Genomic DNA, 64,535 nt, shown 5'->3' with positions numbered 1-64,535 from the left:
TCCTTTGGAAAGGCTTGTAAGTTTCCTAAGATCATTCAACAAATAGTATGTGAAAGGATAAATAAAACATTCAACAAATAGTATGTGAAAGGATAAATAAAACAGATGACACCTTTTTTTTTTTTTTTTTTTTTACTAGGAATTCCATAGGGGAGAGAAAATAGAAGGGGAGGAAATCTTTGAAAAAAATTAGAATTCTCCAAAAGTATAGAAAGATTAAAATTTTAATACAATGGCATATAGACCTTCAAACAGGATGAGGAGGAAAAACTCAGACACACTTATAGCAAAATGTAGGGTCAAAAAGAGAAACCACCTTTAAAGTTTCCAGAAAAAAAAGATGGGCTGTAAAGGAGTATCAGGTTGACATCAGACATCTCAATAAGAATCCTAGATACAAAAAAATAGTGGCTTAATGTTTGATATTGTTGAAAGAAAAGGACACTAAACCTATATATTCAACTATCATTTGAATGAGTATAAACACTATTTTGAAGTATGTGTGTGTGCTGAGTCGCTCAGCCATGTCCAGCTCTTTGCGACTCCCTGGACTGTAGCTCACCAGGCTCCTCTCTCCATGGAAATTTTCCAGGCAAGAAAACTGGAGTGGGTTTCCACTTCCTACTCCAAGGGATCTTCTCAACCCATTTGCAGGTGGATTTTTTACTGCTGGGTCACACGGGAAGCCCATTATGAAGCATGTAAGACTGCAAAGGCTTACTTCTCAAAGACCATCTTTGAAAATATTCTTGGAGGAAATATTCCAGTAAGAAAAGAAGTGAACTCAGAAGAGTTCCATGTGTTTGTAAATACATAGGAAGTAAGGATGAATAATTGATTAGGCTATGGGTTTTCCAGTGGTCATGTATAGATGTGAGAGTTGGACTGTGAAGAAAGCTGAGTGCCGAAGAATTGATGCTTTTGATCTGTGGTGTTGGAGAAGACTCTTGAGAGTCCCTTGGACTGTAAGGAGATCCAACCAGTCCATTCTAAAGGAGATCAGCCCTGGGATTTCTTTGGAAGGAATGATGCTAAAGCTGAAACTCCAGTACTTTGGCCACCTCATGCGAAGAGTTGACTCACTGGAAAAGACTCTGATGCTGGGAGGGATTGGGGGCAGGAGGAGAAGGGGACGACAGAGGATGAGATGGCTGGATGGCATCACTGACTCGATGGATGTGAGTCTGAGTGAACTCCGGGAGTTGGTGATGGACAGGGAGGCCTGGCGTGCTGCGATTCATGGGGTCACAAAGAGTCGGACACGACTGAGCGACTGAACTGAACTGAACTGAATCTTACTATTACATAGATGGTAAAGGACTCAAAAGGAGTAGATAATAATAATTCAGATTTTAGATCAGAAAATGAGATGGGATTAACAATGGTGACAAAATTATAGAGAAAAGCAAAAATGCTCATTTTCAATAGGCTGTGGATAACTATCACCAAAAAAAATTTTAATAGAGCTTTCCAATAAGCAGGGTTAAAGGAGGAAAAAAAGAAAACAAAATATATAGAAAATGGAAAGAACGGAGTAAGATTTTTCTCTTAGCTCAGGCTTCTGTAACAAAATATTCAATACATTCAATACCATAGGTTGGGTGGGTTAAAGAATGCACATTTTACTAGACTTTCTTGTGGGGTGGGAAATCTGAGGTCAAGGTGCCAGCAGACTCTGGAGAGGACGGCTTCCGGAGGGGCCTCCAGCTGCCTTCCTGCCGTGTCCTCACAGGGCCCTTCCTCGGGGCTTGCAGGCAGAGAGCGAGCTCTGGGGTCTGGTCTTCCTCCTCTTACAAGGGCCCTGAACCTCTTTTAAGGCCACCACCTTACCTAAACCCAGTTACTCCAAATACCATCAGACTGTGGGTCAGAGCTTCAACATTTGCCTTTGGGAGGCCAAAAACATCCAGCCCATGACAGTGGCAGAAATAAATTCAAATAGGACAATTTCTAATAAATATAAGGGTATCAAACTTACCAAACAAAAGGAGAAAAACTTAAATTGGAAAAAAATTAAATCCAATAACATTTGTCTATAGAAGACAGGGTTAACACAAAAGATATGAAAAAACTTAAAAGCAAAGAGATAGAAAATTATATATTAAAAAGTATGGATGAAGAGAAAGTCAAGATAGCAATTTAAGTATGATAAAAAATAGAATTAAAAGCAAAAATTATGAGAAAAAGAGAAACTTCAAAAAAATTAAGATAAAATAGTTATTAAAAATATATACATCTAAAAATATAACCTCAAAATAGCAGAACTATGAAGACATACATATGTCAATATAATATATGTCAATTATTATAATTAGAAAACTAAACTGTTATCGGAGAAGGCAATGGCACCCCACTCCAGTACTCTTGCCTGGAAAATTCCATGGATGGAGGAGCCTGGTGGGCTGCAGTCCATGGGGTCACGAAGAGTTGGACACGACTGAACGACTTCACTTTGACTTTTCACTTTCATGCATTGGAGAAGGAAATGGCAACCCACTCCAGTGTTCTTGCCTGGAGAATCCCAGGGATGGGGGAGCCTGGTGAGCTGCCGTCTGTGGGGTCGCACAGAGTCGGACACGAATGAAGTAACTTAGCAGCAAACTATTATATATTGGGTTAAAATGAGAGACTTTTCTCTCTGATAGATCAAATAGAAGAAAAATAAGAACATCTATGAAAAATAAAAATATTTGTCTTATATGGTCTACAATCTTGAATACATTGGTGGCATTGGTGAAGATAGTGTTAAAATGGATAGAAAAAACAACTCTTTCCTAATGAAATGTTCACAGGATGTTCACATATACCAGGTAATCATCAAAGCCTCAGAAATCAAGTCAAATTATGTTAAATTTAATACAGTATAGTTTGCAATCTATACTTAAGTGAAAACTAAAGTACATGTTTGAAAAAATTACAAACTACTATTCTCTTTGATTAAAAATACCTTGACCTGAACAGCAATAAAAACCATGTTAAAATTTGTGGGGTACAGGTCAAGTAGTACTATGAGATAAATTCATAGCTTTTAAATGTATTTATTACAAAACAATAAGTATTGAAGACAAGCCAGATAAGCTGAAAAATGATGATAAAAGTCAGTGAAATAGAGAATACCAATCTAAAAAACAGTAACAAATTAAAACTAAAAGCTGACTTTAAAAGGACAATTGCTGTGGTACATATACACAATGGAGTATTACTCAGCCATTAAAAAGAATTCATTTGAATCAGTTCTAATGAGGTGGATGAAACTGGAGCCTATTATACAGAGTGAAGTAAGCCAGAAGGAAAAACACCAATACAGTATACTAACGCATATATATGGAATTTAGAAAGATGATAACAATAACCCTGTGTTCGAGACAGCAAAAGAGACACTGATGTATGGAACAGTCTTATGGACTCTGTGGGAGAGGGAGAGGGTGGGAAGATTTGGGAGAATGGCATTGAAACATGTAAAATATCATGTATGAAATGAGATGCCAGTCCGGGTTCGATGCACGATACTGGATGCTTGGGGCTGGTGCACTGGGACGACCCAGAGGGATGCTATGGGGAGGGAGGAGGGAGGAGGGTTCAGGATGGGGAGCACATGTATACCTGTGATGGATTCATTTTGATGTTTGGCAAAACTAATACAATTATGTAAAGTTTAAAAATAAAGTAAAATTTAAAAAAAAAAGGACAATTAAGACGCATAAAATTGATTAGTAAAAAGAGATGCAAATAAAATACAGAGTGAAGAAGAAGATACAATGACGGTCACAATATGTTTTTAAGAATAATAATAGTATTAACTATATGCCAATAATTTAGAAAACTTAGACAAAATTTATAAAATTCCTGGAAAAACAAAGAGCGCCGAATTTGGCAAGATAATTGAATAAACCATTGAGCATTAAAGATACTGTTTTGACCAAAGTGTTTGTTCGGGTGTTTTCATAAAAACCTCAATGAACTTTTCGCTAACCCTATATTTATAGAATAATAAGAGATGCCCTATCCTTCTTTACCAGAACTTCAAACTCAGTTTTATAAGAGTATTAATGAGTTTTCAAACAACACATAGACTTTTCCTTACAAAGCTGTTGTGAAAAAATAGAAAAAATATAAAGACCGCTTCATCCACTCTTCATGGTTAGGATAACCATGATTCAACAAATTATAGTTCTGTTTGGTTTATGAGTTTTAATGCAAAAATCTTAAATGAAATAACTTACTGAATCCAACAGTTTATTAAAAATAATGTAAAATGATCAAGTTAAGCATACAAGCATGGTATAAGTTAAGAATTTAATGTAATTTACCTCTATAATGGAATGAGGATTAAAGGAATGTGGCTATCTCTGTAGATACAGAAGCAAATCACTTAATACATTTCAAAACATTTCTGATAAAACTAAAATAGCCTTCTTAAAGGCTACAACAAACACTGTGCGTAAGTGGAGAAAATGACTAAGCATTTCACACAATATGGGAACAACGCAAGAACGCTCACATTCTGATTCGTATTTAATGTATAGTGGAGGTCCTAGCCAATCGAGTAAACATAGAAAATAAATAAAATACATAAGGGTTGAAAGGAAGGAGAACAAAATGCTATCATTTGTAGCTGACAAAATTATTTACATAGAATTTACAGTTTAATTTACAGTAGAATCAACAGATAAACCAGGACATCTAACAAGAGCATAAGCAGTTTGCTACTGTCGTAGTCTATCAGAAACGTAACAAAATATATGACTTAAAGTTATAACAACTAAAAATAGGAATTACCCTAACAGAATATACAGGACTTCCACAGTGAAAATGTATGATTTCATTAAAGACCAAAAAAGCTGGCATAAATAACTAGAGTAGCATGTTTACACATGGGAAAACATCACCAGAATTTCAGTCTCCCCCAAGTGCAAGTTTACTCAAAATTCCAGCAAGATGTTTCAAGAAACTTATTTATTCTAAAATGTTTGTGGAGGAATCAAGGTCCACAAATAGCTAAAATGATTTTTAAAAATGAGTGCTTATCCTAAGAGACAATTACAAAGTCAGAGTATTAGAATAGTTGTGACATAAAGAAGAAACCATAAACCAGAGGAGGGACAATGGATTATTAAGCAGGTATAAATCTGAAAACCACTTCAATAGAGATGGAAAAATACAAAGCTGGATTCTTACCTCTCACCATGGACAAAGGTTAACCCCAGACTCATCCTTTATTCAACAAACACTTATTGAGCATCTGCTAGGAGCGAAGGACTTTTCTAACACTGGATATATGCCATTGAAAAAGGCAAAAGTCCCTGCCATCGTTAAAACCTTTAGTGTAGAAGGTAAAAGTATAATGTAGAAGGTAAAATTATATAATAAAAAGTATATATATATAGACGCTTGGAGTGGGGAAGGGCTTGTAAAACAGGGATCAAAAAGCACAAAGCATAAGGCAAAAAAGCACTTCATGGGCTTGATTGTATCATAATTAAATCTGAGTACACTTTATGACCCACCCTCATAGTCCAGAGGAAGCCTCTTACATGTGCATAAAGAGAGGCTGTTCATTACAGTGATGTTCCTAGGAGCAGGGAGTTGGAACCAACTTAGATGTGTGTCTCTAGAGAGATGAGAAAACAAAATGTGATGGGTGCATGCTGTGGAATACCATGCATGAGTTAGAGGCACTGGGTTAGATGTACACTCAAGAGTAAGGAATAGAACTAATCATAATATTGAGGGGAAAAAAGTAATAACAGAATTGGAGCAATAGCACTATATCATGTGTGTAAATATAAAAGATATATAGTCTCAACCAAATTTGTATATTCTACAAGAGTGCATACATGTAAGTAAAGGGAAAAAAAGTGTTAGTTGCTTAGTCGTGTCTGACTCTCTGTGACCCTGTGGACTGTAGCCCACCAGGCTCCTCCATCCATGGAATTTTCCAGGCAAGAGTACTGGAGTGGGGTGCCATTGCCTCCTCCAGGGGATCTTCCTGATCCAGGGATTGAACCTGGGTCTCCTGAACGTTGCAGGCTGATTCTTTACCATCTGAGCCACCAGGGAAGCCCATCCACACAAGGGCATGTATCAAATAGTGTGGAGCTGGTTCCGTTGGAATGGGAATGAGGGATGAAGGGAAGAAAAATGAATGTGTCTTTTATGGGTGGATAGTGATAATGAGTTAAGAATTAAATAATGTGATTAACTCAACTCTCCGTACCTAAGTCATTTGGACCCCAGAAGACGGAGGACTGTTTGAATGTAGGATAGCTCCAGCAGGCTCCGATTCTTCCTACGTTGAGTTCTTCCTACATGTGGCTAGACTGCCCTCCTGTAAACACGCAGCCGCTGCTCTGAGTTCTTCTGTCTGGCTTCACACCCAATGAGTCTTCTGCTCCCCCTTTCACAGGACGGCACTGCCAACACTGAAACGGCTGCTGTAGTTTATTGTCTTCCCTCTTCCAGTCCCACATACTCAGATCTTCCAGCTGTTCTTCGTATGACCTGTTCACGGCCTTCTAAATTTCAGGGAACTATGCAACGACATCCACATTGACTATGAAATGTGGCTTGCTTGTTTGAGAAATATGGCTGAAATCCCACCAGGGATCAAGCTCCTTGTAAGGTGCTATGCATAGGTGCTCAGGAAAAAAGGAAATCACTTCTATGAGAGTAATAATGGAAAGGTCTTGAATTAACAATCATATTCTACTTGATTTTGAGATGTATATATAGAGTTCAAACAAATCTTTGCTATCCAGAATGAGTGACCACATTTCATATATATTGATTTATTCAGGAAATTTCCACTGACCATGTTTTCTGTGCCAAGGATTGCTGCAGTCCCAGATAACTGGAACATGTTCTTTGTACCATGCAGAATGAATCAAAGACCCGGAGCCGAACCCTGGGGAGCAGGTTTGCTTCTGGTGTCCTTTACTGAACCATCCATAAGTATGCTTATGTGGCTCCTGCAGTTCCCTTCTTCTCTACTATGGTTTGCTGTGACCTAAGAAGTCAGAATGGCTCGTGCTTTTGGGATTCCAACCACAATGTCTGTTCTTGTTTCCCAGAAATCCAAGCACCTCTCTTTAATAAGGCCAGGGGGGTGAAATGAATCCCTAAGGTTTGAAGATAGATCAGAGAATGGGCATAGCATGTGGTACATTCCACACTAAGCAGGTCTTAATTTAAAATGTGAACTAGGAGAAAAATACAAAGGGCCTTAGAACCAAGCGACAAATCCCTCGGGAATGGGCTCCTAGTCAGTAATGTCTCTAAATGGGGCACGGTTTTGAGCTGCAGGCATTTCTGTGTGCCGTGGAGGATTCACGGGGAGACTCAACCGCACTTTAAAGCCTAGTCAGAAACAGCACCAACCACTTTCACAGCAGCGACGTGGTTCTGCATTGTGACACACCTTCAAAATCCCCACACGTGTCGCAAAGCAGAAGCACGTCGCTGCTGTTAAAGTGGTTAGTGCATAAATGAAACTAGGCAGAATCAAAGAGGAAGTGTCTCCAGGGCAATGTTTAGCAGGGATGGAGATTAGAAAGAAGGTGGGTCGCCCAGGCTGGAGGGAGAGGGTGCATGAGTGGGTCTGGGCTCCCACCATCACCAAGACCAGCACGGGCAGGGGCAGAGAATGTGTTGGCTGTTTTGGGAGTGTGAGATCCAGTACCCATGTCCGTTACTCAGGGGCTCCCCAACGCCACCTGACTCAACCAGCCTCAGCAGAGAGGCCGGGCGTTGGCTGTCCTCTGCCCAGCCACGAAGGAACAGAGGCCTAGAAAGAGGAAGCGGTTTGTCTGCAGTCACATCGTCATGACTGGAACTCAGCCTCCGAAGGAGACAGCAGCACTCTCTTCTCTCCTCTCTGGTCGCCTGGTTGAAAGACGACCAGACGTCAACGGTGTTGTTGTGGTAGCACCTTTAACAAGTCAAGAATAGGTTCAGGCGGTCCTATTCCAAGAAAGAACAGTGGGAGGGAGAATGGGGTTTTGAAGCTCCTCGTTTTGTATGCATGGGAGGCAGGGACTGATTTCTCTGAGGCTGGTGAACAAAACATCTTCAGTCACTCAGACCAGGAGAGTCTAAGTTGTCCCCTAGAGTTTGGTCTTCCAGACCCACACACCTGCAGGAGAAGCAGGACCGCTTCTATAAGTGCTTCATCCAGTCTCCATCCCTTCAAGGCAGGACATCTACATAGTCACTGCCACTGTTCTCTGGGGAGAAAAGGAGACCAGCCGTGAGGCTTCACACCCAGGAGTCACCCTGACCAACACCTCTCGCGGGAAAGAAGCCCTCTGCCCAGGCACAGGGTGGTCTTGATGCCACAACAGAGTGACATCTTCACGGGCTGGGGTACCACAGGGAGCTCTCCTGGCAAAATAGGGGGCCTGTTTATAAGTCAAGTACCAGAGTTTCCAGCACCAGATGCCTCCACTCAACAGCAGAGAACCTATGCCTCCCTGAGGGTGAGAACACCTGAGGCTTGTTCTGAGGTGGCCAAGGGAACGGGGGCGGGGGAGAAGATGAGCAGCTCAGAGGAAGTTCCTTCCGCCTTAATGGCTGAGGATTTAGGAGCTCGTTCTGCCAAGGCTGCCTGAGCTTGGACAACTGGTGTGGTGAGATTCCTGCTCAGCTCTTGGAACGAACTCCAAAGGGTTCTCCTCTTGGGATTTGTGGTTATTTTATTTATCCCTGAGACAAATACTACCGCCACCCTCACCCTGAGCAGCTCATCAGGGTTTGCCTAAGGACTACAGCATGGGTCCATCCCTAGGTTGCTCCTCTGCCCCTCTTTTATTCTTTGTATTTTTATTCCTTTCTGTAAGTTATGGTAGAAAATGGCCATGGGACCACATCTGCAGCTGCAGCTATAGCAAGCAACTCTGTGACGGGCTACACACTCCTCTGCCTGGGGGAGGGAGACAGAAACAATGGGAGAGGAGGGCTGTTTTCTCGTAATTAAAAAACTGTGTTTAGTCCTGGGGAGGTGAGAAGCTTTCTCCGGCAGTCTAAAGGGCAGCTTGGCTGTAGACAGAGTATAATGGGTGTGTGGTGACCGCAGACTTCCTGGAACCCTCTGTCTGTTCCCCTCCTTGCTCCCTGGCTAGCCCTCTGCTCCCATTACATCACCTGCCCACTGAGGACAGAAATCCCTTTAATGGGGCTCTAACCATACATCCCACCTTGAGAAAACAGGGTTAAACTGTAAATGTCTCAGGAAGTCTGAGCTAAATTCGAACTATGTTGTGACTGATGGATACTAGATTCTTTTCTGCGAACAGATTTCAAGGGGTGTACACAAGAGTAGCTGCTTGGGATATGACCTGGATCCTGTGCACTCAGATTTACTGATTCTCTGCACTCTCATTTCCCACCATGGCTTGATAACTCTTAGGATGTATCTGAAATAATTAGTCCCCTGCTCCCTGCTAAGGCACTCCAGTCGTGTCTGACTCCGTGCGACCCTATGGGCTGTAGCCTGCCAGGCTCCTCTGTCCATGGGATTCTCCAGGTAAGAATACTGGAGTGGGTTGTTATGCCCTCCTCCAGGGGATCTTACAGACCTAGGGATCAAACCCACATCTCTTACGTCTCCTGCAACGGCAGGCGGGTTCTTTACCACTAGCACCTGGGGGAAGCCCAGTTTGTCCACTAACACTACATAAATGAATGCTTAGCAAATATTGAGCAAAATGTAACAGGATGCGGCTTGGAGAAAGAAGTTGAAGCATTTTTCTCATTTGAAAATTCTGCTTTTTGGCCATCTATTCCCAAATATGTGATTGGCACAAGGTCACAGGGTGAGTTTGAAGTTGGCTCACGGAATGCCCAGGGACGACTCTTCTCCCTGGGCTGCCCGAGCACAGAGAGCTCTGTGCATTTGCCACCACCAGGAGCATGAAGGCGCTGCTTCCCAACAAGATAGAAAAATGCTGTTCGCAGGATGAGGCTTTTTTAGAGCTAACACCATAGAAAGGAGCGGTTATCTGTATGGATTCTACCCAGTAGGGCAGTAGTAGAAGTGGGACTAAGGCTCTTGTCTGGCCCCCCTATGAAAGTTTTTACCATAAATACCATCCAACTCTATCTTCGATCTTCTCCATCTCAGGCAGGATCCGGTTCTCTTTATTGGCTTTACAAGGTGAAACATCAGTCCTTGATGTGGCTCTTCAAACTTGGAGATCAGTTCCTTCAGGTTTGGAAAGATCTGTCGTCTAACGCCTTCCGCTGTCTGCAAAAGTGCAGGAAGGAGAGCACTCATCACCACGCAACTATGTGAACGCTGACACCTCTCACAACAGTGGTTTCAGGGCTGCCTCTGAGCAGCGAACTGAAAACAGGTGGCTGGCATTTCATGTGTGGGAGCTCACACCACACACAAAACACAGAAACCTTCCCTCTAAAAGCAGAGCTCTGGCTTGAGCTGCTGTGAGTAAAGAGGATTAACAATCAAGGGTCCCCACCTCAGTCTGCAGTGTTGAGTGAGTTCCCATCTATGGCAATCTGGGGGCAGCTCTTGTAGGTACCCTGTAGAGGGTAACCCCTCTAAGAGCTTATGTGAGAGTGTAAGCGACTGATGCAGGAGGACTTCAATGGGAAATGCAATCTCTGTACTTGATGGTGGTCCAGTGGTTAGGAATCGGTGCTGTCACTGCATGGTCCTGGGTTCAATCCCTGATCAAGGAATTAAGATCTTGCGAGCCACATAGCAAAAAAAAAAAAATATATATATATATATGTATACACAAAAGCCTACATACTTGAATTCAGAATCTCCGTGAGAGGAAAATAAGACCAAAATGTCTGGATTTAAATTGAAAATGGAAATGTCAGCATGATTCAGGTAAAATTATGAACAGTTGTTTTCTGTTTACCAGCTATAAGCAAAGCACAAATTTCTAGTCATTTAAAAAAAAATAATAATGCTTTCACTTTTTTTTGATGTGGGCCATTTTTAAAGTTTTTATTGGATTTGTTACAATATTGCTCTGTTTTATGTTTTGGTTTTTTGGCCATGAAGCATATGGGATTTTAGTTCCTCAACCAGGGGTCACAGCTGCACCGCTTGAGTTGGAAGGCAATGTCTTAACCACTAGACCTCCTGGGAAGTCCCTCTACTACAATCTTATAGAAATAATTTAAAAACACAAAAATTTCCTCAGCTCTTGTGTAGTTGTGTTTCTTGATGATCACTGTGGTTCCCAGAGGGCCAAGGTGTTGGTCTGCAGAGAGGGGTGGTGATGAGAAAGCTCTGGGACCTGCAGTGTGTTAACCTCTGTGACAGAGACTCGGGCTGAGCTGGAAGTCGGCTCCATGAAAGGCTGTCGCGTCAGCCCAGGGCAGCTTCTAGCCCCGGCCCTGATGTAGAGCTGCTTCCCATGAAATGCCCCTGCGTCTGTTAAAAGAGATGTGGATGCTTCTCTGTTTTGTCCAGACAAGAGACAAAATGGGGCATTAAGGAATTATCCAGAATTTCCCAGAATATGCACAATAAAGAAATAAATGTTTTAAAATGAGTTGCTTTAAAAGATTCAAAAATGTTTTTTAAATTTCCATGTATATCCTTCACCCGCACCCCAAAGGTTAACATTTTATTGTATTTGCCTTTCATCCTCTCTTTCTAAATATACAAATGTACATATATTTATCCTTTTTAAAAAAATACATGAAAGTTACTGACATGATATCCCTTTAACCTAAATACTTCCTATTTCCTAAAAAACAAGAATATTACATACCCAGGCTAAAATAAGGAAGTTGATGTGATACTGTTTACTGATCTACAGATCTTATTCAAAAATTTGTCAATTGCCTCAACAATGTCTTTTGTTTCAAAGAAAAAATTATATGTGTGTGTGTGTGTGTGTATCTGGGGATCTCAGGTAGTCACAGTGCATATTAGCATATCAAAGGTTCTGAGAATTCTTGAAGTAAAAGATCTGCTTAACCTTTTTGCAAGTATTCAGAAAGATTATTTCAGGATCCTTATAGTAGTAATTAAAGATTCAATGACATTCATTATACTCTACTTGCTGCCAGAGAAGTAACTTCAAAAGAAAAAAGGTTTTTTTCTGCTTAACGCTCAGTAAACCAGACACATTAATAAAATCCCCAAATTGCCAGTTGACTGATGCTTCCTTTTGTATTTTCATCCAGGTATGGCGCACCCCCCGACCCCCTAAACATTCGGACCTCTGCCAGCCTTCCCTTTCCACCCACTCTGTCATTTAGTCTTCTAATTTGACAGTAGTCTTACATAGAGTTCAGGTTGGTATATTTGACCCCTGGAGGAACTCTGTGCCTCTACACTTCTGAAAACAGCCTTGTTTTTTTTGTTTTTGTTTTTTTTTTTTATAAAAAAAATTGAACCCAACTCTAGTGTGTCTCTATTCTCTTAAAGGAAGACAAGGTTAATTACTGATCTGACTCTAACTCACAGTGCTTCCATAGAATGCCTCCACATGGCAGAGATGCTTTTAGGTTCTTCTCCCCAGTTTTTGTTGTTTTTGTTCTAGGAGTTCTTATATGTCCTTACCTGTATGTGGAAATACCCATGTTTCTCTTTGAAGATTCGGTATGTGTAGACAAAATTTTTAAACCTGTGGAAAGATGACTCTGTGAATCACAATGTTCTTATATGCAAATCCAGGTAACATCTATCATTGTATGTTATATGCAAAGCCTTTGTCAATCTTGAATCCCAAAAAGAAACTGATCATTTCAAGCCTTCTTATCTGTGGGACTTTGAAAGAGAGTTTTTTTTTAATGGGAATCTTTATTCTGATGGAAGTCTGGGCTGTAGTAAAGCGAATAAGAGAAAATTTACAGTTTTCATTGTCTTGGTATTTCTCTCCAATTTTTTCACTTAGTACTTACTTGATACACTATGCAAAATACCATTGAGCCATTCCTGTGTTGTTTATTAATTGAAATGTCATTGATCTCATTATAGATAGTTAATGTAACTAAAACAGAGAATTAGGGATTATGTGCAAGGAAGTGGTGTATTCTGCTCTTATTCTTCATTAGAACATGAGCCACTAGCTTAGTAATCTATCTAGAATTTAGATAACAGACCCAACTGAGCAATTTCCAGAGCAAAAGATAGCATACACTACCATATTTCTTCGATTCCCAGATGTCATCAATTGTAGAATACTGTATCAATTTAATAAAGGCGTTTGAGGAGAAAAAAAATGCATCCCTTAAATGCCTCTATCAGTTGTTACCTATGTTCTGATTCCCAAGAAATATTAAAATGTAAAAAATGAGGATCAAAAACATTAACGTGAGGTTCAAATGATCTGATTCATCGCTCCTCACCCCTTCACTTGCACCCACGCCAAGGAATCGGATGACTCATCTTACAACTGAATTGGAAAGGCAGATAGCTATTTACAGCTCATTGCCAATTGTCTGGAGGCTTTAACTGACTTCAAATCCCAGTCCTTTTGTGGTATTTCCTGAGGCCAGAATAAGCTAATGGGTATCTCTGAATCACACAAGCAACAAAACCTTTTACATGAATCCTTGTCTATATGTGACAAATTAAAGTATTCCACTGTTTGGGAAGAGGTCCCACGAATATCTTTTCACAGACATATTATTCAAATCAGGATCCAAACAAGGTTCATACACCGCTTTTGGTTGATCACATGATTTCTTGAAACTCATTTATTAAATGGCCTAAGTTAAATTCTTAAATAAATGACTTTATTTTTAACTAATTGTTGTATTATCCACCTAAGAAAATATTTACTAGAGGAGTTTGAAAGAATAAAACAAAAGGAGGGTCTGTGTTAATTAGTCCAAAAGCCATATACTATTAGGTTAGAAAGACAGACCTTGCTCAGATATAGTCTTACTCATTGCAAAGCACTTTTAATGAAATAACAAACCAAATTGCAGCAAAACTTTAGAAGAAATTGCTTTATTGAACTTGTAATACTAATATGCATTTATTTTGAAATGTTTATCCAAAAAAAGCACTGTAAGAGATTACAGAGCAATGAGGTTAGTATCTACTTCATATGGCCGCAATATTATTAGTGTTAGTGTTAGTTGCTCGGTCATGTCCAACTCTTTGCAACCCCATGGACTGTAGCCCACCAGGCTCCTCTGTCCATGGAATTCTCCAGGAAAGAATACTGGATGTTGCCATTCCTTTATCCAGGGGTTCTTCCTGATCCAGGGATCAAACCCAGGTCTCCTGCACATTGCAGGCAGATTCTTTACCACCTGAGCCATCAAGGAAGCCCACAATATTATTGGGTCAACATAAAAACTTATTTTAATGCCTATTCTAATTATTACTTTATAGATGTCATTTATAAAACTTTAAAAAGATACATGATTTTTCAGCATGCATCTACACTTAAGACAGGTAAAAAGATCCTGCTTCCCTGGGGCCGTCTGCCCCCGTCACCATGGTGACAAGGGAGTCGTCTTAATCCTCCAACACTCACAGTCTTCCCTCCACCCTCACCTGGAGTCCATTCAGCTAATCTCATCATGTCCTTTATCCCTGTTCCTAAGTCATTGCAAGAACCCCAGTCTCGCATGTTGTCTGTCCCCCTTTTCTAATCCTACAGGGCTTTGTGCAACCTTATTGTACCCCCTTCTTCCCAGCCAGGAAATCCTGCCTTGTGTTCTCTAGTGCTCAAGGTCTGCTGTCATCAAATTCTTCTCTATCTTCAACCTCTTCTCTAATCATCCCTGTCACCCTCTTGCTCCAAGGGACACCTGGACGCACTATCTTTGTCCCAGTCAGTTCAGCTCAGTCACTCAGTCATGTCCGACTCTTTGCGACCCCATGGACCGCAGCATGCCAGGCCTCCCTGTCCATCACCAACTCCCAGAGTTTACCCAAACTCATGTCCATTGAGTCGGTGATGCCATCCAACCATCTTATCCTCTGTTGTCCTCTTCTCCTCCTGCCCTCAATCTTTCCCAGCATCAGGGTCTTTTCCAATGACTCAGATCTTCGCATGAGGTGGCCAAAGTATTGGAGTTTCAGCTTCAACATCAGTCCTTCCAATGAATATTCAGGACTGATTTCCTTTAGGATGGACTGGTTGGATCTCCTTGCAGTCCAAGGGACTCTCAAGAGTCTTCTCCAACACCACAGTTCAAAAGCATCAATTTTTCTGTGCTCAGCTTTCTTTATAGTCCAACTTTCACATCCATATGTGACTACTGGAAAAACCATAGCCTTGACTAGATGGACCTTTGTTGGCCAAGTCTCTGTCCCAAGGACCCTGCTTCTCTGGGACTCCACTAAAAGGAGTCCTGCATAACCTGCAGAACCATAAAGGAGTACCTGCATGACCTCCCCTTGCAGGCCTGGATGAGAGGCCAGCGTTCTTGCTTCTGCAGCATCTCAGTGTCATTTCCTGTCTCCAAACTCTAGCTTTGAGTTTTGTGTAGATTATGTCACCTACTGCCCAATCAAGATGTGTCTATTGATGACAGCTCCTAACTCCGGTTATTGTCTTTCATTTCTCTAGGTTCTAGCTCCTTGTTCACTGTCACTGCCTTCAGTACTATGCCTATCTAAATTGTTGGCAATTTCAATTCGCAAGTTGATTATTCTTTAACACTCCAATTTCTCCATTCCTTGAGCCCACCTCCTCCAACAATCTTGTCTTCCCCTACATTGCCCACTCATTCCCATGTTCATCACCAGGATTGGCTACGTAATTTGTGGGGCCCAGAGAAAAATGAAAATTTAAGGTCCCTGTTTAAAAGTTATTCAGAATTTGGGGGTGGTAACAGCAGTACAGGTACTTGGATGGTAACCAAGTACAGGGCTCTCTGAGTCGGGCCCTGTGTGGCTGCATAAGATTGCCTGCCATAAAGCCAGCCTCACTTGTAATTTTTACCATATAATTGCCAATAATGGGAACCTTCTCATAATGTGAATTTCATGCATCCCACTCACTTCGTCCTAAACATCTTCTCCTTTCTCTAGTATACGGACCCCGACATTCCCTTGACCCCACAGATCTTCCAGCCCATCAGTCCTATCACTTTTCAGGGTTTTTGCTCACTTGTCTTCACTCCCTTCTTTATACAGATTAGACTGCTTGCCCACCATTATAATCACTCTTTTCAACTCCTTTACCATCTTTCACTTTATTTCCTTAATTAGCAAACCCAGAATCCTGATTGAGCCCAACTCACTACAGCTGTATGTGGCTGTAGCCATGTTCACTATTCTCACTTAAATCAATGATCACAAATCTCAAGTGGACTCTTAATTCCTCCAGGTAGTCATTTATTTTCCTATTCCCCTCAAACAGAGATTCTATACCATTTGCTTTCTTCTTAAACCTTCAACATCTCACTCGTAACTGATGACTTCACTGAGAAAATTAAAGCATCAGGAGAGAATTTCCAAATTCCCATCACCACACATAACAGTGTCTGCAGGCATAGACTCTGCCTTTATTACCATGGATGAACTTTGCATGCTGATCTGCAAAGCTAATCCTTCCTATTTCCACTGGTTGTCATCCACTTTCATCTATTCAAGGACACAGCTCTAGCAATTTCCCCCCCCCCCTCTCTGATTCATTATTATTCTTTGCATAACAGTCAGGGTAGTCCTTTTGAAAAATATGAGTCAGATCATGTCATTCCTCTGCATAAAAATATGGTCTAGTCAATTTTGAAAAAGAAAGATAAAACTGGTGTGGTGTATGTGTGTGTGTGTGATGGGATGTTTCTGTCTTAAGTCTTTTTAAAAAGCTATAATTAAGACAATGAGGAACTAGCTCTGTAGTGGAAGAAACATTAATGGAATAAAATAGCCCAGAAACAGATGCATAAATATGTAAAAACTTGATATATGACTGAGCTGGCATAACTAATCAGTGAGGAGGAGAGGGACTGTTTGTTAAATGGTAATGGTAATGTTTTCATGTGGGAGCAAATAAAATTGGATTCTTGCTTCACATTCTAATTGAAGACCCAATTGTAAAGAAACAAAGCACTAAACTTAGGAGAAATAAAAGTGACCAACTTAATGACCTTGAGTTAAGGAAGGCGTTCTTAAATCATGAAAAGTGCCAGTCAGAAGATAAAATTAATAGAACTCACTACATTAAAATTGGAGAAGGCAATGGCACCCCACTCCAGTACTCTTGCCTGGAAAATCCCATGAATGGGGGAGCCTGGTAGGCTTCAGTCCATGGGGTCGAGAAGAGTCAGACACGACTGAGCGATTTCACTTTCACTTTCCACTTTCATGCATTGGAGAAGGAAATGGCAACCCACTCCAGTGTTCTTGCCTGGAGAATCCCAGGGATGGCGGAGCCTGGTGGGCTGCAGTCTATGGGGTTGCACAGAGTCGGACATGACTGAGGCGACTTAGCAGCAGCATATTAAAATTAAAACTTCTATTTATCAAAATATACTATAAATATAGTATCTACTTTTGCGATTAAGTCCACAATTTGGGAGAAGATAATGGCAACCCTAATGTAAAATGAGAACATTAATGTACAATAAGAAAATGATAAGTACAATGACCAATAAACAAATGAAAAGTTGCTTCACTAATAATTAGGGAAATAGAAATGAAGCCACATTAGATTGGAGAAGGAAATGGCAACCCACTCCAGTGTTCTTGCCTGGAGGATCCCAGGGATGGGGGATCCTGGTGGGCTGCCGTCTATGGGGTCTCACAGAGTCGGACACGACTGAAGTGCCTTAGCAGCAGCAGCAGCAGCAGCCACATTAGATATCATTTCATACCAAATTGGCAAAGATGTAAGAGTTACTAATTCAAAGTATTGGCTGTGATATACAGCTTTACAAGTTTTATATACTACTAATGAACTGACTGAATGGGAGTGTATTTAGATACCAAAGCCTTAGAGAACAATTTGGCAAAATTTAGTACAGTTGAAATGTGTAGAGTCCATGAGCCCAAATGTCTACTCGTTCACATTGGGACTGTTGAAATTGACAATGCCAACATTTTATTACTTATTATAAAGCAAAGATCAGTGAAACTATGTATTTGTTAAGTTTAAATATACTTTAAAAGTCATAAGTATATTATAAAGTACAAATAAAAGTATAAATTAGTGAAAATGTATATTTTCTAATATAAACTATTATCAGATTAAATTAATCAAAATACAGTAATAAAAATAACACTCCATAAAACTTTTAAATTATAATTAATAATACAAATTTAAAATAAAAATAGGTTTTTAGTGCAATTTTGAGATTAAATGGAGAAAATGGAGGGATGAAGGGAGGAAGAAAGAGGAATGTAGAAAGAAGGGATATCAGTGGTGTCATCCTTGAATTCTGAGGGGTTTTGGTGTAAGTTTTTCCATCTGTCAGAACTCTGTTTACATTAGTTGAGGTATGCTAAAGATGTAAGAATAGGCTAAGTAAATCTTTTCTTATGATTTGTTCATTTTCAAACAAACATCTCTTGTTCTGCAACTTGGAAAAAATCTTTTATGAACATTTGACTCTTTGTAGTAGTTAATATCTCTTTGCTGAAACCAAGCTACAGAGTTTGTTATTTAAGCCTTTAGTAATCTCAGCTGTTCACTTTCTAGATTCCAGAAAATTGCCACTGCTCTGAAACAGCCTTTGTCCAAACACAAAGCAAAACAAAGAGATAAAAAGGTCCCACCACTAAATATATATTATTTTTGCCAGCAAGCTCACCCCTTTAATCCCTTTTGAAGTCCACTATTTTGTGGTAAAGGCTATGTTTTAATTCTCCAGTAATTTTCTTTTAAGGAGGTTTTACTTTTTTCAATATTTAGGAAAAAGATTTTTCAAAAAACAGATGTAAAGTGAATGCAATCTTAACATATGTATCCCCCTGTGCCTTTAAGAGGATAGGGTGAAATATCATCAGGAAAATGCAAAGTAAAACGACAAAAAGGTAAAGCACACACCTAGAAAGGCCCCAAAGCAAAACATTGACGCCACGAACTGCTGTCAAGGATGTAGGGCAACGGCAACTCTCTTTCATTGCTGGTGCAAATGCAAATGGTCCTGCCACTTTGGAAGACAGTTTGATGGTCCTTACAAAACTAAACATACTACTACCATACAATTTATCAATCGTGCTCCTTGGTATTTACTGAAAGGAGTTGAAAACTTATGTCCATACAAAAAAAGCTTCATACAGATGTTTATAGTATTTTATCCATAATTGCCAACATTTAGAAGTAACCAAAATGTCTTTCAGTAGGTGAACGGATAAATAAACTCTAGTACAGCCAGACGATGAAATCTTTTTCAGTGCTAAAAAGAAATGAGTTATCAAACCATGAAAAACACACGGAGAAACTTTAAATTCATATTACTAAGTGAAATAAGCCAATATGAAAAAGCTACATACTATACGATTCCAGCTATATGACATCATAGGAAAGGCAGAACTGTGCAGATGACACCATCCTTAGGGCAGAAAATGAAGAAGAACTATAGGGCCTCTTGATGAAAGTGAAAGAGGAGAGTGAAAAAGTTGGCTTAAAACTCAACATTCAGAAAACTAAGATCATGGCATCTGGTCCCATCACTTCATGGCAAATAGATGGGGAAACAGTGAAAACAGTGACAGACTTTATTTTGGGGTCTCCAAAATCACTGCAGATGGTGACTGCAGCCATGAAATTAAAAGATGCTTACTCCTTGGAAGGAAAGTTATGACCTACCTAGACAGCATATTAAAAAGCAGAAACATTACTTTGCCAACAAAGGTCCATCTAATCAAGGCTGTGGTTTTTCCCGTGGTCATGTATGGATGTGAGAGTTGGACTATAAAGAAAGCTGAGCACCGAAGAATTGATGCTTTTGAACTGTGGTGTTGGAGAAGACTCTTGAGAGTCCCTTGGACTACAAGGAGATCCAACCAGTCCATCCTAAAGGACATCAGTCCTGAATATTCATTGGAAGGACTGATGTTGAAGCTGAAACTCCAATACTTTGGCCACCTGATGAAAAGAACTGACTCATTGGAAAAGCCCCTGATGCTGGGAAAGATTGAAGGTGGGAGGAGAAGAGGATTACAGAGAATGAGATGGTTGGATGGCATCACTGACTCAATGGACATGAGTTTGAGTAAACTCCGGGAGTTGGTGATGGACAGGGAGGCCTGGCGTGCTGCAGTCCATGGAGTCGCAAAGAGTCAGACATGACTGAGCGACTGAACTGAACTGAACTGAGCTGATGGAGACAGTAAAAAGATCAGTGGTTGCCAGGGGTGAGAAGTGAGGAGGGATGAATAAAGGATTTTTAGGGTAGCAAAAGTACTTCACATGATGTTATCATTATATGTTTGTATAGATCATACAGTGTCAACAGTGAGCCCTAATGTAAACTGTGGACTCTGGTGATCATCATGTATCAGTATAGTTTCCTCGATTATCACAAATATACCACTCTGGTGAGGGACGTTGATAATGAGGGCACAGTGCATTTTTGGAAGGGCAGGGAATATATGAGAACTCTGTATCTTCCCCTCAAATTTTCTGTGAACCTAAACTGCTCTGAATAAAAATGAAAAAAAAAAAAAGAGGGGGAAAGGGTGACTTCAGGCTGATTGTCTTGGGGAGAGAAGAGGAGCAATGGGTAGATGGGTTTACTTGGTGTGTGATAATCAATATCACAATATTGTCACATTTACGTACCACTATAACCAGCCACATGACACCTCTGCCATCCAGGCACTGTTCAAAGACCTGGCAGAGCAAGGCAGCGAGCTGACTCAGGCCACCTAGTGCTTCGGGTCAGGCATGCTGGTGTGGGGCACTTCATCAGTAGGAAAGAAGGGGAACTTTTGAAAATATACATTTATCACACTGAATTTTAATTATCCGTTTCCTCATCTGTAATTTAGGGCTTCCCTGGTGGCTGTGGTAAAGAATTCACCTGCAATGCAGGTCTGAATCCTTGGTCAGGAAGATCCCCTAGAGAAAGAAATGGCAACCCACCCCAGTATTCTTGCTGGGGAATCCCATGGACAGAGGAGCCAGGCAGGGTATACAGTCCATGGGATTGCAGAGAGTCAGAAATGACTTAGTGTCTCAACAACAACATCTGTAGCTCACACGCAGATCAGAATAGTGTCTGCTTTGTTCACTCTAGCACATTACCTGTCCCATAGTATATTCTCGCTATTTGTTGGGTTGCATTGAATTATCTTAGTAAGAAATGTGCCAAACATATGTGAAAAATCTAACCAACAAAATACTTCACAGAACAAAAGGAGGTGGAATGTTTTGGAACTTAAAGACTATTGTAAAAATATAAACACTTACCAAATTATATTTTAATCTGTAGTCCTAACTTCAACCTGCCCCTGATCTCCAGACTCATTTTTCCAACTATTTAACATATTCTCTTGGATGTCTGTTAGGCATTTCAAACTTAATATGTCCAGTACCAGTATATATACGTGTGTGCTGGATATTTTCCGTATCTCCAGTTCCTTTTTCTAATTTTACCCACTCTACTCTGTGCTCTGACTTCTATGGGCTCCTTTGCTCTCAGACTTCTGATTGGTTCAATCAGTGGGAGACATGTATACAAAGAGTACATGTGGAAATAGATAAAAGGATGTGAAACCAAAAAGGATAAAATAGAACATTTGTTGGCTGAATTCATCAGTAAAGGCACACTCAGCCAGGATTTGAAGTTAGTATATTAGCTCATGTACCTGGGGGTGTCATAAACATTTTGCTAGACTAGTAAATTAAAGCATGGAGTTAATAATGGCTCACATTCCATAGAGATTCAAATGCTAAAATTTCCTTGGCATTCTACAGAGAAAGGAATCTAAAAACTCAGGAAGATGAGAATGTTATAAGTGTATTTATGCAAGCTGTTTAGTTATTTCTCTCCCCCCTTTACGTGACTTAGTGCTGTGCTTACTCATTGTCATGTCTGAATCTGCCACCCCATGGACTGGAGCCCGCCAGGCTCCTCTGTCCTTGGGCAAGAATACTGGAGTGGGTTGCCGTGCCCTCCTCCAGGGGATCTTCCCAACCCAGGTCTCCCACATTGCAGGCTGATTCTCTATGGTCTGAGTCACCAGGGAAGCCCCTTAGGTGATTTAATGATGCCCTAAAAAATAATTGCAAGGAGAGTACCAGCATCTTTGAAAAACTCTGGCTCTGTGCTGTAAGCTAGAATTGACATTGAGAAATTCTACAATGGAACTGGGTTCCCTGATTTTAGTGGAAATAACGGGATGTGCTTAGGTATTGGCATTCAGTGAGAGACAAAGATAGCCAGTTATCATAAACCACAGGGATGTAACAGTATAAGAAACAGCTTACTGTACATCTGTGGTGATGTTTAATTGATTCACTGGATTGCAAAGCAGAGAATGATGATGGACAGTCAAAAGTTCTGTTGGGTATAAAGTAAACAGAGAACTTCTAGATCTGGTGGAAGAACCCTGACTTGGGTCACAGAAAAGGGATTCTTGGGTGTCTTATTCAACTTATAGATTTAATCCAGTTCACAGTCTCAGATCCCTTTCATTGAAAGGAATGTTGGGCTTCTGGGTTCTTTTAAGGAAGGAATGTGACAACACTTCAAGCCTTTCCCAGAAAAACCTACAGGGGGACTGTATACTGGAAAAAGGAAAAGTGCTCATGTTTCTGAGGGTTATTTGATAGTGGCTCTGGATTGATACTAACACTCAGAGACGCAAATGTTCCAGAGACCCTGATTCAGGAATTCAGAATTAGAACTCCTGAGGTCAGGTGATATAAGAAATTTTGACCTGAGTCTATTTCGAGTGGGCTCAGTGGGACCATGGGACCATCCTATGGTTATTTCTCCAGTTCCAGAAATGTACTTAAATACTTCATTGTTGTTCGGTAACTAGGTTATGTCTGACTCTTTGCAACCCCATGGACTGCAGCACGACAGACTTCTCTTCCTTCACTATCTCCTGGAGTTTGCTCAGACTCATGTCCATTGAGCCTGTGAAGTCATCCAACCATCTTGAGGTGTTTATGGTGGCTCAGACAGTAATGAATTTGTCTGCAATACAGGAGAACTGGGTTTGAGCCCTGGGTCAGGAAGATCCTGGAGAAGGGAATGACAACCCACTCCAGTATTTTTGCCTGGAGAATCCCATGGATCGAGAAGCCTGACGGGCCACATACAATGGAGTCCCCAAAAGTTGGACATGACTGAGTGACTAACACTTACACACTTGGAAACTGGCACAATCTTACTGGTTCTTTGAATCATAGAATGAGTACTATTGTAGTGGGAAGGACCAAACCTGAGCTCCTATAACTGGTTTCACTTTCCAAGAGAGTAAACTGAAGCAATTCACATCCCTAGAAGAAATTTCTATTCTAAGAGCACCATCAAATCATGAAATGTATGCTGTGTTGATTCCTACCACATTCTCATTAGCTCACCCATTTGGCCAGTGCAATCACTAGATATATCTTGGAGAATGACTATGAATTATTACAACATTAATCCAAGGTTATTGTATTTTCAACTGCTGTTCTAGATGTGCACATTTTTGGGGATAAAATAATCACAAATCTGGCACCTAGGTCTATGAAAAGATTTGCTGTAGGTCAAGCAAAAGCAAGCCATCTATCTGAAATTCCTAGCAAAGTACTCAGAACCAATTTGCCTTCATTTGAGAAGAATAGCAGTACACAGTCATGGTCTTCCCACAAAGATTTATCGATTCTTCTTCTGGCGTAATATAACCCAGAGGACATTGATTATCTTAATGTCCTTAAAAAATGATGCTGGTTCATTTCTGAATTTGTTCCTATTGATTAACATTTCTCCTTCCCTTTAATAGGAATATTTAGATAACATTCTGACATTTTACCTTATTTGGTGATGGTTACTTTTGTATTCTTATAAATATTATTGAACACATTTCTAAGGGTGCAAGGAAGCTACTTGGAAAGAGTTAAATATTTTTGAGTCTTACTTAAAATCTTTTTTTGGTGGGACAAGAGAAGTCTTGAGTAAAGGGAAGTTATTGTTTAGATTGGATAAAAAAGCAAAACTTGAGTTTATGTTTCCTATAAGACACCTGATATAAAAATAAAGACAGAAAATTGTGATTCCACTGTCCACTGGGGAACAGCAAACTTGTTGAAATTCTCAGAATAAAGTCTAATAATTAACTGAAAAAAATAAAGACACAATTAGGTTAAAAGTTAATTGATGGGGAAAATATATCCTATTAACACTAATAAAAGTAAAGCTAGCAATATCAGCTAAAGTAGACTTCAGAGCAGGGACTCTAACCAGGAATAAATAAGGGGATTTTCAAAGAGATAAAGGTGTCAATTAATCAAGAGGATAGAACAACCCTAAATGTTTATGCACGTAAGTATTTTTTACAAAATGCATAAAGGATAGATGTTTTTCCAAAGAAGATATACAAATACAAGAGATATATGAAAAGGTGCTCAACCTGATGATTACTAATCATCAGGGAAATTGAAATCAAAATCACAGTGAGGTATTACCTCATACCAGTTAAAATTATTGTTGTGTAGTTGCTAAGTTGTATCTGACTCTTTTGTGACTCCATGGACTGCAGTCCACCATGCTCCTCTGTCCCTGGGATTTCCCAGGCAAGAATACTGGAATGAGTTGTCATTTCCTTCTCCAGGGGATCTTTCCAACCCAAGGATCAACCCGCATCTCCTGCATTGGCAGGCAAGGGCTTTAGCACTGAGCCATTAGGGAAGCCCATCTGTTGGAACAGCTATCATCAAAGAGACAAGAGATAACAAGTGTAGGTAAATGTATGGAGAGAAGGGAACCCTTGTGCACTCTTGGTGGGAATGCAAATTGATACAGCCACTACAAAAAATAGTATAGAGGTTCCTCAAAAAAGTAAAAATAGAACTACCATGTTATTCATTAATCCCACTTCTGAGTATATGGCCAAAGGGAATGAAAACAAGATATCTAAGAAATATCCGTACTCCCTTATTCATTGCAGAATTATTCACAGTAGCTAAGATAAAGAAACCCTACATGTCCATCAGCTGATGAATGGATAAAGAAGATGTGGTATGTATAAACAGTAGAATATTATTCAATCATGTTAAACAGAGGTAAATGCTGTCAGAGATAAATGGTATCACTTATACATGGAATCTTGAAAAAAAAAAAAAAAACCTGTTGATTAAGAGACAAGGAACAAAAATTCACACTACCATCTAAGTTGATGCACAAAAAACAGCCCTACTAGGAATAGAAGGGCTAAAAACATAGTTAACGGGAAAAGACTTAATACTTTTCTACAAGGTCAGAAAATGATGAGGATTTTTGCACTCATCACTTCCACATTGTTCTAAAACTCTTAGGTAGTGCAATAAGGCAAGAAAAAAAAAATGGAACAGAAACACTGAAATGGGAGAAGTACAGTTCTCTTAATTGTAGATGGCATATAGAAAATCATACAGAAATTCTACCCAAAAAGCCACTAGAGCAATAAGTGAATTTAGCAAGGTTGCAGGATACAAGTTCAATACATAAAAATTAATTGTGTATCCACTCAATTGCATTGAATAAGTGGAAAGTGAAATTAAAATAATTTAAAAATTTAAATCGTTAAAACCTGTTATCATTTAAAATAACATCAAGCATATGAAATTTTAGGGATAAATTTGACCAAAGATGTACAAGATCTGTTACAAAACATTTTTGAGAGAAACTGTAAAAGTTTCTTTTACAACTTTTACAAGAAACTGTAGAACTTCTTTCATATAAATGAAAGAGGTTAAACTATATTCATGGATCAGAAGAATTAGTATTATCATGTTGGTTCTCCCCAGATTGACCTATAGTTTTATGCAATCTCAGTCTATCTTCAGTCTTGGTGTCTGTGCGTGTGTGTCTTAGTTGAAAAGCTGAATCTGAAATATGTATGGAAATACAAAGGATCTAAGATAGCCAAAATAACCTTGAAAAGTTGAGTGATTTACACCATCTTATTTCAAGACTTATTATAAAATGATGGTAATCAACATAATATAGAATTTGCATAAAGAAAAAAAAATCAAGGCTAAGAGCTCAGAAATAGAGCCAGACTTACATAGTTGATAGTTTTTGTTTTACAAAGGCACCAAAGCAATTTATTGGGAGAAAGAATAATCTGTTCAACAATTGAGCTGGAACAAATAGGTGGCCATATTTAATAAAACACCAACCCCAACCTTACCCAAATGCAAAAATTAAATCAGGATGGGCTACATTAATTGTGAAAGTTAAAACTATCCAACTCTAGAAGAAAACACAGAAGAGAACCTTTGTGAATTACATTGGACAAGGGTTTATTATATATTGACATATTACTGAAATCACAATCCATCAAAGAAAAAAGATAAATTTGACTTCATTAAAATCAAGAACTTCTGTTCTTTGAAATATACTTTAAGAGGATGGTAAAACAACTTACAAGTCAATAAAGAATGTTTTAAGACTTGACTTCTGGCTTTCTCACTGCCCTTGGTTGGAGTGTGCATCCATGCAAACTCTGATTGCACTAATTTGTCAATGTGTATAAAAATGTTAAAATGTTTAGGGTATTATCCTGAGGAGAGAGTTGGGCAAACTCTCAAAGATATAAGCACAAAAATATTAGTTGTATCAAATTACACTGGGTCCATTGGCCCAAACTGGAAATAACCTAAATGTATGAAAATGTTAGTTGCTCAGTCATGTCTGATTCTTTGCTACCCCATGGACTGTAGCCCACCAGGCTCCTCTGTCCATGGAATTCTCCAGGCAAGAATACTGGAGTGGGTTGCCATTCCCTTCTCCAGGGGATCTTCCTGACCCAGGGATTGAACATGGGTCTCCCTCATTGCAGGCAGATTCTTTACTGTCTGAGACATCAGGGAAGCCTAAATGAATACTTAGGTATAAATTATGACATATGCAATCAATAAATAGTAAGTAATCATAAAATTATGATGTATATTTGCTTTCTTTGATGTGGAAATGTACCTGTTATACATTGAAAAAGAAGTTGTACCTATGACTGATTCATGTTGATGTATGGCAGAAATTAACACAATATTGTAAAGCAATTATCCTTCAAGTTTTTACTTTAAAAGTCACAAATCATCATATATATGAGTAATTTATGTACATACATAATATTCACTTATACATGCATATGAACAGAGAACAGTCTGGAGAGATGTGTGCTGAAATATCAAGAAAGGTGATTTCTGAGTGGTGAGACTGAGATAATTTCTGCTCTCTTTTTTATACCTTTCTCAACATTTGATTTTTCTAAAACAAATAAGCTTGATTTTTTTCTTACTTTCTGAACTCAAGTCTTTCCAAAGATCTCAGAATATGAGAGCTGGAAATGACTCTTAGGATCTCTGTCACTCACTGTTTCTGTTGTTGCTGTAAGTCATGATTTAAGTACTTCTTACTTGCAACCTTCCTATAACTACAAAAAGTGCCCCCTTTCTCTTCACACCAGCAGCTGAATCCTTTATATCTCCAAATATCTATTCCATTTTGACTCTGCTGACTATAAAGCTAGACCCAGTTCCAACTTCTAACAGTCAAGTCACCTACACAGTGTTTTGCACGTTGGTGTTTTCTGCACAGTGTATCAGGCTGTGAGATCAGGTTATATTTCCTGTCCATGCTTACCACAGAGCATTCTGGTCGGTGATAATGTGCTGCTAGACCAACTTTCCTCTGTGACTTCCTTCCTTTATTTCTAATCTTCTCTCTAATAACCTCATTTGTATCTGTGAAAGCATGGAAGTTGGTATCCTGCTATTCTAGCACAGCAAAGAAGAAAGGGTAGTTCTCTAAGAAGCAAAATGCAAGATTCCCCATATCAGGATCTACTGCCAAGCCCAATGCTTGGAAGGCCCCTGCTTGGGCACTTTAAAGAGTTCCGAAAGGATCACCTTGAGCATTAGAACTAGGGACATTGGTAAGAAAGGCAGGATAACAATATATTAACAGTCTGATCTTGGACCTCTTAGTTAATAAGAAGCTCCATTCCATTTCCCACAAAATAGGGATAGATCACCTACCAAGGATGGCTTTCCAAAGCATAAATAATTGATGTAACATGCTTAGCACAATTTTTGGCTCATGGAAAGCACCTTCATAGTGGCTTTTGTTGCGCTGATGTAGAAAAACAGGCTAACACTGGTGGTGTAGATAATTTTGACTTTGCTCACACAGGGTGTACACTGGAATATGAATTGCTTTGTGACCTTCTCAGAGGAATCTTTCCTGAACCCAACCTAAGGTAGACTCCGCCCTTGCTGCAACGTGCCTCTGATTTGTTTTCACTTTATTGGCTCCTCTCACTGGAATGTCATTTCAATGAGGGCAGGACTAGTGTCTGTACTATTTATCACTATTTTACCAATGCATAGGACCATACCTAGAACATAGTGGGCACTCAGTGTGTGCTGTTGAATGAATGAGTGACGGTTTTAATCACCCTCCAAGTCCTATCTTCCATGTAGGCTCTTGACTCCTTGATGAGTGAACCATTCCTTTCTCTCAGTTCCTATCATGCCCTAACGTAAGTCATCAGTTGTCATACACCTCACAGGGTCCATTTGCTTCTCTATTTTTCCCTGTAGGCTCTGAGGTGTATTGAAGGCATTAACTGAGTATCTACTATACTGCTTGACATAAAAGTGCAACTTTAGTCGCTCAGTCATGTCCGACGCTTTGCAACCTCATGTAGCCTACCAGGCTCCTCTGTCCATGGGATTTTCCAGGCAAGAGTACTGGAGTGGGTTGCCATTTTCTTCTCCAGAGGATGTTCCTGACCCAGGGATTGAACCCAGGTCTCCCATACTGTAGGCAGATGCTTTACCGTCTGAGCCACCAGGGAAGTCCTTGACATGGGAGACTTTAAAAAATTGTTGAACAATTACAATTGAATGGTCTATACTGATGTGATAAAATTTCATAAGAACTATGAAAGGGGCCAAAAGGTTTTGAGAGGGCTATTTGATCTGAGCCTTAAGGCTGAGGGTGCCTGAAATTTTGTTTGCCTTTGAGTGACATGGGCAGGGAAGAGGGTGAACCTTGATTAAGGGCAGGTGTCTGATGGACATTTATCCTGCCTCTCCATTTGATTTGTTATTATTATTTGTATTTAATATTTTAGTGATTTTTGCTTTGGATAAATATTTAAGTTAGCATGATGCATCACAGAGCAGTTGTGCATAAATGTCAATTATTAAAGAGAATCCCGGTATAGGCTAGATTACCTATGCCGAAATCGTGACTGAGGTCCCTCCTATCTATTTCACATACTTGGCACCTCTTTTTAATTTTTAAAATGTATTATTCTTTTATTTTGGCTATGCCGAGTCTTCATTGCTTTCACGTGGGCCTTTTCAAGTTGTGTTAAGCGGGGCCTGCTCTTGGCTGCGGTGCTCCGTCTTCTCACTGCGGCGCTGTCTCCTGTTGCAGAGCACAGGCTCTGGCCGCACGGGCTCAGCAGTCGCGGTGCGTGAATTAGCTGCTCCACGACAAGTGGAATCTTCCTGGACCAGGGATCAAACCCATGTCTCCTGCATTGGCAGGCAGATTCTTCTCCACTGTGTCACCAAGGAAGTCCCCCTTGCACCCTCTTCTAATTTCCATTCCCACTGCCTGCCCCACCACAGCAAGTTCCTCACCATCTCCCATCTAGAGACACAGCAGTCTCTACTGCCATCATTATCTGCCAGCTTCAGTATATCATCCTTATTAGATTGAAGTTCCCAAAACTCAGTACCAATCTTGTCATTTCCCTTCTCAGAAACCATCCCTGTTTCCCCATCAACTACAGAGTCATTCTTTTAAGACCCATAATGTTACCCCAAACTGACTTTGTTTCCAAACTACCTTTCTAGAACCCTGTGTGATTCCTATGTTTTAAAATATCCCTTTTCTGGACCTATGTTCCTGCCTTTCCCCCAACCCACAATGCCTTCCATCTCATTTCTGTGTAACTAAATCTTATCCACTCTTTTAAATCCCAACTCAAATACCACCTCCTCAAAGAAGACTTTACTGATCATCTCTTCTGATTTTAAATTTGTATAAAACTGTCTCTTCTGAAATTTATACTTTACCCTTATTTTATTTATTTACATGTTGAAAAAATTGCAAGTTGCCTATTGGAATCACCTTTGAATCCCCCAGGGCCTTAGCACAGTATTTGCATAGATAGTAGGGACTCACTACATTTTTATAAACATTTTTTAAAATTAAATCCACAACCTTTTCTTCCCCATTTATTCCTCCTAAATTTCCCAGCTGTAACCAATGTTGTGAATTTCTTATATACATTTCAAAAACTGTTTATGGATATATAGGGATATAGGCATACATTTTTTTTACACAAATGGGATCATACTTAATATCTAGCCTTTTTCACACAAGATCTTTGAATTTTTTCCATATTATATATGGATTTACTCAATCTTGCCAATGCCAATTTGCACATACTATAAGCAGTACTCTTGCCTGGCAAATCCCATGGGTGGAGGAGCCTGGTAGGCTGCAGTCCATGAGGTCGTTAAGAGTCGGACACGACTGAAGCAACTTAGCAGCGGCATAAGCAGTAATGACTATAAGATACGTTTTTATTAATGAAATTTGGGGTCAAATGTTAGGCTTTCCCAATAGCTCAGCGGTAAAGAATCTCCCTGCAGTGCAGGAGCTGCAGGAGCTACGGGTTCAATCCCCCAGTAATGAAGACCCCCCTGTAGAAGGGAATGGCTACCCACTCCAGTATTCTTGCCTGGAGAATCCGATGGACAAGAGGAGCCTGGCGGCCTACAGTCCTTGGTGTCGCAATGATTCGGACACAACTTAGTGGCTGAATAGAAATCGAAGCAAAGTGACAGTGAAGTCGCTCAGTCGTGTCCGACTCTTCGCGACCCCATGGACTGCAGCCCACCAGGCTCCTCCGTCCATGGGATTTTCCAGGCAAGAGTACTGGAGTGGGGTGCCATTGCCTTCTCCAGGGGATCTTCCTGACCCAGGGATTGAACCTGGGTTCTCCCGCATTGTAGGCAGCCGCTTTTACAGTCTGAGCCACCAGGGAAGCCCAGTGACTGAATTACAACCATTCAAAGAAGTTGCATTTAGCAAGTGTAAGGACTGTGGTTGAATAACAACCATTCAAAGAAGTTGCATTTAGCAAGTGTAAGCACTATTACTTCCCCAAAATTGAATTTCTTCTGGGTGTTTTCAGTTTTAATTCTGGACCACTGAATTGGTAAAAATGGTATCACGTTATTCTTTTGTGTTTTTTTAGCTATCTAATATTTTCTTATTCTTTCTTTTTCATATTCCATTTCAGAGACTCTCCTCCTCTTGCACTTTGTCTAGTTCCTATTGTTTTTTAAAGAGCTCTTCCATGTTAATGAAGTTTTGATTTTCTTCTGTTGGTTTGTCATTAACAGTTTTTTGTTGTTGTTATAATGGTCATATTTAGCCATCTGTTCTTTTTTGTTTCCTGGTTTTATGTCTTGTTAGAAAGACTTTCTCAATTCCAGGAATATTTTTTAATAGTTCATGTTTTCTTTTAATACACATGGTTTCATTTAGAAAAAAGAAGTTCTGTATTAGAACCACTTTGAATTAACTTTAAGAAGTAAGAAAGGGATTCAGGTTATTTTTTCTAAGTGTTCAGCCAAGTGTCCTAACACAGTTAATTATCATTCATCTTTTCCTCACTAATTTGAGATGATCTTTTAAATATAAAGTAAATTCCATATGTATTTGGCTTTATTTCTACCAGACTCTATATTCCAAATATTTAATTGATCTCTCAGTACCAAACTCTTTTAATTATTGTAGTAATTACTGTAGTAACCTATTTTAGTATTTGGTAGAGCCAGTCCCCCTTCTTTTAATAAAAAACTTTTCTGGCTCTCTGGCAGATTCCCTGTGTTTTATTTCCTATCTGGATAAACTTTACTATCTTTGAAGAGAAAATTTAAGATTCTGTTGATTTTTTTTACTGAAAAAATGCTGAATTTATAGATTAATTATGGTGAACTGGTAAGCTTCCAAATTGAATTCTTCCTTTCATTTAAATCTTCTAGTAAGCTCCCCAGTGGATACTTAAGTTTGCACATTTCATATTATATTTATTCCTAGGTATTATTAATTATTGCTGATGTAAATGAGGTGTTTTATTATATTTCTTACTAGTTATTATTTCAGTATGGAAGCTGTTGATTTTTAGATTTCAATTATAAAAGCTGATATCCCTACTGAATTTTTGTAAAGATTTTAGTAGTTATTTTTTTTCAGTTAAATCTAGATTTCAAAGGTATAAAGTCATGTCAACTGTAAATAATAATTTTACATCTTCCTTTTCAATTTTTACATGTATTTCTTTTGATTAATTACACTTGCTGATATCTCCTGGAAAATGTTACATAGTAGTGGTTACAATCACTTTGGCTCATTCATGATTTTAGGGATAATTCTTCTAGTGCTTCATCTGGTGTTAAGGAAGCATCTATCTAGCTATATATGGTTAGGAGTGTGTAAGTGAGTGCATGCATGTGCACACATGAGTATGTGTTTAATTGAGGGATAGATGCTGAATTTTATTTAATACCTTTTAAGCAAATTTGAATGAGTTATACAGTTTGCAACCTCTGACCTATTAATACACAATTAAACTAATAATTTTCCTGACATGGAAACATCCTTGATTTCTTAGATTGGACTGTAGTGTCTTTTAGCATAGTGTATTTTCTGCTTTAATATTTTACTGGCTTCTGTTTTGTTTACTGAAAATTAATAGTAAATGAAATTTAAGTTGGTCTGTAGCTTTCTTGTGTTTGTGTGTCTTTTTTTGAAAAAAAAAAAAAAAAAGTTTTACCTTCATACACAGAAATTGAAAAAAATCAGTAGAAAGATGACAACGACTCAAGCTAAAAATGGGTAAAGGGTATGATGATGCAGTTCTCAAAAGAGAAATTAGTGATGGCTACGAAATACATGAAAGCACTCTCAACATGACTGGCAACTTGAATTCAAACTGCTAACACCTGAAGGCTGCCTTTCTTATATCTGGATTCCTGGTGTCACATAAAGAAAGAAGGGCATCCCTGCCTATTCTGTCAGTAATGGCACGCTTTTTTGGCCTTGCAGCTCCCAGTTCTAAGAAGCACTGGAGCTTATCTTTGGAGACACTTGGGTTTTAATTCTTGTAACAGGTAAAGAAAAAGTTCAGTGGTCTCCACAAACAGGAGAATCCTTTAAAGATAGTAGATTTCCCCTGATATCTGTTTAAGATTGGTTTCTAAACTGGGCTAAGCAACTTCCTTCAGCAGTATGTCTCTGGCTTAAACTTTCACCTGGAACTCAGCTTCTTTGGAAACACCAGACGTGTTATAACACAAGCAAGCTGTTGCAGACACCCCAGGGTCTGTTTCTACATCGACAAAATGGTGGCTTGCCTTGACAGACTACAAGCAGGATGAAGGGAAGGAATGTCTGCTGAAGCCTTTTACAAATGTAACGAAGTTTGAAATGTTATTAGTATCTTAAAAATCACAAGCGGAGCCAGCCATGTAAAAACTAGGCCTCTCAGGTTAAAATCTCATGTTTTCCATACTAAATAAATCAGCCTCTATAGGAGAGGACCTTTCTCACATGGCTGCCTTCTCTTCTCTCTGCTCCCTTCCTATGCTGCCTGAAGCCCTATGCTCACCACCACCCCCACTTCTGCTGCTCCACAGAGTCTGCATGTGGAGAGAAGGAAAGGTGGAGGAGCTTAGACAGACGTGTTCCTTCCATTTCCTTGTGGCAGTGTCTAGCTATTTCTCATTCTGCTCATCTGGGCTGCGGAGTCAGTGAGGCACAGTTTCTTTTCCACCTGGTTATCATATTAAGATATGATACACACTTAACATATGCATGGAAGGTGAGGCTACTCACGAGACACAGAGGCACAGGACTCCGGGCATAGACTCGCTGTCTCTTAACAGATAGTTGCCATCCACTCCTTCCTTGAGCAGCAAGGTCTCACAGTCTCGCTTGGACAGAGGGCCATGGTAATAAGGCAGATCCATGGGGAGCCTTCTGGTACCCCGAGTTGAGGGACGAATCTGAGGAGAGAATTGGAGGCAGCTGGCCTAAATGGGGCCTGTGGAAATACCACTTTTTGCTCTGGCTTGTAGGAGTGAGATGAGGTTATTCTGTGGGACTCAGATAGTTTCACAAGATTCAGGAAATGAGAGAGGTGGGGTGATGAAGTGACCAAGACACTTCAGCCTATAAGTGGCCTAAGTATGACTCACGGAAGTGGGTTAAACATGCCTGAAATACACAGTGGAATCAACAATGACTGTGGTTCAAGCTCAATGCTGAACACAAGCTCCTCAGAACTGGTTGCAGCCGTCCTTGTATTTCACCCGAAGTCACCAGTTTTCAGCTTCTCTGGCTTGTGGCATCCCTTCCAGGGATGCTTTTGGCTGAAAGGGAATCCCATCTCCTGCTGAAGCCACCCATGGATATGCTGTACCCAGCTCAGAACAGGTGCTCAAAAAAGTGTACAGATGCTGAATGAATCCAGGTATATCCAGAGGTAGTGGAACAGTTGAGAAGGTAGGACATCCATGGATCAACTGACACGACACACGTAAGACAGCAATGGGAATAGGAAGCACTGGGCGCTGTGGGGGAGGATGGTCTGGGGGGAGCGTCGCCTGGCTAAGGTGCTTAGCCACTGGTGAACAAAGGCCATTTTTTACACCTTCTAGCATCAAGCCTTTTGGGGAAGGAGCTGGTGAACTTGGGAGGGAGGTCTGGATATGCACAATTAGTGTAGGGATGTTTCTCCAACTGGAAGAAAAGAACATATTAGGCTTCGATTTGAAAAACCTCAGGTCCTTTGAGGTTTCCATCCTTTGGGGCATCAGTAATGTTCCTTATAAAGAAAAACCAAAAAAAGTCTATCCAGCCCAGGACACTTAGCCACCCTGGTGTTGACAAGAAAAATCTTTTCTGCTGACCCTTTTCTACTTAGGTCAACTGATATTCTTGGAAAAGATTGTTTCGGTTATCTGAGGATCAGAATTAATCCTAAATGTAATTTCTAAGACCCTTTTCCCTGTTGACATACAACTGACACGTAACATTGTAAAAATTTGAGGTATAACCATTTAATTTCCTATTTGCAAATGATTACTACCATAGCGTTAGCTAACATGGCCATCTTGTCACATGCTTACTATTTCTTTATTGTTGTGAGAATATTTAAGATCTACTCTTGTAGCAACTTCCTTTTTTTTTTTTTTTTTCTTGTAGCAACTTTCATGTAGTATTATTCCTTGTAATCACCATGCTGTACTTCAGATTCCCAAAATGTATTCATCATTTCCTCCAAGGCTTTTTGAGGAACTCAGCCCTCCTACATAGTATTATTTGTTATGTTCAAGTAAATCTTTATTTACAAAAAGAGGCAATAGAAAGATTTGGGACCCCAGCTTCAGTTTGTCAGTCCTTCATTTAGAGTAGTAATTTTAACTGAGTATGACTGCCTCAGTTCAGTTCAGTCACTCAGACATATCCGATTTTTTGCAGCCCCATGGACTGCAGCATGCCAGGCTTCCCTGTTGGTCACCAACTCCCAGAACTCGCTCAAACTCATGTCCATTGAGTTGATGATGCCATCCAACCATCTCATCCTCTGCTGTCCCCTTCTCCCCCTGCCTTCAATCTTGCCCAGCATCAGGGTCTTTTCTAATGAGTCAGTTCTTCCCATTGGGCAGCCAAAGTACTGGAGCTTCAGCTTTAGCATCAGTCCTTCCAATGAATATTCAAGACTGATTTCCTTTAGGATTGACTGGTTGGATCTCCTTGCAGTCCAAGGGACTCCCAAGAGTCTTCTTCAACTCCACAGTTCAAGAGCATCAATTCTTCAGCACTCAGCTTTCTTTAAGGTCCAACTCTCACATCCATACATGACTACTGGAAAAACCATAGCTTTGTCTAGATGGACCTTTGTTGGCAAAGTGATGTCACTGCTTTTTAAAACACTGTCTAGGTTGGTCATAGCTTTTCTTCCAAGAAGCAAGCGTCTTTTAATTTCATGGCTGCAGTCACCATCTGCGGGTGAATTTGGAGCCCGAGAAAATACGTCTGTAACTGTTTCTCCATCTATTTGCCATGAACTGATGGGATAGAATGCCATGATCTTCGTTTTCTGAATGTTGAGTTTTAGGCCAGCTTTTTTTACTCTCCTCTTTCACTTTCACCAAGAGGCTCTTCAGTTCCTCTCTGCTTTCTGCCTTAAGGGTGGTGTCATCTGCATATCTGAGGTTATTGATATTTCTCCCAGCAATCTTGGTTTCAGCTTGTGCTTCATCCAGCCTGGCAATTTTGCATGATACTCTGCATATAAGTTAAATAAGCAGGGCGACATTATACAGCCTTCACATACTCCTTTCCCAATTTGGAACCAGTCCATGTCCAGTTCTAACTGTTGCTTCTTGACCTACAAACAGATTTCTCAGGAGGCAGGTCAGGTGGTCTGGTTTTCCCATCTCTTGAAGAATTTTCCACAATTTGTTGTGATTCACACAGTCAAAGGCTTTGGCATAGTCAATAAAGCAGAAGTAGATGAGCTTTCTTGCTTTTTCAATGATCTAATGGATGTTGGCAATTTGATTTCTAAATCCAGCTTGAACATCTGGAAGTTCTTGGTTCCTGTACTGTTGAAGCCTCACTTGGAGAATTTTGAGCATTACTTTGCTAGCGTGTGAGATGAGTACAATTGTGCGATAGTTTGAGCATTCTTTGGCATTGCCTTTCTTTGGGATTGGAATGAAAACTGACCATTTCCAGTCCTGTGGCCACTGCTGAGTTTTCCGAATTTGCTGGCGTATTGAGTGCAGCACTTACACAGCATCATATTTTAGGATTTGAAATAGCTCAGCTGGAATTTCATCACTTCCAAAACTTTGTTCCTAGTGATGCTTCCTAAGGCCCACTTGACATTGCACTCCATGATGTCTGGCTGTAGGTGACTGATCACATCATTGTGGTTATATGGGTCATTAAGATCTTTTTTGTGTAGTTCTTCTGTGTATTCTTGCCACCCCTTCTTTGTATCTTCTGCTTCAGTTAGGTCTGTACCATTTCTGTCCTTTATTGTGCCCATCTTTCTATGAAATTGTCCTTTGGTATCTCTCATTTTCTTGAAGAGATCTCTAGTCTTTCCCATTTTATTGTTTTCCTCTATTTCTTTGCATTGATCGCTGAGGAAGGCCTTCTTATCTCTCCTTGCTATTCTTTGGAACTCTGCATTCAGATGGGTTTATCTTTCCTTTTCTCCTTTGCCTTTAGCTTCTCTTCATTTCTCAGCTATCTGTAAGGCCTCCTCAGACAACCATTTTTCCCTTTTGCATTTCTTTTTCTTGGAAATGGTTTTGATCACTGCCTCCTGTACAATGTTTTGAACTTCTGTCCATAGTTCTTCAGGTACTCTATCAGATCTAATCCCTTGAATTTATTTCTCACTTCCACTGTATTATCATAAGGGATTTGATTTAGGTCATACCTGAATGTCCTACTGGTTTCCCTACTGTCTTCAATTTAAGCCTGAATTTTACAATAGAGTTCATGATCTGAGCCACAGTCAGCTCCCAGTCTTGTTTTTGCTGACTGTATAGAGGTTCTCCATCTTTAGCTGCATAGAATATTATCAATCAAGAATCAAAAATCCCTTAGAAGAAATGGATTAGCCCTCTTAGTCAACAAAAGCATCCACAATGCAGTGCTTGGGTCCAGTTTCAAAAATGACAGAATGATCTCTGTCCATTTCCAAGGCAAATCATTCAATATCACAGGTACTTATTGCCCGGTAATGTACATTTTCCTGTGAAAAGTGCTCCTACCGCTTATAATCCTGGACATTTTAGGAATTTGGCACAGCCAGATATGTGCTGTGTGCTATGCTTAGTTGTTCAGCCATGTCTGACCCACCAGGCTACTCTGTTCATGGGGATTCTCTAGGCAAGAATACTGGAGTGGGTTGCCATGCCCTCCTCTAGAGGATCTTCCCAACCCAGGGATCAAACCCAGGTCTCCCGCATGGCAGGTGGATTCTCCACCATCTGAGTCACCAGGGAAGCCCAGGAATACTGGAGTGGGTAGCCCATCCCTGCTCCAAGGGAACTTCCTGATCCCAGAATCGAACCCACGTCCCCCCTATTGCAGGCGGATTCTTTACCAGCTGAACTACCAGGGAAGCCCCATCTAGGTATGGTGCTGTTTTAAAATAAAGTGAATTCATAGCAAGCTTGAGGATCATTAAAGTTTACAGATCAGGAGACTATGGCCAGGAAAAAAACCCACCTTATTTCTCACAGTTCCCAAGAGGAAGGGGCACATGGAAAAGCACAGGTCACAGGCGCAAGAGCATGTAGGGGAGGCAGGGACAGGGAGGGGATCTGCAGCTGTAACCTCTATTGTGGTTTCCCTGGGAAGGAATTGGTGAGGCAGGGTCAGTGGGTCTAGAATTGGCTAGTTTGAACCATTTCAGTGGGCTCTGGAACATGGAGCCTGTTCCTAGTTTTCTGGTACCTGGCCCTGTGTGATTCAAACTGGTGGCTGGGAGTATGAGATAATGGAGGTTGGTCAGGAGGCTGGGCTTCCCTCATAGCTCAGTTGGTAAATCATCTGCCTGCAATGCAGGAGGCCCGGATTCGATTCCTGGGTCAGAAAGGTTCTCTGGAGAAGGAAATGGCAACCCATTCCAGTATTTTTGCCTGGAGAATCTCATGGACAGAGGAGCCTGGCAGGCTACAGTCCACAGGATCGTAAGAGTTGGACACAACTTAGTAACTAAACCGCCAGGAGGATAGGCTCTGGACTAGCTATTCTGTGCATTTGTGAAGTGGGTTGAGCTGTTTAGTAGTTCTAGGAATTGGCTAGCCCTGAGCAGGGCAGTCTCTCTATAGAGGCTCAGCAAACCAATTTGACTAATCTCAGGTGATGAATGGTCAGGATGGTTAGTCTTTAGAGATTTTCTGCTCACATGATCACTGGCTTAATAAATTTAATTAATTAATGTCCACCCAAACGTACTAATGGCAGAGGTCTAAGGGGTTTCTCCCCAATATAAAGCGTTTTTCTTGGGGACTTCAGAGACAATGCAGCTGCCTAATTGGCTAATGTAGGAATAACTTCAGAGGTGTATAACACAGCTTGCAGTGAACCCTCCCCAACACTTGAAATTTAGGTAGAATTACCTCAATTCCCCAGGTCCATGCCCTGGGAAAACTTCTTCAGTGTTTCTGTAAATTCCTATTGCTGTTGTTCAGTTGCTCAGTTGTGTCCCACTCTTTGCAACCCCATGGACTGCAGCATGCCAGGCTTCCCTGTCCTTTACTAACTCCCAGAGTTTGCTCGAATTCATGTTCACTGAGTCAATGATGCCATCCAACCATCTCATCCTCCCACCCTTCTCCTCCTGTCCTCAATCTTTCCCAGCATAAGGGTCTTTTCTAATGAGTCTTCACATGAGATGGCCAAAGTTTTGGAGCTTCAACTTCAGCATCAGCCCTTCCAATGAATATTCAGGTTGCTTTCCTTTAGGATTGACTGGTTTGATCTCCCTGCTGTCCAAGGGACTCTCAAGAGTGTTCTCCAGCATCACAATTCAAAAAGCATCAATTCTTTGATGCTCAGCCTTCTTTATGGTCCAACTCTCACATCTGCACATGGCTACTGGAAAAACCACAGCTCTGACTACATGCACCTTTTTTGACAAAGTGATGTCTCTGCTTTTTAATATGCTGTCTTGGTTAGTCATAGCTTTTCTTCCTTGGAGCAAGTGTCTCTTAATTTCATGGCTTCAGTCACTTTCCACAGTGATTTTGGAGCCCAAATCAATTGATTTATTTTCGTAAATAAAGTCTGTCACTGTTTATACTTTTCCCCCATTTATTTGCCATTAAGTGATGGTGTTGGATGCCATGAAGCCCTGTAAATTCCTAGAGACATACTTTCTCATGATCTCCTCTGCTATAAGTTCCTGTGCCTCATGTCTCTCCTAACACTGCCATGTAGACTTAGAGAGCAGTCAGTTCATTTCAGTTCAGTCACTCAGTCGTCCGACTCTTTTCGATCTCATAGACTGCAGCAGGCCAGATTTCCCCGTCCGTCACCAACTCCTGGAGCAGAGAGCAATACTGCAACATGTTTTCTGATGGCTTTCCCTGTCAAAATGAACATCCACTCATAAGGAAGGGTTGTTAACATACTGTATAGCAGAGAGAGCTCTACTTAATGCACTGTGGTGACTTGAACACTAAGGAAGTTCAAAAGGGAGGGGATGTGTGTATGTGTGTGGCTGATTCATTTTACTGCCCAGTAGAAACTAGCACAACACTGTAAAGCAACTATATGCCAATAAAAATTGGTTTTAATTAATTATTTATTTATTTTTGGCTGGGCTGAATTTTCACTGCTTTTCTCTAGTTATGAAGGGAGCACTCCGTTCCCTGTGCTATCCAAAAGCTGTGTGGGCTTTTCTCCAGTTATGGCAAGCCGGGGCTACTTGCTAGTTGCTGCGTGCAGGCTTCTCACTGTGCTGGTTTCTCTTGTTGTGGAGCACAGGTTCTAGGATACACAGGCTTCAGCAGCTGTGGTGCATGGGCTCAGTGGCTGTGATTCCCAGGCTGTAGAACACAGGCTCAATTGTTGTGGCACACAGGCTTAGTCGCTCTGTGGCATATAGGATCCTCCCAGATTGTCCCATGTCTCTTGCACTGGCAGATGGATTCTTTACCACTGAGTCACCAGTGCAGTTCAGTTCAGTTCAGTCGCTCAGTCGTGTCCGACTCTTTGCGACCCCATGAATCGCAGCACGCCAGGGCTCCCTGTCCATCACCAACTCCTGGAGTTCACTCAGACTCACATTCATCGAGTCAGTGATGCCATCCAGCCATCTCATCCTCTGTCGTCCCCTTTTCCTCCTGTCCCCAATCCCTCCCAGCAGCAGAGTCTTTTCCAATGAGTCAACTCTTCGCATGAGGTGGCCAAAGTACTGGAGTTTCAGCTTCAGCATCATTCCTTCCAAAGAAATCCCAGGGCTGATCTCCTTCAGAATGGACTGGTTGGATCTCCTTGCAGTCCAAGGGACTCTCAAGAGTCTTCTCCAACACCACAGTTCAAAAGCATCAATTCTTTGGCACTCAGCCTTCTTCACAGTCCAACTCTCACATCCATACATGACCACAGGAAAAACCATAGCCTTGACTAGACGACCTTTGTTGGCAAAGTAATGTCTCTGCTTTTGAATATGCTATCTAGGCCCCATGGAAGCCCCCAAATAAAAATTAATTTTAAAAATGTTTATAAAAGAATTGGTGAGCAAAGTTGAATTTACAGAAGATTTGCAGCAGTAGAGGTAGAGGAGGCGAGGTTTGCCTTGCATATTCCACAACAAGCAACTTAGAAATATATTTAGACATTCTGACTCTCCAGAGTGACTTTTCAACCAACCAATATCCTAAGAACTCTCTTTGACACCTTTACCCCTTTCCCACAAGCAGAATCTTGTCATATCTCCCTTCTGTGTATACCATGATATACAAATTAATCAAACAAACAAGCAAACAAAAACACAACATAAAAAGAGACAAGAAAACCTCATAAAAGAGTATATTGTTGAGTTGCGTATCAAATGTAGTAATAGGTTATATGTAATAAGATTTTGAACAGTGCAAATCAGAAGTGTCTCTGGTAGCTTCCCTGGTAGCTCAGCTGGTAAAGAATCTGCCTGTAATGCGGGAGACCTGGGTTTGATCCATGGGTTGGGAAGATCCCCTGGAGGAGAGCATGGCAACCCACTCCAGTATTCTTGCTTGGAGAATTCCCATGGACAGAGGAGACTGGCAGGCTATAGTCCATGAGGTGTCAAAGAGCTGGACATGACTGAGTGACTAAGAACAGAACAATAAAATTTTGAACAGTGCAAATCAAAAGATGTGACACAAATTACTGAATATTCTCCAAATCCCCCTAAATCAGAAAAAAATTCATCAAGAGCAGAATAATTACAAAGTTGGTGAGTAACATGAAACATAAACTCAAATATATTAGTAATTATATATAATGTAAATGAGCTAAGTGCTCCACGTAAAACACAAAAATTGATGGATAGGATTAAAATAAACAAAGCCTAACTTCTTAATATTTACTAAAGGAACATATAAAACATACAAACTTCAGGAACCAGCTCTATGTACACCTGTATCCCCTCCCTCTTGAACTTCCCTTTCCCTATCTCCCTCCTCCCCCCATATCATCACAGATAACAAAGCTGAGCTTCCTGTGCTAAACAGCAATTATACTCCAATTTAAAATAAAATTTAAAGCAAAATAAAACATATGTTTAGTACCTTCAAAAAAATAAAACACATGAACAGAGAAATTCTGAATGTAAAAGCATAGAGAAAGATTATAGCATGTAAATATGAACCAAAAGAAAATTGGAGAAATATTAATGTCAGACAAGACAGAATTTATGACAAAAGTATTAATGAAGAGTTTCAGCTTGTAATGAAACAGGACATGGAGCAACAGACTGGTTCCAAATAGGAAAAGGAGTACGTCAAGGCTGTATATTGTCACCCTGCTTATTTAACTTATATGCAGAGTACATCATGAGAAATGCTGGACTGGAAGAAACACAAGCTGGGATCAAGATTGCCGGGAGAAATATCAATCACCTCAGATATGCAGATGAAACCACCCTTATGGCAGAAAGTGAAGAGGAACTCAAAAGCCTCATGATGAAAGTGAAAGTGGAGAGTGAAAAAGTTGCTTAAAGCTCAACATTCAGAAAACAAAGATCATGGCATCCGGTCCCATCACTTCATGGGAAATAGATGGGGAAACAGTGGAAACAGTGCCAGACTCTATTTTTTTGGGCTCCAAAATCACTGCAGATGGTGACTGCAGCCATGAAATTAAAAGACGCTTACTCCTTGGAAGGAAAATTATGACCAACCTAGATAGCATATTCAAAAGCAGAGACATTACTTTGCCAACAAAGGTCTGTCTAGTCAAGGCTATGGTTTTTCCTGTGGTCATGTATGGATGTGAGAGTTGGACTATGAAGAAGGCTGAGCGCTGAAAAATTGATGCTTTTGAACTGTGGTGTTGGAGAAGACTCTTGAGAGTCTCCTGGACAGCAAGGAGATCAAACCAGTCCATCCTGAAGGAGATCAGCCCTGAATATTCATTGGAATATTCAATGGATGCTGAAGCTGAAGCTCCAATACTTTGGCCACCTGTGTGAAGAGCCGATTCATTGGAAAAAGACTCAGATCCTGGGAAAGATTGAAAGCAAAAGTATAAGAGGGCAACAGAGGGTGAGATGGTTGGGTGGTATCATCAACTCAGTGAACATGAGTCTGAGCAAACTCTGAAAGAGTGAAGGACAGGGAAGCCTGACCTGCTGTATTTCATGAGTTTGCAAAGAGTTAGACATGACTTAGCGACTGAGCAACAACGTAACAATTTAAACTTTGCAAGCAGGCTTCCCACATGGTGTAAGTGGTAAAGAATCTGCCTACAATGTAGGAGACACAAGAGATGCAGGTTTGATCTCTGGATCAGGAAGATCCCCTGGAGGAGGAACTGGCAACCCACTCCAGTATGCTTACCTGAAAAATTCTATGGAAAAGGAGCCTAGCAGGCCACAGTTCACGGGGTTGCAAAGAGTTGGACATGACTGAGCATGCACAAACATGCAAAATTTGCATGCACCTGGTAAGATAACTTAAGCTATATAATACAAAATTGATAGACCAATAAGGAGAAATAGACAAATCCACAAGGCAAAATATTTTGCAATATTCTCTCCATAATATTCTCTTATGATAATGAATGTAGGCTATGAATAATTATCAGAAGATTTTGAAAAATCTTATAGTATTTTGAAACAAGAAATAGAATTTTAAATAACCTATGTATGGAAGAAATAATAATTGGAAAAAGGAAAATATGTAATATTGTACTAGTGATTCCAACCAGAGTAATAGACGGAGTGGGAGGGAGAAGATTAAAAAAGGAAAAATTAGCATCATCCTTTTTCACAAACAATATTGTTTTGACAATAAAGTCCAAAGAATATACAGATAATTTGTTAAAAATCAGTGAGTGTAGAAAGGTGCAGTATGCAAAGTCTATGAAAAAATTGATTGTGTTTGCATATAACAATACCATTTAGAAAAGTAAACTTGAAAATATTCATGATGCCATTTACGATATCAAAACACTTCAAGGACCTAGGAGTAAATCTAGGAAAAGATGTGTTAGATTTCCAGAATCAAATTATAAAACATAATTTGGAGATATAAGGAAAGATGCAAATGAATAAATGAATATGTATACAATTTGGAAGAAGAAATGTTGTAAAGATGTAAGTGGATCCAGATTAATATATATACAGATAATCCCAAACAATATCACAGCATGTTTTTTCAGTGTGGAAAATGACAAATGTTCCTGAAATTTATATAAAAATGAAAGAAATTGCTACACCAAGACAGTGTTGTTCAGTTGCTAAGTCGTGTCCAACTCTTTGTGACCCCATGGACACCAGCATGCCAGGCTCCTCTGTCTTCCACCATTTCCCAGAGTTTGCTCAAATTCATGTCCACTGAATCAGTGATGCTATAACCTTCTTATCCTCTGCCCCCTTCTCTTCCTGCCCTCAATCTTTCCCAGCATCACAGTCTTTTCTAATGAGTTAGCTCATTGCATCAGGTGGCCAAAGTATTAGAGCTTCAGCTTCAGCATCAGTCCTTCCAATGAATATTCAGGGTTGATTTTTTTTAGGATTGACTAGTTTGATCTCCTTGAAGTCCAAGGGATTTTCAAGACACTCTTGAAAATGAGGAAAGGGGTCAGAACCAATTCTACCAGATATCAAAATCTATTTATAAAGCTACTCCAATTCAGAAGCAGGGGAAAGGCCAAACAGAATAATAGAACAGAATAAAAGCTCCAGAAACACAACTGGGTGTATTTAGACACTTACATATGACAAACAAAATATTGCAGAGCTGCAGAGAAATACCAATTTTTCAACAAATAGTGCTGGATCAGTTGACTATCCATCCATATGGGAAATAATGAAGTGTGTACCCAATCTACATCACACAAAACTCCAAGTGTTTGTAGACCCTCAGGTGAAATATAAAATAACAAATCTAAAAGATACTGTATTTGTAGAAGAATATCTGTATTCTATACAACTTTGTGGTAGGGAAAGAAATTTTAAACCAAACCTAAAAGAAATAACCCTAAAAGAAATGATGATAAGATGTACTAAGTTAAAATTTAGAAAATCCACTCATCAAAACACCATTAAAAGAGTGAAGAAAGCACAGAATAGGTGAGGATATCTGCAAAACATATAACAAAATGGTCTTATCCAGAATAGATGAAGAATTTACACAAACGAAGAAGAAATGACAGATAATTCAATACAGAAATGAGCAAAAGAGTTGAAAAATATCTAACAAACTAACAAATGTTTGTAAATGTTTAAATTTCACTAGGAATCAGGGAAATAAAAGTTACAACTAAATTAAGATACCAAGATACACCCAGAAGGAGCAGTTCAAATAAAAAGACGAATGACAGCAGGTGTCATCAGTGGCCCAGTGAGATGTGGAACAATGGGAATACACATGTACTATAAATGGAAGGGTAAATTGGTGCAACTTCTTTGGAACATGGTATTTTATTATCTATCAAAGGTCTTGGTGGTAAAGAATCTGCCTGCAATGCAGGAGCTGCAGAAGACACAGGTTCGATCCCTGGGTGGGGAAGATTCCCTGGAGAAGGGCATAGCAACCCACTCCAGTTTTCTTGCTTAGAGAGTCCCATGGACAGAGGAGCCTGGTGGGCTACAGTCCATCAGGTCACCAAAGAGTTGGACATGACTGAAGCGACTTAGCACACATACACAAAGTTTAAATATAGATATACTCTAGGAAGCAGTAATATTCTATTCCTAGGTATCTACTGTAAATAAATGAGACATGTAAGTACAAGTAAATAAATAAAAAGATAGGTAGGTAGATAGATAGACAGGTGGATAAATGTACATGGTATTGATAGAAGTATTATTTACAATAGATCCAAGCTGAAAAATGCTCATAACTAGTAGAATATATTAATAAAGTGTTATGTACACATACAGAAGGATACCATATAGCAATGAAGATGAGGGAACTTCGGTTCAGTCACTCTGTCGTGTCTGCCTCTTTGCAGCCCCATGGACTGCAGCACTCCAGGCTTCCCCATCCATTGCCAACTCCCGGAGCTTGCTTAAACTCATGTCCATCAAGTCGGCGATGCTATCCAACCATCTCATTCTCTGTCATCCTCTTCTTCTTCTGCCCCCAATCTTTCCCAGCATCAGGGTCTTTTCTAATGAGTCAGTTCTTTCCAATGGGTGGCCAAAGTATTGGAGCTTCAGTTTCAACATCAGGCCTTCTAATGAATATTCAGGACTGATTTTCTTTAGGATGGACTGGTTGGATCTCCTTACAGTCCAAGGGACTCTCAAGAGTCTTCTCCAACACCAGTTCAAAAGCATCAATTCTTTGGTGCTCAGCTTTCTTTAAGGTCCAACTCTCACATTCATACATGACCACTGGAAAGCCATAGCTTTGACTAGACGGACTTTTGTTGGCAAAGTGATGTCTCTGCTTTTTAATATGCTGTCTAGGTTTGTCACAACTTTTCTTCCAAGGAACAAACGTCTTTTAGTTTCATAACTGCATGAACTTGAGCTAGCCTCTAGTACATGAATGACTCTTGCAAATATAATGTTCACTAAAACAAGTCAAATGGAAAAAGACATGCTATATGACCCCATTTGTGTAAAGTTCTGATATAGACAAAACTGACCTATGGTGATAGAAGTCAGAATATCTGGTACATTTCAGTAGAGACTGCATGTTGGTCACTACTGGGAGAGGGCATGAGATGGTGCGTGAGAGCTGCAGGTAATTTTTAAAGTCCTGATGTGAGTAGTGATGACACTAATGGGTTTACTTTCTGATAGTTTGTTGATCTAATTTATCATATGCCTACTTTTCTGTATGTTATATTTCAATAAACATGTAACTGGGAAAGTGATTCCCACTAAGAAAACTTCAAGCCCAAATTACTTCATTGGAAGTTTCTACCTTTTAAAAAAATTTTAATTGAGGTATGATTGTCATATACAATTATATTAGTTTAAGGTGTACAACATAATGGTTCAATATTTGTACACATTGTGGAATTATCACCACAATAAGTCTCATCAACATTTGTCACCATACAGAGTTGCATTTTTTCTTGTAAACTTTCAAGATTTATTCTCTCAGCAATTTTCAAATATTGTAATATGTATTATTAACTATAGTCACCATGCTGTGCATTGTATCTCTATGACTTTATTTTACAATTGGAAGTTTGAGCCTTTTGTCTTCCTTCCCCCTTTTCTTCCACCCCTTTCACTCCCCACCTCTGGCAAACCACCAACTTGTTCTTTTTATCTATGAGCTTGATTTTTTAGGAAAGATTCCACATGTAAGTGAGACTGTACAATATTTGTTTTTGTCTCTGTTATTTCACTTAGCTTAATACCCTCAAGTTTCATCTATGTTGTTGAAAATGGCAAGATTTCATTCTTTTCTGTGGCTGAGTAATATGTATATATATTGTTGCTGTTTAGTTGCTAAGTCATGTCCAACTCTTTGCAACCCCATGGACTGTAGCCTACCAGGCTCCTCTGAGCTGAGATTTCCCCAGCAAGAATACTGGAGTAGGTGGCCATTTCTTTCTCCAGGTATGAATGGTGAAGCCATCAGTCCTAAAGGAAATAAAACAGAAGGGCTGTTGCTGAAGCTGAAGTTTCAGTATTCTGGCCACCTGATGTGAAGAGGTGACTTATTGGAAAAGACCCTCATGTTGGGAAATATTGGGGGCAAGAGGAGAAGGGGGTGGCAGAGGATGAGAAGATTAGAAAGCATCACTGACTCAGTGGACATGGATTTGGGCAAACTCTAAGAGGTGCTAGAGGACAGAGGAGGCTGGCATGTTGGTATCCTTGGGGTTGCAAAGAGTCAGACGTGATTTAGCAACTGAACAATAGCAGTAAATGGTCCCTGGGGTACAATGGTTTAACTTACGATTTTTTGACTTTACAGTGGTGCAAAAGTGATACACACTCAGTAAAAAACATACTTCAGATTTTTATCTTTTCCTGAGCTAGCGATATGCCGTCTACACTCTCACCTGATGCTGGGCAGTGGCAGCAGCCACAGGTCCCAGTCAGTCCACAATCACACGGATACAGTGAGACAACCAATACACTCACAACCATCTTGTACCCGTACAACATTCTGTTTTACACTTTCAGTATGGAATTCAATAAATTACATGATATATTCAATACTTTATTAAAAATAGGCTTTGTGTTAAATTATTTTGCCCAACTGTAGGCTAATGTAAGTGTTCTGAGCACGTTTGAGGTGGGTTCAGCTAAACTATGATGTTTGGTGGATTGTGTGTGTGTGCTCAGGTGTTCAGTCATATTTGACTCTTTGGCACCCCATGAACTGTAGCCTGCTAGGCTCCTCTGTCAGGGGAATTTTCCAGGCAAGAATACTGGCTGTGCTAAGTTGCTTCAGTGGTGTCTGACTCTTTGCAACTCCATGGACTGTAACCTGCCAGTCTCCTCTGTCCATGGGATTCTCCAGGCAAGAATACTAGAGCAGGTTGCTATTTCCTACTCCAGGGGATTTTCCCAACCCAGGACTCGAACCCACACCTCCTGCATTGGCAGAAGGATTCTTTACCACTAGCACCACCTGGGATGATCACTCGATGGATTAGGTGTGTTATATGCATTTTCGACTTACAGTATTTTCAACTCATGATGAGTTTATCAGGATATAATTATATCGTAAGTCAAGGAAGATCAATATCACATTTTCTTTATCCAATTCATCTACTATATCCATTATATATTATTAGTAGTATTCTTGTTTAAAAATAGTTATAAATTTATATATCTTGTGCTTAATATTAAAGCTATGAATGAAACATTTTAAATTTCTTATTGTAATGTAAAACAAGTTGAGTTGATTTGATAAATGTGGATCTTGATGTTTTCTTGGTAGGTATTTGGCTCTACATAGAAAAGCAATTTCCTCTATTTGATATAGGTCTTCAACACATATATGTTGGCTGGACCTCAGTGGACAACAGTTCTAGGAATAACAAGAAGGATGAAATCCTCTCTAATATTTGCAGGCCTTAGGCTATTGAAATTCTCCAGTGGGAACTTTATTCTCATTTCAGAAATGAGAACTCTTTAGATCTTCAGTTCAATTCAGTCTCTCAGTCATGTCTGACTCTGCACCCCATGGACTGCAGCATGCCAGGCTTCCCTGTCCATCACCAACTGCTGGAGCTTGCTCAAACTCATGTCCATCAAGTCGGTGATGCCATCCGACAGGTGGCAGTGATGCCACCTGTCGGAGAAGGTGGTCCCCTTATCCTCCTGCCTTCAGTCTTTCCCAGCATCAGGGTCTTTTCCAGTGAGACAGTTCTTCAAATCAGGTGGCCAAAGTATTGGAGCTTCAGCTTCTTTAGATCTTACATAGTCCATTTGTCAATCTTTGGCTTGGTATTTTCAGTTGAGGTTTAAAGAAGACTATAGACCTTCTACATTTCTGCTCTTCATGAAACTGCTAAGCTCTTTCTGACAGGGTTTTGGCTTTGTAACTGCAATGAGAATCTCACATTTCAATTTTGATGTTTGATTGCTGATGATTTTTAAGCCTCATCTCATCCTTTTCCCTTTTGCCCCACAACTCCATAAGTTGATCAAGCTGTTAAGAAAGGCTGGGTATTCCCTCCTTTGCCATAAACGAAGTTCAAAACACATGAGCCCCACACTCATACCAGCCCAACTCCAATGTACCATGAAAGCCCTAAGCCAGTCTCCTTTGTCAAAAGTTTATTAAAAACATAAATAATACCAATGAATCACTTAAGTGGTAATTAGTAAAGGTTTATTGTGCACACACAAAAAGACAGTTTGCAAACCAAAACATGAAATGAGGCTCAAAGATATATTGCTATAAAGTAGCTTATGTAATGCGAAAGCAGGGGGTGTTTATTCTTTACAGTGATTTGTTACAAAATTAGAATTTACTTAATGAACGGGAATTGGTTAGTGGTTATCTTACATCGGTTTTGGGGATTGGCTTAAGTTTTGTTTGTGAGTCTCAGAAGGCATAAGCAGAAGTGACCCAAGTCAAGTTAATCTCATTTGTCTTGCGAAATAAGCTAAGTGAAGCTTTGCTTGCATAGCTAAACTGGTTTTGCTCACCCAGAGAATTTTCAAGGCTGATCTCTCTTTATGGTTAATTTTAACACTTTTCATTGCTTTCTCCACTCATTTTCAGACCAGCTCTAGAAGACTGTCCTGCTCTAGCCAGAAAGTCTCATTATGGTAGTAATAAACCTTTCAGATCCTTTTGGTATGTGGGTGACACCATCAGTCTGACATTTGAACCACACTTGTGGTGGAAGTGCATCCTGTTTCTATAGAGTAAATACAGGAGCTGTGCTTGTGCAACAGCTGCAGATGACCATCTCAGGAGAAACCTGCTCACATTCTGTTCTGACATTCATGCTTGAGTTTTCTTGTTTTTTTTTTTTTTTTTTCCCATGTATATTCTTTTTTTAATTTATTTTTAATTGGTGTATAATTCCTTTACAATGTTCTATAAGTTTCTGCTGTACATGTATCCCCTCCTTCTTGAACCTCCATGCTTGAGTTTTAATATTTGTTTTGAACAAACTTTAAAGGTCATTTGGAGGAAACAAAATTGAATGAGTGTGAGTGTGTGATGTTATTTATGTCACCTTCATTTTTCCATGACATGACACAAGCAGGGGAATCCAAGTCAATACAGAATATTTTAAGAATTTTCCATGTTGTAAATTGGTACAATATTTGGGCAGCAGAATAATTTTGTAAATGCCTATCAAAATTTTAGATGTATAAGCGTTTGACTGAACAATACTATTTCTATAAATTTACTGCAAGAGAAAGCTTAAAATAAATTAATTGATTAAAAAAATTTAAGTATGAAAACTTTTATTGTTACATTGCTGGAAAAAACTTATAGTTTTATGTAAATCAAAATACATATACTCACATACTGTTGAAGCCTGGCTTGGAGAATTTTGAGCATTACTTTGCTAGTGTGTGAGATGAGTACAACTGTGCAAGTTTGAGCGTCCTGTGGCATTGCCTTTCTTTGTGATTGGAATGAAAACTGACTTTTCCAGTCCTGCGGCCACTGCTGAGTTTTCCAAATTTGCTGGCATATTGAGTGTGGCACTTTCACAGCATCATCTTTGAGGATTTGAAATAGCTCAACTGGAATTCCATCACCTCCACTAGCTTTGTTCCTAGTGATACTTCCTAAGGCCCACTTGACTTGGCACTCCAGGGTGTCTGGCTTTAGGTTAGTGATCACACACCATTGTGTGATCTGAGTCATTAAGATCTTTTTTTGTATAGTTCTTCTGGGTATTCTTGCCACCTCTTGTTAATCTCCTCTGCTTCTGTTAGGTCCATACCGTTTCTGTCCTTTATTTGCCCATCTTTGCATGAAATTTCCCTTGGTATCTCTAATTTTCTTGAAGAGATCTCTAGTCTTTCCCATTCTATTGTTTTCCTCTATTTCTTTGCATTGATCACTGAGGAAAGCTTTCTTATCTCTCCTTGCTATTCTTTGGAACTCTGCATTCAGATGGGTACATCCTTCCTTTTCTCCTTTGCCTTTAGCTTTTCTCCTTTGCCTTTAGCTGTATGGATCACAACAAACTGTGGAAAATTCTTAAAGAGATGGGAATACCAGACCATCTTACCTGCCTCCTAAGAAATCTGTATGGAGGTCAAGAAGCAACATTTAGAACCTGACATGGAACAACAGACTGGTTCCAAATTGGGAAAGGAGTATGTGAAGGCTGTATATTGTCACCTTGCTTTTTTAACTTATATGCAGAGTACATCATGTGAAATGCTGGGCTGGATGAAGCACAAGTTGGAATCAAGATTGCTGGGAGAAATATCAATAACCTCAGATTTGCAGATGACACCACCCTTAAGGCAGAAAGCAAAGAAGAACTAAAGAGCCTCTTGATTAAAGTGAAAGAGAGTGAAAATGTTGGCTTAAAACTTGACATTCAAAAAATGAAGGTCATGGCATCCAGTCCCATCACTTCATGGCAAATAGATGGGGAATCAATGGAAACAGTGACAGACTTTATTGTCTTGGACTCCAAAATCACTGCATATAGTGCATGCAGCCATGAAATTAAAGGAGCTTTTCTTGCTCCTTGCAAGAAAAACTATGACCAACCTAGACAATATATTAAAAATCAGAGACATTACTTTTCTGACAAAGGTCCATCTAGTCAAAACTATGGTTTTTCCAGTAGTCATGTATGGATGTGAGAGTTGGACTATAAAGAAAGCTGAGTGCTTAAGAATTGATGCTTTTGAACTGTGGTATTGGAGAAGACTCTTGAAAGTCCCTTGGATTGCAAGGAGATCCAACCAGTCCATCCTAAAGGAAATCAGTCCTGAATATGCATTAGAAGGACTGATACTGAAGCTGAAGCTCCAATACTTTGGCCACCTGAGGTGAGGAAGTGACTCATTTGAAAAGACTGTGATGCTGGGTAAGATTGAAGGCAGGAGGAGAAGGGGATGACAGAGGATGAGATGGTTGGATGGCATCACTGACTTGATGGACATGAGTTTGAGCAAGCTCTGGGAGTTGGTGACCAACAGGGAAGCCTGGCGTGCTGCAGTCCATGGGGTCACAAAGATTGGACACAACTGAGTGACTGAACTGAATTGAACTGATACATACATTCAATAGAATACTGGGCGATTATAAAATTATTACAAATACATGCTTTCATGGATGTAGAAAGGTGTCCATGGTATATCTTTTGAGTTATAAAATGTAATAGATTAGAAAAATCAGAAGATTCCACCTAAGCACATATGTGTGTGGCTTTGTGTGTGTGCGTGTGTGTGTGTGTATGTGCTTATGTGTACGTGTTTCTGCATATGTATGTGCACAGAGAGAAGTCTAGAAATAATTTTCCCCAAATATTGGTAAGGATCATTTCTATATGGTAAGGTTTTAGAGGGTTTCTTCTTTCTTCTTCATGCTTTTGCATTTTGTTTGATTTTTCTACTACGAACTGCTATAAAATACATAGAGACTGTGACTTTTTAGACTGTAGAGACTTTCTAAAGGCCTTTTCTTTTTTTTTTTTTAACCGATTTCTTTAATTGCCATCTTCCTCAGTGACCATGCCCTGAGCAGGGTTTAGGTTCTTCTGACCTGCAACCTTCCTACAGAAAGCTACTTTCCTCCTTTCCCTTCATACCAGCTGATGAATTCCTTGCATCTCCAAATATCTATTCTGTTTTGACTCTGAAGATTATAAAGTCAGACCCAGTTCCAACTTCTAACCTCACAGTATCACCTGCACAGACCGTGTTTTACACTTTGGTGTTTTCTGTATGCTATATCATGCTGTGAGATCAGGAAACGTTTCCTGTCCGTGCTTACCACATAGCTTTCTGGTTGGTGCCATACGCTGCAGGCCAACGCTCCCCTGTGATTTCCTTCCATTACTTCTGAGCTTCTCCATAATGTCTTCATTTAGATCTGTGAAAGCTTGGAAGTTGGCATATTGCTATTCTAGCACAGAAAGAAGAAAGTAAAAGTGTTAGTCTCTCAATCGTGTTCCAACTCTTTGAGGCCTCATGGACTGTAGCCTGCCGGGCTCCTCTGTCCGTGGGATTTTCCAGGAAGAATACTGGAGTGGGTTGCCATTCCTGTCTCCAGGGGATCTTCCTGACCTAGGGATCAAACCAGGGTCTCCTGTATTGTAGGCAGATTCTTTACTGACTGAGCCACTAAGGAAGCGTGCAAAGAACAGGTAGCTCATCTGTAGGAAGCAGAATGCAAGATTCCACATATCAGGATCTGCTGCTAAGCCCTCAGTTTCCCAGCTTGGGCAAGTCCCCTGCCTGGGCACTTTACAGCACAGTTCCAAAGGGACCACCTCGAGCACTGGAATTAGGGACATTGATAAGCTAGGGAACGCATTAGTTAATAAGAAGTTTCATTCCTTTTCCCACAAAATAGGGATATATTACCTACTGAAGATGGGTTTTGCAGATAATAAATGAGATAATGCATGTAACTTACCTGGACATCACATAAGTATTACAGAATTAATATATCCCAAACAAAATTCTTTATCTTTCTTCTCTGTGCCTCCTCTCACCAAAATCTGTTCTCCTTTTTCTTCTTCTTCTTATTTTGGTTCTCACTACTGGCTTATAGCACTGCTATTTTCTCATTTCTGATTTCTGAAGTCAAAAACTGTGGAGTCATTTGAAACTTCTTCTCTCACACCTCCCACAATTAGCCTGTAACTAAGTTCAATCACTTCAGCCTATTATTCATATCCATCCCATCATGTCCATATATTTATATCTATACAGCCTATCAATCATATTCATCCCATCTTCTTCACCTTCTCCATTGCTATCACCTTTGGTCATGTCCTTTTCTTTTTCCAATCACCTTTGGTCATGTCCTTTTCCAATCACCTTTGGTCATGTCCTTTTCTTTTTCCAATCCAATCTTTTTCCTGATTGGTTTCAATTAACTTCTCACAAATTGCTTCATATTCCTTTCAAACCATTTTCCATCCACTGTCTAAATAGATGATTCAAATAATTTAATCAGGTTCTTCCCTGCTTATAATCATTCAAGGTACTTTATGCAAAACCCTTTATAATCTGGCCTTTCCCTTTATACTGTCATCTCCTTCTGTTTCTAAATATACATATTCTACTTCTCAACCTTGCACAGACATATTGGGACACCTTAAATCTGAGGTCTTGTTCAAGGCATGAACTGAAGCTATTGCTGTGCTCATTCCCTTGACTGTCTTGACATCTCCTACTCTTCATTCAAGTTCATCTGAGAGGACACCTCCTCCATGAGTCTTTTTATTTTTCACTGCTCCTAGGCAGTTTGTGTTACCTAGTCTATGCTTTTATAATAGTTGAACAGGCCATATGATGGCACCCATTCATTCATTCATTCATAGAGTGAGGTATTCATGCAGCCAATATTCAACAATTCAGTCACCTTGCTAGGTTTGCAAATTCAGATAGGTAAGAAACAATCTCTGTTCTCAAGGAATTCATTGGCCCAGTGAAAACAAGTAAAACATACACAAATAGCATTGTAACACTAGGTACTAAGTGCAATGATAAAAATATGCATAGGATAATAATATGGGAACACTTATCCCTGTTTGTGGGTGGGGTCCTCCTGGAGAAAGCAGATAAAGTGCTCTCAAAGTCTTACTTGTCTCATTTAGAAAATGATAAAAATAATAAAACCTACCACATTTGAGTGCTGAAAGCTTTAAAGGAAAACATTTGGCTGTGCTGGGTCTTACTTATGGCACATGGGACCTTAACTCCCCAACCAGGATTTGAACCCAGGCCCTCTGCATTGGGAGCATAGAGTCTTAGCCACTGAACCACTAGGGAAGTCCCTGGGCTGAGTCTTAGTTCCAGTGTGAGGATCTTTAGTTGCAGCATGTAGGATCTAGTTCCCTGACCAGGGATCAAACTGGGGCCCTCCTGCACTGGGAATACTGAATCTTAGCCTCTAGACTACCATCCTATTTTTAGCTAATTCTTAAAGAATAATTAAGAGTTACCCTGTGTAGGAGACAAAGAAATAAGAGGTGGGAGGAAGAGCATTCCAGACAGCATAGCAGGAGCCAGGAATATAGATGAGAGACCACAGCATTTTAAGGTTGTTGAGGTGTTAACTTCAAGGCAGAGAAGAGTTGCAACCAGGCTGAAGAGACAAATCAGACAATGGTGGGTCTTCATAAGGCTTCCTAAGGATCTTTAATCACTCCATATGTTATGGGATGCCCCAGAAGTGGATGAGAGTGATGTTAATAGCCAGCCTGATTCTGTTAATGGATAACTAATAAAATGAACATCCTGCAATTAGATGAAAGAGATATGGAAATGTGTGGACTATGAAATATGGGGCCCAGAAGTTTCAGGAGAAATGTATGTAAGAAAAAGGAAAAAGAACTGGGTCACAGAAGAAAAACAAAGACTAGAAAGGAAGTCTCAAATAATAAAATTGCTTCCATGCAGAGCCAAGTTGTGACCCCAGGAGCAGCAGAAGTAGAGACGCAGTGAAGGCTGATCTGGTATATATGTGGTGGCCCAGGTAAGAGCTGCCTACAGAAGGCCAGAAGTTTCATTGTTGGCACAGGAAGATGGGCAAGAGTTGGAAATTTTAAGTTTACAGTATTTGCTCAACTCACTTTCCTCCAATAGACCCAGAACACCTTAGGGCTACCTGTCTCATCTCTGTATCCCCAGAGAGAAATATATCTTTATCTTATGATTGACTCACTTGATTTTAACTTCCATTGTAGGTAAAAGGTGAGAAAGTTTCAATGGACCATAGTCTATTGGGAGACTATCTTTAAGTCAGTGTTGCTTTCTACATTAGCCTTTAAGTAATCACTTTGGTAGGATAGTTCTGGTATTTTCACCTGATATCAGATGGATTTTAGTGAGAGCAAGTCATCTGAGAAATTTTGGGCTTGCTTATTCATCTAAATAATAGTGATTATTTATACTTACCTTAGTAGACCCAGAGAGAGACAAGAGGAAATGATAAACATTAAATCTAAATAAAAGCTAAATAAAAATGTGTAATACTATTAGTATTTTAAATATTGCAAACAGAGGTGGCAGAATGCATGTAAAGAGCAGTGAAGCACAATTTCTTTTCTACCTGTTATCAGTCTTATGTTTAACATAAGGTTCCAAATATGTGGAAGATGATGCTACTACTCATGAGACACAGATGCACAGGGCTCACCATTTCACAGACAGTTGCCATCTACCAACAGCAAGATCTCACAGTCTCCCTTGGACAGAGGGTCATGGTAATAAAGCAGATCCATGAGGAGTACTCTTGTATCCAAAGCTGATTTGATTGCAGAAAAGCAGCCCCAATATGTTCATTGTATATTCTGTGTGTGAGATATCTAAGGATTGGTGCCAAAATGCAGCCTCTGTTCACTGGTGCCAAATAGAAATGTGGAGACGTGGGGTTTTGGGTGACATAGAAAAGAACAGCTTCATTGCTTTGGGGCCACAGCAGAATAATGCCCTCAAGACTGTGTGACCCACCCTGGACCAAGTAGCAAGGAGTCTTCCAGTGTTCAATGAGTAGGGTGTGATCAGCTCATGGCTATTCTTTTGGTTGGTGGTAAGGTGATTGGGAGTCAGCATTATCAACCTTCTGGTTCCAACTGGGCTGGGGTCTCTGTGCTCATGGGCAGCATAAAGTTAACTTCTTTCACCTAGCGGGGATTTCAGTAGCTACAAAACACCTCAAAAGACATGACTCAATACTATCCATAGTCCTTGAGGAAGAACTAAAGATCCTTGACTTTATTTAAGGGCTAAAGTATTATTACATTATCTTGCTTGACTGTTTTCCTTTCTTTCTGTGTTTCTTCAACTCTCTGATTAAATTTATCTTTGACTGAAGTTTTTATACAGTTTTTAACTCTTTTAAAAAGGCAGGCAGAGGACCCTAATGGATTGGAGTTTATTCTGGGAAGGCCTCAAAGGTTCCAGCTCAGTTACAGGATGTACAGACTTGCAAAGAAATCTTAAAATCATTCAATGTGTTTTGCTGTTACTAACAATTTTGATGATACTATTATTATTTTGTTGTTCAGTCGCTAAGTCATGTCCGACTCTTTGAGACCCCATGGACTGCAGCATGTCAGGCTTATCTGACCTTCACCATCTCCTGGAGTTTGCTCAAACTCATGTCCATTGAGTCAGTGATGCCATCCAACGATCTTATCCTCTGTTGCTCCCTTCTCCTTTTGCCCTCGATCTTTCCCAGCATCTGGGTCTTTTCCAGTGAGTCAGCTCTTCCCATCAGGTGGCCAAAATATTGGAGCTTCAGGTTTAGCATCAGTCCTTCTAATGAATATTACAACACATACATTAGGAATCTAGGAAAAATGGTACTGATGAACATATTTCCAGGGCAGGAAAAGAGGCAGAGATGTAGAGAATGGATTTGTGGATATAGTGGGAGAAAGAGAGGGGGAAAATTGAGAATCAAGATTGCCAGGAGAAATATCAGTAACTTCAGATATGCAGATGACACCACCCTTATGGCAGGAAGTAAAGAGGAACTAAAGAGCCTCTTGATGAAAGTGAAAGAGGAGACTGAAAAAGCTGAATTAAAACTCAGCATTCCAAAAAGAAAGGTCATGGCATCTGGTCCCATCACTTCATAGCGAATAGATGGGGAAACAATGGAAACAGTGACAGACTTTATTTTCTTTGACTCCAAAATCACTGCATGGTGATTGCAGCCATGAAATTAAAAGATACTTGCTCCTTGGAAGAAAAGCTGTGACCAACCTAGACAGTATATTAAAAATCAGAGACATTACTTTGCCAACAAAGGTTTGTCTAGTCAAAGCTACTGTTTTTCCAGTAGTCATGTATGTATGGATGTGAGAGTTGGGCCATAAAGAAGGCTGAGCACTGAAGGATTTATGCTTTTGAAGAATGGTATTGGAGAAGACTATTAAGATGCCCTCGAACTGCAAGGAGATCAAACCAATCAATTGCCAAATTTTGAGCAACAGAAAGACATGAATCTGACTAAACTTTTAAAAGAGCACTGCAATGAATGTATTGAGAATAGACTGAAAAGGGGCTAAACTAGAAGCAGAGAGATAGTAGGAGGCTATCACAATAATTCAACAATATACCCAAATCTATCCTCCAGCTTGATATCAATGCCCATTAGAGACACTCAAAGGGCAGGTAAAGAAGCAGAGACATTATCACTGAAGGGCCTGGTGAAAGAAATAAGCACAAATCTGGGATGGGTCTTTACCACTAGCATATATAAGTGGACTAATTTACCTGGTGAGTTACCCCAACTAAAGAAATAACCGCTCCTTGGAGTTACACAGTACAGGTCTTAGGCCTAAAGTGAAAATTCAGGATCTCAGGACCAGTGAGGCAGCATTGGGTAGCCTGGCTAGGACTAAGAAAACTAAGCAAGGGGAGCCTATAAAGTGAGGGGAAACACTGATGCTGAGAGCAAGCTTCATTCATCCACAAGGTATTTATGAGTATCTCGTATGTCCTGGGAATTCAACTAGACAGGAGAGAGAGAAACAGAGAAGACATAGACACTGCCTTCAGGAAGTTCACAGTCACGTTGAGGAGATGAAAAAGAAAACAAATAATTGCAAACCAGTGAGCAATATTTACAGGATGAACTAGGTACAGTTATACCCACAGAGGAGTCATTGGTCAAACTTGACCAAAGAAATCAAGGAAGGCTTCATATGGGAGAAGGTATTTAAGTTTGATTTTGAAGGCTATGTTTGTCAGTTAATCAATGGGCTTTCCTTTCACTCACAATAAGCATCAAGGACCCTGCAGGGCTACAGAGTCCTGCATGACCTGTTCTCCTGCACCTCACCACTCTGGTCTCATTTCTTACTCTGCCTCCTGCTCACTCTGCTCCAGCCACACTGGCCTCCTAATCGCTCCTGAATGTGCCAAGCGCGCCTCTGAACCAAAACCTTTGTACTGGTTATTCTCTTTGCTGCTCTTCTTCTTTGTTCACGTGGATAATTCCCTCACCACCTCTTAAGTTTTTGTTCAAATGTCGTCTTCTCAACCCTGTTATGTTCTTTGTAAAACTGCAGCTTCCTGCACACCACCTCTATGAACTCTTGGTTCTCCTTATTCTGCCTTTTCTTTTTCATTTTTACCATTGCATTTATACCTTTCCCGTGTACTCTGTAGTTTACTAATTTATTTATTATGTTTTGGGCTTCCCTGGTGGCTCAGAGGTTAAAGCGTCTGCCTGGAATGCAGGAGACCCGGGTTCAATCCCTGGGTCAGGAAGATCCCCTGGAGAAGGAAATGGCAACCCACTCCAGTATTATTGCCTGGAGAATCCCATGGAGGGAGGAGCCTGGTAGGCTACAGTCCATGGGGTCGCAAACTGTTTTTGTCTGAGTAGGGTAAAAATATAAGCTGAAAAAAAAGTCAGCAATCTTTATTTGGTCACTGATATATCCAGAGTGCCTAGAAGAGTGTCTGTTCCATGGGCATGTCATAAATGTATGTGGAATGAATAAAGGATGAACGAAAGGATTAGCCACACACCTCTTTTTTTCAGACATCTTTTTTACAGGTGTCTTCCTGAGAACATATAGGACACGGGTTTGCAGAATGCAGTGGTAGAATACACTTTTGATACTCACTATAAGGAATTATGTTCCCAGAAAAAAGCTCAAAAATAAGCCACTCATATTTTATTACCCAAGCTCAGTAGAAACTTAGAAATGTATCATTTGAGCAGTGCTAAAAATAAACATTTTGCAATTGTTCCTGTCATCTATAAAATTCTCTGGATTGGAAAGTATGTTTCATCAAACCGTTCATATATATTCTACACCCACTGCATCCATTTCTTCATCTCTGTTTAACTTTGCAATCCAACTTCTGCTTTTTTAATAACCATTTTAAATAACTATTTTTGCTGTATTTATATTCAGCCTGGTTCTATGACATTTTTTAGCTCCCGAGGGCATTTGCTGAGAACCTCTAGTTTAAGAACAACTTCTCAAAGGTAAGAACTCTACTGTTTACACCTTAAAAGCTACTCTGAAGTGCATTTTAACATTTTAACAATGGCAAAATAGATATATTCAGATTAAATATATCGCCCTCATCAGTTCAGTTCAGTCGCTCAGTCATATCCAACTCTTTGTGACCCCATGAATCACAGCACGCCAGGCCTCCCTGTCCATCACCAACTCCTGGAGTTCACCCAAACTCATGTCCATTGAGTCAGTGATGCCATCCAACCATCTCATCCTCTGTCATCCCCTTCTGCTCCTACCCTCAATCTTTCCCAGCATCAGGGTCTTTCCAAATGAGTCAGCTCTTCCCATTAGGTGGCCAAAGTATTGGAGTTTCAGTTTCAACATCAGTCCTTCCAATGAACACCCAGGACTGATCTCCTTTAGGCTGGACTGGTTGGATCTCCTTGTAGTCCAAGGGACTCTCAAGAGTCTTCTCCAAAACCACAGTTCAAAAGCATCAATTCTTCAGCACTCAGCTTTCTTTATAGTCCAACTCTCACATCCATACATGACTACTGGAAAAACTATAGCCTTGACTAGATGGACCTTTGTTGGCAAAGTAATGTCTCTGCTTTTTAATATGCTGTCTAGGTTGGTCATAACTTTCCTTCCAAGGAGTAAGCGTCTTTTAATTTCATGGCTGCAATCACCATCTGCAGTGATTTTGGAGCCCCCCCCAACCCCGAAAAATAAAGTCAGCCACTGTTTTCACTGTTTCCCAGTCTATTTGCTTTGAAGTGATGTGATCGGATGCCATGATCTTAGTTTTCTGAATGTTGAGCTTTAAGCCAAATTTTTCACTGTCCTCTTTCATCAAGAGGCTCTTTAGCTCTTCTTCATAAGAGAGTGAAAAACATTTTTTGTAACTGTGTGTGTTGACAATGTTAACTAGACATTGGTGGTGATCATTTCTCAATGATATACAAACATTGAATCATTGCATTGTACATCTGAAACTAATGTAATATGTCAATTATACCTAAAAAAACAACCTCCCATTCAGTCCCATTACTGCTTGGTAACATCTGAGACTGTAAATCACTGCACATGGAAAATGTCAGGCAGAAGTCACAAGTGGATTCTGAAATGCTAGTCCATTCAATAATCTTGTTAATAACTCCAGTTAAAAGACACTTACTCCTTGGAAGGAAAGTTATGACCAACCTAGATAGCATATTGAAAAGCAGAGACATTACTTTGCCAACAAAAGTCCGTCTAGTCAAGGCTATAGTTTTTCCTGTGGTCATGTATGGATGTGAGATTTGGACTGTGAAGAAGGCTGAGCACCAAAGAATTGATGCTTTTGAACTGTGGTGTTGGAGAAGACTCTTGAGAGTCCCTTGGACTGTAAGGAGATCCAACCAGTCCATTCTAAAGGAGATCAGCCCTGGGATTTCTTTGGAAGGAATGATGCTAAAGCTGAAACTCCAGTACTTTGGCCACCTCATGCGAAGAGTTGACTCTTTGGAAAAGACTCTGATGCTGGGAGGGATTGGGGGCAAGAGGAGAAGGGGATGACAGAGGATGAGATGGTTGGATGGCATCACTGACTGGATGGACGTGAGTCTGAGTGAACTCCGGGAGTTGGTGATGGACAGGGAGGCCTGGCGTGCTGCGGTTCATGGGGTTGCCAAGAGTAGGACATGACTGAACGACTGAACTGAACTGAACTGAATGATATTCCAGTTAATAATCTTATTCTATAAAACTCATGCAAACATCTATCTGGTGTCCCAGCCCTTCCTGACTTAGTCTTAGTCAGTTTGGACTTCCATAATGAAATACCATAAACTGAATGGCTTATAAAAACAGAAATTTATTCCTGCCAGTTATGGAGGCTAGAAGTCTGAGATCAGTGTGCAGCATGGTCAAGATCTGATGAGAGTCCTCTTCTGGGTTGTAGACTGCAGCTTCTAGGTGTATCCTCACATTATAGAGAGCAGAACATAGGAAGCTGGCTCTTGTGACTCTTGTAAAGGCACTAATCTCATGCATGAGGGCTCTATCCTTATGACAGGATTTAATCCTAATTACTTTTAAATGCCTGCCTTGTAATGCCGTCATACCAGGGATTAGAGTTTCAACATTTGAATCTGGGAGTAGGACGCAAACATTCAGTCCATCTGAACACTCATTCACTCTCTGTATACCAAAGCAAAGTGAGTGGTGAATATTTAGCGGACAAGCCCACAGAAACTTCTTGAGTATTTATTATTGTCAGGTATAAGAAATATTTTCTTCCCTGACAATTCATGTGAGCAGAGATATAAAAAGCAACATAGAATGACTATCAGTGGAATAATATCAGCATGAGTCCTACAAAAGATTAAAGAGAGGAGAACGTGGCAGGATGGCATCATCAAAGACCACAGCAACTTTTGTGGTGGAGAAGAACCTGGAGCTGAGACTTTAGAAAGTGCTTCAACTTTTGTGCTACACAGAAGGTTCTGAAGATCACACAGATTACAAAGTACTCTCATCCACAGACCTGTGAGGTAGGTTTCATTACCATAAAGACAAGTGGCTTCTACCTTGGCTACCTGACCCATGGTTGAAAAGCTGGAATGAATTAGACTTTGTCCCAAGTGTAAGGAATAAAAGAAGATAAGTGCCTGTTAAATCAACAGACTGTCAAGTTTTCTTCATCTGAGTGCCACTCACCTGGGTGTTTTCACTTTGTGAAATTTAGCCATATATCCACAACTTGGATGCATTTCTATATATGTTATATTTTAATCTATAATTTCACTTCAAAATACTTCTTCATTTAATTTAAATACTAAAAAATCATCTTAACATCTCTGGAAAACTTAAGAGGGTTGGTCATTCACAAATTGGGATAAATTGGTTTATCATTAGTGTTACCAGTGCCCAGTGTAAGCTAGCTGTGTTGTTCGGTTTCCCAGTCATGTCTGACTCTTTGCAACTCCATGGACTGCAGCACACCAGGCCTTCCTGTCCCTCACCATCTCCCAGAGTTTGCTCAAGTTCATGTCCATTGCATCAATGATGTCATCCAGCCATCTCATCCTCTGATGCCCTCTTTTTCTTCTACCCTTGATCTTTCCCAGCATCAGGGACTTTTCCAATGAGTTGGCTCTTCACATCAATTGACCAAAATACTGGAGCTTCAGCTTCAGCATCAGTCTTTCCAACGAGTATTCAGGGTTGATTTTCTTTAAGATTGACTGGTTTGAGCTCCTTGTTGCCCAAGGGACTCAGGAGTCTTCTCTGGAACCACAGTTCAAAGGCATCAATTCCTTGGCACTCTACCTTCTTTATGGTCCAGCTCTCACAACTGTACATGACCATGAGGAAGCCCAAATCCTTGACTATACAGACCTTTGTTGGCAGACTGATGTCTCTGCTTTTCAACACTGTCTAGATTTGTCATAGCTTTTCAGCCAAGAAGCAAACATCCTCTGATTTCATGACTGTAGTCACCATCCTCATTGATTTTCGAGTTTAAGAAGAGGAAATGTCACTCCTTCCACCTTTTCCCCTCCTAATTACCATGAAGTAATGGGCCCAGATGCCATGATCTTAGTTTTTTGAATGTTGAGTTTTAAGCCAGCTTTTTCTCTCTCCTCCTTCACCCT

The 64,535-nt window shown here is 40.0% G+C and overlaps 1 protein-coding gene and 1 non-coding gene across 3 annotated transcripts; one reads left to right on the top strand and one right to left on the bottom strand.

Moving 5' to 3' along the window:
- Window positions 1-4,215: 4,215 nt before the first annotated feature.
- On the bottom strand, window positions 4,216-34,236 carry SH2D1B (SH2 domain containing 1B). 2 transcript variants are annotated; one of them, XM_019986968.2, is made up of 4 exons: window positions 33,964-34,236; window positions 12,545-12,608; window positions 10,075-10,240; window positions 4,216-8,222 (listed from the first exon to the last, which is right to left on the bottom strand). In XM_019986968.2, the coding sequence occupies exons 1-4, from the start codon at window positions 34,095-34,097 to the stop codon at window positions 8,185-8,187; spliced, it is 402 nt and encodes a 133-aa protein (XP_019842527.1). In that variant the 5' UTR covers window positions 34,098-34,236; the 3' UTR covers window positions 4,216-8,184. The 2 variants fall into 2 exon arrangements, with proteins under 2 accessions (XP_019842527.1, XP_019842536.1); XM_019986977.2 differs by having other exon boundaries at window positions 10,084-10,240.
- Window positions 34,237-60,118: 25,882 nt separating this feature from the next.
- TRNAS-GGA (transfer RNA serine (anticodon GGA)) lies at window positions 60,119-60,191 on the top strand. Its single transcript has one exon. It is a non-coding gene; the product is annotated as a tRNA-Ser (tRNA).
- Window positions 60,192-64,535: the final 4,344 nt, after the last annotated feature.

This window comes from Bos indicus, chromosome 3 (assembly GCF_029378745.1).
Source record: "Bos indicus isolate NIAB-ARS_2022 breed Sahiwal x Tharparkar chromosome 3, NIAB-ARS_B.indTharparkar_mat_pri_1.0, whole genome shotgun sequence".
Classification (NCBI taxonomy): Eukaryota; Metazoa; Chordata; class Mammalia; order Artiodactyla; family Bovidae; genus Bos; species Bos indicus.
This window is presented reverse-complemented; position numbering and strand designations above follow the sequence as displayed.

Excerpts from the sequence above, each read along its gene's own strand:
- SH2D1B (XM_019986968.2), bottom strand. The coding sequence starts at position 34,097 with ATGGATCTGCCTTATTACCATGGCCCTCTGTCCAAGCGAGACTGTGAG. Across the intron at positions 10,241-12,544 it reads ATGGGTATTTCCACATACAG|ACAGCGGAAGGCGTTAGACG; the intron begins GTAAGGACATAT and ends GCACTTTTGCAG. Across the intron at positions 8,223-10,074 it reads AGAGTTGGATGGTATTTATG|AGAACAGTGGCAGTGACTAT; the intron begins GTAAAAACTTTC and ends TTTTCTCCCCAG.